We start from the raw sequence: 72,089 nt of genomic DNA, 5'->3' as shown, positions 1-72,089 counted from the left end.
AACGCTACAGTATGTCTTTCTGAAGATGAGGTCTCTGTGCTTGGATACAACGGTCCAAATGTTGAGCAAACCACACACTAGAAAGTGAAGGGACGACTACGTTTCGGTCTGTCCTGGACTATTCTCAAATCGATTGTGAATGAGAATAGTCCAGGACGGACCGAAACGTCGTCGTCCCGTCACCTTCTAGTGTGTGGTCTGGTCAACATACTTCAGCCACGTTATTGTGACTCCTCGCCTGCAAGAGTCCAACATCACAAACCCAAGCACCGAAGCTCTAAGCTACCACCGGAGATTAATAAAGATGTACAACTACCTTCTTTTCCTTGAAGTCAAATATTTGGTTTGATTGTTCCTAGTCCAATTGTTCCTAGGACAGTGATGGACAGTTTATACCGCAGTCAGCACTTGTTCTCCAACTTTCAATGATTGCCGGATTCTGGCTCCAAGTTCCTTTTCTTCGCCAACCTGCCCCAAGGCACTGGTTCAACATCCACTAACATCCACTAACTAATCCACTAACATCCACTAACTAATCCACTAACATCCACTAACTAATCCACTAACATCCACTAACTAATCCACTAACATCCACTAAATAATCCACTAACTAATCCACTAACATCCACTAACATCCACTAACTAATCCACTAACATCCACTAACATCCACTAACAAATCCACTAACTAATCCACTAACATCCACTAACTAATCCACTAACATCCACTAACATCCACTAACATCCACTAACATGTGATAGTTTTGACCTGAAGTGTTATGGCCTGGAGGTTATCTTGAGATGATTTCGGGGCTTTAGTGTCCCCGCGGCCCGGTCCTCGACCAGGCCTCCACCCCCAGGAAGCAGCCCGTGACAGCTGACTAACACCCAGGTACCTATTTTACTGCTAGGTAACAGGGGCATAGGGTGAAAGAAACTCTGTCCATTGTTTCTCGCTGGCGCCTGGGATCGAACCCAGGACCACAGGATCACAAGTCCAGCGTGCTGTCCGCTCGGCCGACCGGCCTACATGCAAGGCCTTGCATTTTTCGACATTAACACATTTACCAGTCTTTTGACCATTTCACTATATAAGGACATAAATGGATATTTATTGGTTAAAAACTATTATCAGCGCTAAGGTTAGTAACTGGATGGGTGACCACGTTGATACAACTTCGCATCTGTTTTAACAATCCTTGACAAGCCTCACAGTTTTAAATGCTGACATGATACCTGGTTGACACCTGGTTGATGGGGTTCTGGGAGTTCTTCTACTCCCCAAGCCCGGCCCGAGGCCAAACAGAGCCCAACTGGCTCTGGAACCTATACACCAGTAGATTAAGAGTTAAGAGACGGGACCCAAGAGCTGTGGCTCATTCCCCCACAAATACAACTAAGTGAGTACTATGTACCCTATGTACTCGAATTTATATTACAAAACCTACAATACAATTACAGTATATATATTTGTCACCACTATACTTAAAGAATTTTCCAGTGGATAGGCCTAATCCCTTGTAATTACAGCTTGATGAAGCTGATTATAAAGCTTTAGATTAGGCTAAGTGATGAAGCTGACAGTGAAGGTCTCTAGACTAACATTTTCCTGACAGTGGTTTAACTGGAGCCGGCCGGCCGAGCGGACAGCACGCTGGACACGTGATCCTGTGGTCCCGGGTTCGATCCCGGGCGCCGGCGAGAAACAATGGGCAGAGTTTCTTTCACCCTATGCCCCTGTTACCTAGCAGTAAAATAGGTACCTGGGTGTTAGTCAGCTGTCACGGGCTACTTCCTGGGGGTGGAGTCCTGGTCGAGGACCGGGCCGCGGGGACACTAAAGCCCCGAAATTATCTCAAGATAACCAAGATAACTTGCCAGTCCCCGTGGCGCAGTGGTAACACACTCGTACCAGCGCTCCCAGACCGATTTGACCTCTAGGTTCGTATCCAGCCCGGGGAGGATTGACTAAGCGCCAGTCCTTAACTGTGCGCCTCTGTTCACCCAGCAGTGATTGGGTACCTGCTTGTTACACGATTGGTGGGTTGTACTTCTAGGGTCCAGATTTACGAAGTAGTTACGCAAGTACTTACGAACGTGTACATCTTTCCTCAACCTTTGACGGCTTTGGTTACATTTATTAAACAGTTTACAAGCATGAAAACTTGCCAATCAACTGTTGTTATTGTTATAAACAGCCTCCTGGTGCTTCGGAGCTCATTAACTGTTTAATAATTGGAAACAAAGCCGCCTAAGATTTAGAAAAGATGTACAGGTTCGTAAGTGCTGGCGTAACTGCTTCGAGAATCTGGTCCCAGGGTAACTGGTGGGAAGGCTCACCATGAGCTATGGGAAGTTAAGGGAACTATCTGGAAAAAGCACTAAGCTAATACAACTATACATCACTTGGAAGGGATCAGGATAAGGATTTGGGATGGTACGGGGGTAAGGAATGGTTCCCAGCCACTTGGACGGTCGGGGATTGAACGCCGACCTGTATGAAGCGAGACCGTCGCTCTACCGTCCACCCCCAAGTGGTTGGACTGGGAAGGGATAGCTCTATGTTATCAGCAGTCACCTGTTCCTGCACATTAGCCAAGCCCCTCAGCCTTGCTGCTGTTCACCTACCAGTACACAGGTTCACCTACCAGTACAAAGGTTCACCTACCAGCACAAAGGTTCACCTACCAGTACACAGGTTCACCTACCAGTACAAAGGTTCACCTACCAGTTCAAAGGTTCACCTACCAGCACAAAGGTTCACCTACCAGCACAAAGGTTCACCTACCAGTACAAAGGTTCACCTACCAGTACAAAGGTTCACCTACCAGCACAAAGGTTCACCTACCAGTACACAGGTTCACCTACCAGTACAAAGGTTCACCTACCAGTACAAAGATTCACCTACCAGTACAAAGGTTCACCTACCAGCACAAAGGTTCACCTACCAGCACAAAGGTTCACCTACCAGCACAAAGGTTCACCTACCAGTACAAAGGTTCACCTACCAGCACAAAGGTTCACCTACCAGCACAAAGGTTCACCTACCAGTACAAAGGTTCACCTACCAGCACAAAGGTTCACCTACCAGTACAAAGGTTCACCTACCAGCACAAAGGTTCACCTACCAGCACAAAGGTTCACCTACCAGTACAAAGGTTCACCTACCAGCACAAAGGTTCACCTACCAGCACAAAGGTTCACCTACCAGCACAAAGGTTCACCTACCAGCACAAAGGTTCACCTACCAGCACAAAGGTTCACCTACCAGTACAAAGGTTCACCTACCAGTACAAAGGTTCACCTACCAGCACAAAGGTTCACCTACCAGTACAAAGGTTCACCTACCAGCACAAAGGTTCACCTACCAGCACAAAGGTTCACCTACCAGCACAAAGGTTCACCTACCAGTACAAAGGTTCACCTACCAGTACAAAGGTTCACCTACCAGCACAAAGGTTCACCTACCAGCACAAAGGTTCACCTACCAGCACAAAGGTTCACCTACCAGCACAAAGGTTCACCTACCAGCACAAAGGTTCACCTACCAGCACAAAGGTTCACCTACCAGCACAAAGGTTCACCTACCAGTACACAGGTTCACCTGCCAGTACACAGGTTCACCTACCAGTACAAAGGTTCACCTACCAGTACACAGGTTCACCTGCCAGTACACAGGTTCACCTACCAGTACAAAGGTTCACCTACCAGCACAAAGGTTCACCTACCAGCACAAAGGTTCACCTACCAGTACAAAGGTTCACCTACCAGCACATGGGTACCTGAAAGTTATCCAACTGCAGTCGGCAGCATCATGGGGAAGGATCGTAAACCTGATGCCTCTGTCCACCTAGCAGGAAATGTATATACAATTTTGACATGTACGGTAATAGTATGGAATCAACAATACCTAGTTCATTCAAGAGGCGGTAATTATATATGTGGATCATAAGGGAATGGCCTGAGGAAAATATACAAATTTACGAGGTCTCTTAAGTCTGGCAGGGATTCTTCAAGCATCTACGCGTCCAGTTACGACACTTGTATTCCTTCCCGTCATTATGGAGGTTGTCAGTGATTAGTAAACAGTTTACGAGCTGGGAGGCTCTACGAGATAGTTCACGACTCCAGGGGCCAGATTCACAAAAACACTTACGCAAGCACTTACGAACCTGTACATCGTTTCTCAATCTTTGGCGGCTTTGTTTACAATTGTTAAACAGTTAATGAGCTCCGAAGCACCAGGAGGCTGTTTATAACAATAACAGTTGAATGGGAAGTTTTCATGCTTGTAAACTGTTTAATAAATGTAACCAAAGCCGTCAAAGATTGAGGAAAGATGTACATGTTCGTAAGTACTTGCGTAAGTGCTTTCGTGAATCTGGCCCCAGGTGTTACAGACAGCCTCGTAGCGCTCCGCAGCTCGTAAAGTATTCAATAGACGCAAACTAAACCGCCATGACCGGAAAGATATACTGGGCCGGGATTCACCAACCAACCACTTACGAACCCTCTTAACTCCATAACTTACTAACTCTTACTTACTCCATTACCAACTAATTCTAACGTCATCATGGCGGCTGTGTTTACATTTTGTAAACAGTTTATAACCTCAACCTGTTTAATGAATGTAAACAAAGCCGCCATGATTAAGGAAAGATGTAGAAGTTTCTGAAGTGGTTGGGGGTTGGGTCTAACACAGTGACACTGGCGTATAGACCCATAAACACACCTGGTCGCTATACAGGAGCTGCCAACTGTATTCTTGCGGGGACCCTAGAGCCATAAAAACAGCCTGGTTGATCACAGTATGATCAGGCAGGGACCAAAGAGCCAAAGCTCAACCCCCGCAAGCACAAACAGGTGACTACATTATCACCAACAGCCTGGTTGATCACATTATCACCAAGGAACTTAATCTCAGTCTCAGGAAGATGGGACTCACGAACCAACACTAAACTTAAGAAACATTCTCGCTTTAATATGAACCAAAAGTTACTTGCAAGAATAAAAGAGTATTTCTTAATAAAATAAAAAAGCTAGACAGAAATATTTAAATGGAAAAAAATAAGGATATTATAAGGAGGAAGCGCTAAGCCAGAATGACTATATTGCATATGGAAGGAATATGAGAGAGATAATTATTAGGAGAAAGCACCAAGCCATTACGACTATATAGCACTGGGAAGGGGTCAGGATAAGGATTTGGGATGGGACGATTAGGAATGGTGCCCAACCACTTAAGACGGTTGGGGATTGAACGCCGACCTGCATGAAGCGAAATCTTCAGATTTAGCTATATATACTTATATACCACATGGGGAGGGATATGGGTATAGGATAGGCGCTAGGATAAGAGCGATCCCGCAATCCTAGGAGCTAGGATAAGAGCGATCCCGCAATCCTAGGAGCTAGGATAAGAGCGATCCCCCAATCCTAGGAGCTAGGATAAGAGCGATCCACCAATCCTAGGAGCTAGGATAAGAGCGATCCACCAATCCTAGGAGCTAGGATAAGAGCGATCCACCAATCCTAGGAGCTAGTATAAGAGCGATCCCGCAATCCTAGGAGCTAGGATAAGAGCGATCCACCAATCCTAGGAGCTAGTATAAGAGCGATCCCCCAATCCTAGGAGCTAGGATAAGAGCGATCCTCCAATCCTAGGAGCTAGGATAAGAGCGATCCCGCAATCCTAGGAGCTAGGATAAGAGCGATCCACCAATCTTAAGAGCTAGGATAAGAGAAGAGAGTGAAGGAGCGACTCCCCCAATCACTTGAAGAACCATCAGGGATCGAACGCCGACCTGCAAGACGGGAGAACGTTGCTGTACCGGCAAATTCGTGGCTGAACTGTCTCAATGGGAGAGGAACGCCACTTCTAAAACCCGATCCAGCAAGCTAGGTATGCATGCCTGGTTTTTGCGTGGTCATCTTAAAGAGTGCAAGTAAGCGACCTTCAATATCAAACACCAATATTACCTGCATAGTTTCGCTATGATTAATACCATACTCTCAATATTTTATTATATAGATATGTCAGTGGTGGTAATGCCAGTGGTGAGTGTAGGGCTAGGCTGCTATAAGGGGTAATTATGATGAGTGGGGGTTGTGAGGTAGCCTAGTGCAGGGGTGGGCAAGGCGCCAACACCGCCCGCAGGAGAGCGGCCAGCCCTCCCTGTAGGTCGCTTCTTTCCATTTACTACTGCGGAGAAAATGAAGCTGTTTTGCCTGACTAGTTACGAGTGCATGCCAGCTCTCCTAGCCTATCGAGGCCCAAAAGTGGATAACGTCAATGTTAAAGTGATATCATTTGTGCTAATACTGTCGCGTTATCTAACGCAGTGGTACATTCCAAATTAAACAATGCGACGTATTGACTGACGGTTTGATATCACAAGGTGAATTCCAATGCTATAAAATAAAGTGTATTTAGCTTTAAACTTTTGCTCAATTTACAGAAGTACAAATTCAATTTACAAGGCTTAAAGATATGGGCACTATAGAGTACTTACTGGCCCACCCCGTCACCCCCAGCTTAACGCTCGGCCGCCCACCCCGTCACCCCCAGCTTAACGCTCGGCCGCCCACCCGCCATACGGCTGATAAATTAACACCCACACACACCCTTCTCATCCCACACTCCGGGAAAATTACGAGCCACGGCTAAAGCTTCAAACTTATCTTGAGGTTATCTTGAGATGATTTCGGGGCTTTAGTGTCCCCGCGGCCCGGTCCTCGACCAGGCCTCCACCCCCAGGAAGCAGCCCGTGACAGCTGACTAACTCCCAGGTACCTATTTACTGCTATGTAACAGGGGCATTAATTCAGGGTGAAAGAAACTTTTGCCCATTTGTTTCTGCCTCGTGCGGGAATCGAACCCGCGCCACAGAATTACGAGTCCTGCGCGCTATCCACCAGGCTACGAGGCCCCCCTATCCACCAGGCTACGAGGCCCCAATCGCATTTTCCAAATATTATATTTACCTGACATGTGGCCACTCGGCAGCGACGTACACTATGGCCAGGGTGGACCAGTGGGGCCGAATTCAATTCAATTTCTTTCTTTATTATGCACCCCATACCCATCCCGTGGGTGGTGGTGTAAAGGATTACAGAGGCACATAATCGGTTCAGGAACTGAACCCTCTAGTTCGTTTAGCTTAGCAAATAACAATCTTTTGACGCTAGTTACACAATTATTAATGTTATATATACATGTACACATACTCATGCATACATGTACATATACATGTACATATACATTTGGGCACAGGTGGAAATGGAGTGCCCAAATGAGCCACAGAGATATTAGAAAGAACTTTTTTAGTGTCAGAGTGGTTGACAAATGGCAGTGATGTGGTGCTCCATACACAGTTTCAAGTGTAGGTATGATAGAGCCCAATAGGCTCAGGAACCTGTACACCTGTTGATTGACGGTTGAGAAGGCGGGACCAAAGAGCCAGAGCTCAACCCCCGCAAGCACAACTAGGTGAGTACATACATATACATATATACATACACGTACATATTTAATCACCCACACAAATACACACATCAATAATCTTTTGTGTCACTAGTGATCAACAAGAGGCTCACAACAGTCACTATACAAGGCACTTTACATCTAAGATGAGCCGCACAGTTACTAGTCTTGCTCCACACCCACCCAACTGGGCGGCAGCTTTACAGTCATGTGCATGCATTACTTACAGTAAGCAAATTTTGGATACTTCTGCTTGACATGTGATTGCTTGTACTGCTTCGCTAAGATTTCGGGCAGCACATCATTATGAATGAAGTACTTACACATTTCTTGAACATTATTGATGGTGTTATCTCTAAATTCCGCGATTTTTTCCCATTCCATTATATAATGACGCCGAACTGTAGTGGGGTACAGCCAGAAATATTAGAATATTAGAATAATAATTAGAATATTAGTGTTAATATTAGAATAACAAAAATGATGTATTTAGTATATATAAGGTCTCTGATAGACTATCATGCACCAGCTTTGGTCCTGCGAAATGACAAAAGTATTGACAGACTTGAAAAAATGCAAAATAAAGCACTCAGAATTATACTTGGCTGTCCTATAACTACCAAAGTTCTCAACATGCGGAAAGAATTAAATATACTTAGCATTCGAGTTAGAATATTTGAAATCAATCTTATGATGGGACTAAAGCTTCTGCGTGATAACAAAAACAACATTGTGTCAGTTGCACTGTTAGAACACATACGAAATGGAACCAGCGAGTCTAAATGGATTCAAAGAACTGCCACTCAAATTAAAATGATGGGACTGCACGATGTATATACAGATGAAAGAGTACAGCACTTCCTTCCACCCTGGCAGATAGTACCTTTTGACAACCTGACCCCTGCATACCCCACCAAGAAACTAATCACAAACAACCCTCATGCTCAGCTTGCTGCTAAATTAAGCACCATCATTCACAATATACAAGCTGAAAACAACATTGCACAGACCATATACACTGACGGATCACTCAATACAGCTACAGGGAGGGCAGGAAGTGCTGTTATTGCTCATCAGCCCGATGACAGCACAATTCAAAGGAATATAAGAATTAGTAACTGGGCATCCACAATGCAAGCCGAGTTGATAGCAATACTGGTAGCACTCGAAATTATTGACAACACTGAAGTAGACAGCTTAATTATTTCCGACTCCCTTTCCTCACTACGAGCAATAAACAGTTTGCAATCAAGTAATAACGTGCTTGTCTTGGAAGCTAGACGTAGATATATAAGAATACAAGAGGGTAAATATAAAAATGTTGTGGATTCCTTCTCACATTGGCATGCAGGAACATGACAAAGTTGACGCCCTTGCTGAGGCTGCAGTAAATAAAGACAGTAATGAACGGAATCTTGAGTTATCAAATAGGTCCCTTAAAAGTGTCATTAGACGAGAACTCCTGGAGGAATTTGAAGAAAGTAGAACAGTGCAAACTGGAACTAGCAGGTGCCATTGTTCATGACAATGTAATATGTGAAGTAAAACATGTGCATGGGGCAAGTAACAAAGTCAGTAGACTAACAGACGTTGTCACAGCTCGTATAAGACTTAGCTACAAGTATCTCATGGCAGTTCGGCTTGTATAGGGATCTAGATGAAGTAAAGTGTAAAGTGTGTGGACAAAGACAGGGACACACACTCGAACACTATATCTTGGATTATAGTAAAATTGAGCCATTTAGAGATAAATCTAAGCTCACTCTGTATGATATGGCAACCTATCTTATTACCATGGATAAATTACCTGAAATCCTTGCACTGTATCCATATTTCACTTCCAGTAGATAACCGACATATGAGATCAAGAAACAAGTAGTGTATTGTGAAGACTAATAATAAACATAAGCTCCCCTATGACTCTGTAATATCCCCATTGGTCAAACTATTATGTATTAGCGATAAGACCTACCATTAATGTATGATGACTTACTGTAAATATATAGCTCTTGAAATAGAACATTCTCTGTAACTAGCTGACATTGTAACTATAAGGTGTGAAGGATAGATGAAATTGTTTATGTAATAATCTAAGATGAGGTCTGATAAAGATCTTTTGTGCCCTCTGTAATGCTTTTTGCGCTACCGCTCACAGGATGCGTATGGGGTGCACAATAAACTAGCCGCCTTCGGCGGCAACAATCAAAATAACATCTGTCCCGGGCGTGAATATCACGTCATTATATATATATATATATATATATATATATATATATATATATATATATATATATATATATATATATTAGTATATTTTGGTAGCAGTCTTTCCTGTAGACATATATTATTAAGTATGACCGAAAAAGTAAGATTAATAATTCTAACACGAATTTTCTCAATCTTTCGTACATTTCGTTTCACTGTTGGAGGTAAATCAAAAATCAATTCTCCAAAATTCATTTTTATTTCTAGTCTGAACGCGACACGAGCGCGTTTCGTAAAACTTATTACATTTTCAAAGACTTTAGTTCACAAATACACAACTGAATAGAACTTACGCATCTCCGATTTTATATCTACATTTGAGTGAGGTGGAAGGGGTGATGTGGCATTAACACAAGACAGAACAAGATGTGGTATTAATAGGGTATTAATTTCATCAACACAAGACAGAACAAGAGTATTAATAGGGTATTAATTTCATCAACACAAGACAGAACACGAAACAATGGATATTGAATAGAAGTGTTTGTAGAAAGCCTATTGGTCCATATTTCTTGATGCTTCTATATTGGAGCGGAGTCTTGAGGTGGGTTAGAATATAGTTGTGCAATAATTGGCTGTTGATTGCTGGTGTTGACTTCTTGATGTGTAGTGCCTCGCAAACGTCAAGCCGCCTGCTATCGCTGTATCTATCGATGATTTCTGTGTTGTTTACTAGGATTTCTCTGGCGATGGTTTGGTTGTGGGAAGAGATTATATGTTCCTTAATGGAGCCCTGTTGCTTATGCATCGTTAAACGCCTAGAAAGAGATGTTGTTGTCTTGCCTATATACTGGGTTTTTTGGAGCTTACAGTCCCCAAGAGGGCATTTGAAGGCATAGACGACGTTAGTCTCTTTTAAAGCGTTCTGTTTTGTGTCTGGAGAGTTTCTCATGAGTAGGCTGGCCGTTTTTCTGGTTTTATAGTAAATCGTCAGTTGTATCCTCTGATTTTTGTCTGTAGGGATAACGTTTCTATTAACAATATCTTTCAGGACCCTTTCCTCCGCTTTATGAGCTGTGGAAAAGAAGTTCCTGTAAAATAGTCTAATAGGGGGTATAGGTGTTGTGTTAGTTGTCTCTTCAGAGGTTGCATGGCTTTTCACTTTCGTTCTTATGATGTCTTCGACGAAACCATTGGAGAAGCCGTTATTGACTAGGACCTGCCTTACCCTACAGAGTTCTTCGTCGACTTGCTTCCATTCTGAGCTGTGGCTGAGAGCACGGTCGACATATGCGTTAACAACACTCCTCTTGTACAAGATGTAGTGTTGCAACTCTTGTACTCCTCTTGTATTCAGTTGTGTATTTGTGAACTAAAGTCTTTGAAAATGTAATAAGTTTTACGAAACGCGCTCGTGTCGCGTCAGACTAGAAATAAAAATGAATTTTGGAGAATTGATTTTTGATTTACCTCCAACAGTGAAACGAAATGTACGAAAGATTGAGAAAATTCGTGTTAGAATTATTAATCTTACTTTTTCGGTCATATTTAATAATATATATATATATATATATATATATATATATATATATATATATGTATATATATATGTATATATATATATATATATGTCGTACCTAGTAGCCAGAACGCACTTCTCAGCCTACTATGCAAGGCCCGATTTGCCTAATAAGCCAAGCTTTCCTGAATTAATATATTTTCTCTATTTTTTTTTCTTATGAAATGATAAAGCTACCCATTTCATTATGTATGAGGCCAATTTTTTTATTGGAGTTAAAATTAACGTAGATATATGACCGAACCTAACCAACCCTACCTAACTTAACCTATCTTTATAGGTTAGGTAGCCGAAAAAGTTAGGTTAGGTAGCCGAAAAAGTTAGGTTAGGTAGTCGAAAAAGTTAGGTTAGGTAGTCGAAAAACAATTAATTCATGAAAACTTGGCTTATTAGGCAAATCGGGCCTTGCATAGTAGGCTGAGAAGTGCGTTCTGGCTGCTAGGTACGACATATATATATATATATATACATATATATATATATATATATATATATATATATATATATATATATATATATATATATATATATATTTTTTTTTACATTAGATTAGGAATGGATAAGTTGGTTAGGTAAGGTTAGGGAGTTAAGTTAGGATAGGTTGAGTTTCTTTATATATTATCCACGACGTAGTAATGTTTATAGTTTAGCAAATGGCATACTTTCTCAGGTCTTGTAAGACGCTACTCGTTTCAGGAGGTGGGAATCCCGTACCCATCACGTGGGCAGCACTTGGTGTAAGGAACAGGGTGCTGCCAACCAGACTTTATTTGTAGGAAAAGTCATAATAACGACTTCTGAAAGGATGAGGCGCCTACATAGTCCGGGATTCATCAATCATTTAAGCAAACATTTACGAAACCTGTACATCTTTTGTTACCCATGGCGGCTTTGTTTACACATATTAAGCAGTTTAGGAGCTGCGTAGCGCTATTACGATGTTCATAACAATAATTACCTTGGGTTGTTAAGTTCGAAGCTTGTAAGCTGTTTAATAATGGTAAAACAGAACCGCCATGAATGAGGAAAGATGTACAGGTTTCGTAAATGGTTGCGTATATGTTTGATGAATTCTGGCTTCAAGAAAACAATATATTGTGTATGCTTTCCATTGTGTAAAATTAAGTCATACCATTTTGTTGGTTATTGAGAGAAGGCAATGGACGCGGCCCTCAGGTGCCCGTCGTCGCCACTTGGGACGACGGCCGTCATGTAAATACAAGATAAATGTTTCCTCTTGGCACTAAGCCTGTTTTCCCACCCAACTATATTACACAAGTCTGTTCACCCGTTGGCAAGTTACTGTGCCAGTACGGGCATGTCTGTTAGCAGTGTCTGCTGGCGAGGTCTGTACGGGCACGTCTGTTGGCAGTGTCTGCTGGCGAGGTCTGTACGGGCATGTCTGTTGGCAGTGTCTGCTGGCGAGGTCTGTACGGGCACGTCTGTTGGCAGTGTCTGCTGGCGAGGTCTGTACGGGCATGTCTGTTGGCAGTGTCTGCTGGCGAGGTCTGTACGGGCACGTCTGTTGGCAGTGTCTGCTGGCGAGGTCTGTACGGGCATGTCTGTTGGCAGTGTCTGCTGGCGAGGTCTGTACGGGCACGTCTGTTGGCAGTGTCTGGTGGCGAGGTCTGTACGGGCACGTCTGCGCCCCCCGCGGCAACATGTAATAGGGTGGTCGACAGACCTCTCCTCGCTACACAACCAGCCTCTGACCCCTCGACCAAAATGCTTGGCTGTGAGTTTCCAGTAAAGTGCTGAGCTATGCAGCTTGGCTGAGAGTCACTAACAAAATGCTAGGCTACGCTTCCTGGCTATAAGCCCTTAGCAGAGTTCTAGATTATGCTATCTGGTTGTGAGTTCCCATGAGAGTACTAGACTATGCACCTGGCGGTGAGCAAAATGGTAGGCTATCACTACAACTGTTTACAAAATACAAATTTCCACTTTTAACAAACAAAATAAACACTAGAAACGGAGAAAAAACTTCAACTGAATCTTATTATCCCTAAAATGGCACATAAGCTCATATTTATTCAAGCAATGTGGTGAAGCATCGTAGAAATTTACACCACGATAAGCCCCAACGGTTATTAGTTCATATTTTATCCGGCCGCAGGCCTCGGCAGACAGCCGGCCGGATACCATTGCCCATTTAGGGCCAGACGGCAGTAGACAAGTCTGGTCCTGGTAGTTGGAGGAACAACCACACTTTCTCACGGCGTGAGATACCTACACAACTAGTTATATAAACCACTTTTCTGACGGGTGATTAGCGCATTCCCGTAAGCTTGCGAGGGGTCGAGCTTCGGCTCTTTGGTCCCGCCTACAAGTGCATGCCTCGGAGCAAGAGTACTCTTCCCTCTCTTATTCAGGAAGGGAGAGTACGTGGTGGTACGTGTTGCTCAGCACGTGATGCCCCGTAACCCTGCTCTGCACGTGAATTCCAATAGCCGTACTCAGGCACGTGAGTGTCCAGGGTATCGAGTACAATCATAACTATCAAACCGCTGATGACACACACACACACACACACACACACACGTACCTGTAGGTTATAAGTTGTGAGAGCGGGTGTAGTGAGAGTGTCATAGTGAGAGCAGGTGTAGTGAGAGTCATAGTGAGAGCGTGTAGTGTAGTGAGTGTGGTAGTGAGAGCGGGTGTAGGGAGAGTGTCAGAGAGAGCGGGTGTAGGGAGTGTCATAGTGAGAGCGGGTGTAGTGAGAGCGTGTATAGTGAGATTGTGGTAGTGAGTGTGGTAGTGAGAGCGTGTAGTTTAGTGAGAGCGGGTGTAGTGAGAGCGTGTAGTGTAGTGAGTGTCACAGTGAGAGCGTGTACTGTCGTAGTGAGTGTTGTAGTGAGTGTGTAGTGTAGTGTAGTGACTGACCTGGGCCAGGGGCGGCGCTGTGCTGCACAGTGATACACATATAGTGAGAGGACTGACCTGGGCCAGGGGCGGCGTTGTGCTGCACAGTGAGTGTATAGTGAGAGTATAGTGTAGTGTAGGGACTGACCTGGGCCAGGGGCGGCGCTGTGCTGCACAGTGAGAGTGTACAGTGAGTGTCATAGTGAGAGCGTGTAGTGTAGGGACTGACCTGGGCCAGGGGCGGCGCTGTGCTGCACAGTGAGAGTGTACAGTGAGAGGACTGACCTGGGCCAGGGGCGGCGCTGTGCTGCACAGTGAGAGTGTACAGTGAGAGGACTGACCTGGGCCAGGGGCGGCGCTGTGCTGCACAGTGATACACATATCATTGTCCAAGGGGAACTTGTCGCAGCTGAGCATCTCGGGCCAGGGGAAGCTGTAGGTCTGCATGCGGCGCTCGCACCCGCTGCGGACGGCCTCGCACAGGCTGCGGCACGGGTAGATGGGGCTCTCGAGGCACACGGGCGTGAAGAGCGAGCACAGGAAGAGCTGGGTGTTGGGGTGGCAGCGGAGGTTGAGCAGCGGCACCCAGTAGCCCGCCTGCTGCTGCGCCTCCTTCAAGGTGTCGTGCTCCAGCAGGTTGGGCAGCCGCATCTTGTCGTAGTCGATGCCAGAGCAGAGGGGCATGTTCTGGGGTATGTCGACGCAGGTGGGCTCCTGCGGCCGCCCGCCGATCACGCCCCAGTCGGCGAAGTAGGCGTTTCGTCTCCCCGGCCGCCCCCGCCACCGCCACCAGGAGGAGGAGCGGGAGGGCTAAGAGAGGTGGCCAGCGGGGCATCGCGCACATCCTCCCCCACTGACTGCTAGACGCACACTGACGGTGGCGGCGGCGGGCAGCGACCTAGTCGTCCCCACGCCGCCGCCGCCGCCGCCACACGCCCACACGCACGCACACGCAAACCTCACACACACACACACACACATGCTCCTCACCACCTCACTACTCATCAACGCTCTTCATCATGCATCCCGGGCGTGATTGGCAGGTGGGGAGGTGTGGTGGGTATGTGGGCAGGGTGTTGGGGGCATTGTGGTGGAGGCTGGCGGCGGCCACCCACCACAGGCCCACCTGTGGTGAAGGACGCGCCGTCTACCACACTCTCTACCCCCTTCTTGGGGCGCCCACACCCCTACTGTCTACCCCCCACCCACACCCCTACTGTCTACCCCCCACCCACACCGCTACTGTCTACCCCCCACCCACACCCCCTACTGTCTACCCCCCACCCACACCCTCTACTGTCTACCCCCCACCCACACCCCCTACTGTCTACCCCCCACCCACACCCCCTACTGTCTACCCCCCACCCACACCTCTACTATCTACCACCACCCACACCCCTACTGTCTACCCCCCACCCACACCTCTACTATCTACCACCACCCACACTCCTACTGTCTACACCCCACTCACACCGCTACTGTCTACCCCCCACCCACACCGCTACTGTCTACCCCCCACCCACACCACTACTGTCTACCCCCCCACCCACACCGCTACTGTCTACCCCCCACCCACACCGCTACTGTCTACCCCCCACCCACACCGCTGTCTACACCCCGCCCACACCCCTACTGTCTACCCCCCACCCACACCGCTACTGCCTACCCCCCACCCACACCGCTACTGTCCTACCCCCCACCCACATCGCTACTGTCTACCCCCCACCCACACCGCTACTGTCTACCCCGCCCACACCCCTTACTGTCCCTGTATGCACAGTATATACACGCGCGCGCACACACACACACACATGCCCTGTCTCCAAACCTGTCTCCTGAAGCCTACATCAAAAGAATAACGTCTGCGGCATATGCGAGGCTGGCTAACATCAGAACTGCCTTCAGGAACCTGTGTAAGGAAGCATTCAGAATCTTGTACACCACATATGTAAGACCAATCCTGGAGCATGCGCACACAGAGATCACACTAACGTGATGCATCAAATGAACAAATCCACAAGGGCCGTGACGAGGATTCGAACCTGCGTCCGGGAGCATCCCAGACACGGCCTTAATCGACTGCAGCCCGTCCTCCAAACAAAGATCCAAAAGTGATTCCATCCACCCGCCAAACCCCAGCTGTTTATGAATGAAAAGCGGTTTACACACGACTCACAACTGCTGACGTTCGAACATATCCGGAACAAATGATTCAGTGACGAATTTTGTTCGAACCACAACGCTGTAAATGCTTCACCCACGTACTACAAATACAACAATCGACTTGAGAATGGTCCAGGACGGACCGAAACGTCGTCGTCCCTTCAATTTCTAGTGTGTGATCTGGTCAACATACTTCAGCCACGTTATTGTGACTCATCGCCTGCATACAAATACAAATAATCCCCAACAGAACCTAAACACCTAACCTATCCTGTGCCTATATATACACAATATGCTAATATATTATAATATTAATTTATACTTGAGAAAATTCCCGTTTTGAATGAACAGCATGTTAAAATATATGAATGCGTCTGTGGGGTTGACCGCTGAATGTAATGGACTTGAGTCGAGGACGAGTTGGACTGAGCTACGACAGGGTAAAAGGGTTGAAACCGAAGTTCTACTGAACTTACTGGATCCCGTAGCCTCTCCGAGGCACAAACCAGGCTTTTACACAACCCCCCCCCCCCCTGCACCCGAGCTATGTCAATAGGCCGTTCTCCCTCTTCGCCCTTATATCATCACACACTGAGATCACCTTTTACCCTGTCGTAGCTCAGTTGATTAAGGCAGTGTCTGGGATGCTCCCGGACGCAGGTTCGAATCATCGTCACGGCCCTTGTGGATGTGTTCATTCTGGAGTAAGCGGCCCCAGCATGGAGCCCGTATCTTGTCAAGCACAAGACGAAGCTGGAAAAAGTTCAGAAGTATGCCACTAGACTAGTCCCAGAACTAAGAGGCATGAGTTACGAAGAAAGGATGCGCGAAATGCACCTTACGACACTGGACGACAGAAGAGTGAGGGGAGACATGATCACTACCTACAAAATCCTCAGGGGAATTGACAGAGTAGACAAGGATGGATTTTTCAACACTGGTGGTACGCGAACAAGGGGACACAATTGGGAATGCCCCTAAGATTGATCTTAGGGGCCTCGTAGCCTGGTGGATAGCGCGCAGGACTCGTAATTCTGTGGCGCGGGTTCGATTCCCGCACGAGGCAGAAACAAATGGGCAAAGTTTCTTTCACCCTAAGTGCCCCTGTTACCTAGCAGTAAATAGGTACCTGGGAGTTAGTCAGCTGTCACGGGCTGCTTCCTGGGGTGTGTGTGTGTGTGTGTGGTGTGGGAAAAAAAAAGTAGTTAGTAAGTTAGTAGTTAGTAAACAGTTGATTGACAGTTGAGAGGCGGGCCGAAAGAGCAAAGCTCAACCCCCGCAAAAACACAACTAGTAAACACACAGGTGGGTACCCACATGAACCACAGGGACGTTAGAAATATCTTTTTCAGTGTCAGAGTAGTTAACAAACTTTCAACACAAGACAGAACACGAAACAATGAGTATAATATTGGGTAAGTTAAAGGGAAGAATGGAAGTAACTGCAAAGGGCCTATTGTAACAGATGGAATGCATTAAGCAGTGATGTGGTGGAGGCTGACTCCATACACAGTTTATAATGTAGATATGATAGAGCCCAATAGGCTCAGGAACCTGTACACCAGTTGATTGACAGTTGAGAGGCGGGACCAAAGAGCCAAAGCTCAACCCCCCCGCAAGCACAACTAGGTGAGCACACACACACAATCCACGCAGTACTAATTAATACTCATTCAAACAGTCACTCCGCAAGAACACGCAAACATGGAACCCACGTTACTATTCCACCCCCACCGCCCGCCCACACACCGCCCACCCACCCACCCACCATCACGCAGGCAAGGTCAACAATGGTGGTGGCGGCGGCCTGCAGCAGGCCGCCGCCACCAACGGGTCCGCCCCGAACCACTGACACAGGAAATACTTCCCCTCTGCCCGGCCCCCGTGCAGGCGCTAGGTGCCAGCCTCAACACCATGACGCCATAGTCACACGCCTCCTCCACACATATATATATAACACAACATATTACCATATTTTCGCTAGGTTAGGTTAGATTATTATTAGTATTACTAGCTGTACCTGGCCACGCGTTGCTGTGGCTCAGCAACGCGTGTGTGTTGCTGTGGCTCAGCAACCCTCCCCCCCCCCCTGTCTCCTAGTCCTCCCCATCATTTCCCCCTCCCCCCCATCCCCTCGTCCTCCCCACCATTCCCCACTCCCTCGTCCGATGCATTCCCAATTGATCTGATGTTTCCATCAGAAAATTGGGAACATCAAATGATCTATGTTCCCATTGTCACGACCCTTGAGACTAAATAATGTTCTTCTCCCCACAGTGGAAAGAACAAATAACAATCTGCCATGCCAATAGGTGTCTAGGGGTATAATTAATCACTGTATAAAAGCGGGAGAACAATATATTTTGCTAAGGGTGACAACTTAACAACAATTAAATAAATAGTAGCCAGAAATATTTATCAGCATGTAATACTATAGAATGCAAGTAATTATTTGAGACCTGAGCACTATCACCAGAATATGGAGTAAGCCATAAATACACTAAAATCATCTATCCAGATAAATTAATATTTATATGGGCTTAAAATAACAAACACCAAGAACTTAGCTTAAACACAACTGCACTCGACCGCAGCCGCCACTCTACTGCCCAGGACGTGGTCCGCAGGCCCAACGTCGACTAACCGTCTGCCCAAACACCAATTAACGTTCGCATGAACATTGTGAACATTCTATTTACAAAGGTCAGCCCTAAACTCCAACATTATTAACTAAGAGTTGTAATTACCGGTCTCACATTCCTTGAAATATTACGGCTACCACATATGGGAATAAATAAATATAAAACTATAGGCAATTGATTTGCCAACAATCGCCCTGGCCATTCCCAATTATTGTCAACCGCCCACACGGCTAATTTCACGTGACATCCACAACCAGAACAAACCTTACACACACTACCCAGCTATCTATGTTATATATATATATATATATATATATATATATATATATATATATATATGTATATATATCTATATACACAGAATCTTATACAACTGACAGCAATATTTACGTAGAGAAAACAATAACATAATACGAGGTTCGGGAGAATTGGCAGAATCGTAATAAGATTCGTGACACCCATCACTGAAATATAAGAAAAACAATTTAAAAACGAAATGAAAAACAATGAAAAAATAAATGAAATAGTTTCTACTGACGAAATGAACGGTATGGTAAACAACACAGCTTAATTCCAACGCAATGTCACACAAAATAATTAAATCAAAATGAAAATAATTCGAAATCTATGAAAATTAAATTTATCAATGAAATCGGAAACATTGAAATTGAATTCGTAACATATTTAGTATTGTGTGTTTGTTGCTATTACGTGCAACAGATTGTGCGTTAAAAAAAAAAACATGTTTTTATCTGTCACAGGTGAGGCATGTATACAGTAGGTATATACAAACACGTGCCTATTTGAATGCAACGTCGTCAATTTTTCAAAGCAAAGGAGGTAAGAGAAGGAGGTTTCGAAGATTTCTCTTACATGAAAAATACATGAAAACAGTTAAAAAAAAAAACCATGATTTATTTCCATGACAAACGTGACATTAATATAGGATGTGTGTATATGATCCCGCTCGGATGAGAATGAAACATTGTGTAAAAATTTCAAAGCACTCGGTGAAGAACTTTCGGAGATTAGCGAATATGAACAAACATTTCCATTTTTATTTATATAGATTATTATTATTATTATTATTATTATTATTATTATTATTATTATTTTTATTATATATGAAAAGCGTGAGAGCCTACTCAACCAGCCTAAAACATTCACACTTTTATTAGTTAACTCGTTAGAACGTAAACTATCCCCACCACCAATTCCCTTCTATTCCCCCCCTCCCCCTCCTTCCCATCCATCCCTCCTCCTCCCCCCCCCACGCTCTACTGGACAGTAGAGTGACGGTCTCGCTTCGTGTAGGTCGGCGTTCGATCCCCGACCGTCCAAGTGGTTGGGCACCGTTCCTTCCCCCCCGTCCCATCCCAAATCCTTATCCTGACCCCTTCCTAGTGCTATATAGTCGTAATGGTTTGGCGCTTTCCCCCTGATAGTTCCCTTCCCTCCTCCTCCCCCCCCCCAACCCCCCCAACTCACTCAGAAAACTGATTACAAACATTGTAACTAAAGAACTCTGTGGGAAACAACTTCACATTTTTTTTAATTAACTTCCTGAAAAACGCAGGAGAGAGGACTCAATAAATGCCGATATTTTTCAGAGCATTTAATTTAAGCCGTCATTGACTGGCCTATGACAGTCCCCAACCCGACATGATTCATCTTGCAAAATTGAGTGGGGCTCCACGCGTCCGGCCTCGAACCTCGGTCATGGAGTCAGGTATTCTGTTTTATTCATAAAGATGTTGACAACTTCCAATTAGGCTCCGACGTCATGTTAAGGAAAATGCAACTCAGCCCTGGAGCAAAGAAGAAACTGAGGGGATATGATCACACCATACAAGATACTAAACGGAAAGTAGGCAAATAGAACATAGAGAGAAGCTGGAAACGCAAATGATTGTAAGCCATATGAGCAAGTACTTTGTTGACCAGACCACACACTAGAAGTTGAAGGGACGACGACGTTTCGGTCCGTCCTGGACCATTCTCAAGTCGATTGTAGTACGAGTACGTACTAGGTAGTACGAGCAAGTACTCGTACCCTGTAGAGTGGTCGACAAGTAGAATACTCTGAGAGAAGAAGTTGTAGAAGCCACTCTCCATCCACAGCTATAAAGCCAGATTGCATTGATAATTCGAACGTGTGAATGGTTAAATTATATCAGGAACAACAAGGGCAGCAGGCGGGGTACAAGAGCTACACCTCCCTACCTCGTAGTCACTGTTAGGTAAGTACAGGAACATCAAGACTGGTAGTATGGGGTCCACTACCACCCACAGGATGGGTATGGGGTCCACTACCACCCACAGGATGGGTATGGGGTCCACTACCACCCACAGGATGGGTATGGGGTCCACTACCACCCACAGGATGGGTATGGGGTCCACTACCACCCACAGGATGGGTATGGGGTCCACTACCACCCACAGGATGGGTATGGGGTCCACTACCACCCACAGGATGGGTATGGGGTCCACTACCACCCACAGGATGGGTATGGGGTCCACTACCACCCACAGGATGGGTATGGGGTCCACTACCACCCACAGGATGGGTATGGGGTCCACTACCACCCACAGGATGGGTATGGGGTCCACTACCACCCACAGGATGGGTATGGGGTCCACTACCACCCACAGGATGGGTATGGGGTCCACTACCACCCACAGGATGGGTATGGGGTCCACTACCACCCACAGGATGGGTATGGGGTCCACTACCACCCACAGGATGGGTATGGGGGTCCACTACCACCCACAGGATGGGTATGGGGTCCACTACCACCCACAGGATGGGTATGGGGTCCACTACCACTCACAGGATGGGTATGGGGTCCACTACCACCCACAGGATGGGTATGGGGTCCACTACCACCCACAGGATGGGTATGGGGTCCACTACCACCCACAGGATGGGTATGGGGTCCACTAGCCACCCACAGGATGGGTATGGGGTCCACTACCACCCACAGGATGGGTATGGGGTCCACTACCACCCACAGGATGGGTATGGGGTCCACTACCACCCACAGGATGGGTATGGGGTCCACTACCACCCACAGGATGGGTATGGGGTCCACTACCACCCACAGGATGGGTATGGGGTCCACTACCACCCACAGGATGGGTATGGGGTCCACTACCACCCACAGGATGGGTATGGGGTCCACTACCACCCACAGGATGGGTATGGGGGTCCACTACCACCCACAGGATGGGTATGGGGTCCACTACCACCCACAGGATGGGTATGGGGGTCCACTACCACACACAGGATGGGTATGGGGTCCACTACCACCCACAGGATGGGTATGGGGTCCACTACCACCCACAGGATGGGTATGGGGTCCACTACCACCCACAGGATGGGTATGGGGTCCACTACCACCCACATGAGCCACAGAGACGTTAGAAAGAACTTTTTCAGTGTCAGAGTAGTTAACAGGTGTGTAACGGTTCTATTATTACGTAAAGTATGGTGGCAAATAAACACAGACACTAAGATACTATATATATATTTGGTCGAATATACAGAAGTACACAGGTGATACGTTGGTGTGAGTTGAGCGCACTGAGCGTCGGTACAGTATCTCGCAAGTGTCTGCTCTAGACCACACTTGAAAGTTGACTAGCCAATGTTCGCTACACCGCTGCTTATATGCCCGGGCAACGCCTCACCTCATTCATCTCCAAAGGTTGACAGGAATATTAACAAAGCATTTTGGAGCGAGTATATTATTGGGATAATCTACTCGCCACAGGTGGAATGCATTAGGCAGTGATGTGGTGGAGGCTGACTCCATACACAGTTTATAATGTAGATATGATAGAGCCCAATAGGCTCAGGAACCTGTACACCAGTTGATTGACAGTTGAGAGGCGGGACCAAAGAGCCAAAGCTCAACCCCCGCAAGCACAACTAGGTGAGTACACACCCAACACAAGTGCTAGAAACACCTTGTGACAAATGGGATTCCATGTGAATTAAAGTTATCTTATGGAATGTGGAGTAAGAGAACTAGGCTACACACAACATACGAATAAATGTGGAAACGAATTAAAGAACTCGGACAAAGAACAAGACCTAAGAATGGTTCTGGAAGATCAACTCTCACCAGAGGAACACATAAAGAACATTTGCCCGAAACGCTTTGCGTAATAGTGGCTTTAGGCATTGTATGTACTAGCTCTATCTATAAGTCCACCAATCTTTGTAAAAATCTCTTGTATGTATGTACCTTACCTAAATAAACATTTATTTATTTATTTATAAAGAACATTTGCCCGAAACGCTATGCGTACTAGTGGCTTCAGGTGTTGTATGTACTACCTCTATATGTAAACCCAACATTATGTTTGTAAATCAACTACTGTATGTACTTTCCTGAATAAAATATACTTTACTTTACTTTGTGCGAGGAGCCTATGCTGCGCTTTCCAACTTGAGAATCACTTTCATATCCAGGGTGAAGTACTGAAGGAACTGTTCACGACTTTTGCGAGGTAAAAACTGGAATTTTTTCTGGCCACCTCAGCAGCTGTGAGGTGGCCAGATCTTAGGACACACATCACTAAATTTTAAAAGGTGCAGACATGCTTATAAATGGCTTCCGGGCGTAGTGTGGCTCCTGTAAGGTAGACGTCCTGTGGCTCCTGTGAGGTAGACGTCCTGTGGCTCCTGTAAGGTAGACGTCCAGTGGCTCCTGTAAGGTAGACGTCCTGTGGCTCCTGTAGAGGGGGAAGTTTCCTGCTGGGGGGGGGAGCCACAACGAGGACCTCGTTATAACGTCATAATTCATAAAGACTCCAAAGTCTTACCATAATTGTGGCTCTTATCTAACACTGTTGTCTAATTCCAGGTTATTTATGAGGACACGTTATGAGTTATGAGGTCTCATCAACTCAAGATGCAATCATGCAGTGATTTATGCAACCCGTCCTCATAAACAAAGCCTCATGACGTTCGAACATTTCTCGAGCATTCTTTGGCTCGCTTCTTGTGTTCGAATCACCTCTCGATGAACGCCATGCGCTTGACATTCAAATAATCCCCAACAGAACCTAAATACCTAACCCAACCTAAGCCTAACTTTACACCAAATTCCAACGTACAATAATATAAATTTATATATGATAAAAATTACACAATAATTTCAAAAAGATTGATGAATGTGTGTTCGTGGTGCGCCGTCGCCAGGGCTGGGCTGGCGGTTGAGACAAGTTGACGCTGACGGAGTAGGCTTGTCTCAACCGTATGATTTCCTGAAGCCTTGTTTGGGTATCTATTAGAGTGCAGAGTTTATGACATTGCAACTGATCACGCGGGCGTGTTGCATGATCGTGCAAGCTTAATAAACGGTAATAAAGCTCTCAACGCCGCCTGTCCCCCAGGCTAGGCTCGTCCACCCAGCGTCCGGACCCAAAGACTCATTCATCAGATCAACAAATCCACAAGGCAGCGTCTGGGATCCTTTCGGACGTAGGTTCGAACCCTCGTCACGGCCCTTATGGATTTATTCATTTGATGCATCACGCTATTGTGATTTCTGTGTGTAACTCATTCATCAGTTTTAATGAACGGGCTGTTTCCTCAACTATAAATTAATGCTTTTATATATTAAAATTTGGTGTATAATTAGGCCTAGGTTAGGTATTTAGGTTCTGTTGGCGATTATTTGTATTTGTAGTACGTGGGTGAAGCATTTACAGCGTTGTGGTTCGAACACAAGTCGACAGTGAAGCACTTGTTCCGGAAGTGTTCGAACGTCATCAGTTGTGAGTCGTGTGTAAACTGTTTTTCATTCATAAACAGCTGGGGTTTGGCGGGTGGATGGAATCCCTTTTGGATCTTTGTTTGGAGGACGGTGTTGTGTTAGTTGTCTCTTCAGAAGGAAAGTGAAACGCCATGCAACCTCTGAAGAGACAACTAACACAACACCTATACCCCCTATTAGACTATTTTACAGGAACTTCTTTTCCACAGCTCATAAAACGGAGGAAAGGGTCCTGAAAGATATTGTTAATAGAAACGTTATCCCTACAGACAAAAATCAGAGGATACAACTGACGATTTACTATAAAACCAGAAAATCGGCCAGCCTACTCATGAGAAACTCTCCAGACACAAAGCAGAACGCTTTAAAAGAGACCAACGTCGTCTATGCCTTCAAATGCCCACTTGGGGACTGTAAGCTCCAAAAAACCCAGTATATAGGCAAGACAACAACATCTCTTTCTAGGCGTTTAACGATGCATAAGCAACAGGGCTCCATTAAGGAACATATAATCTCTTCCCACAACCAAACCATCGCCAGAGAAATCCTAGTAAACAACACAGAAATCATCGATAGATACAGCGATAGCAGACGGCTTGACGTTTGCGAAGGCACTGCACATTAAGAAGTCAACACCAGCAATCAACAGCCAATTAATGCACAACTATATTCTACCCACCTCAAGACTCCGCTCCAAGTATAGAAGCATCAAGAAATATGGACCAATAGGCTTTCTACAATCACTTCCATTTCAATACCCATTGTTTCGTGTTCTGTCTTGTGTTGATGAAATTAATACCCTATTAATACCCTTGTTCTGTCTTGTGTTGATGAAATTAATACCCTATTAAATACCACCTCACCCCATCCACCTCACTCAAATGTAGATATAAACAAATCGGAGATATGTAAGTTCTATTCAGTTGTGTATGTGTAAAGTCTTTGAAAATGTAATAAGTTTTACGAAACGCGCTCAAGTGTCGCGTCAGACTAGAAATAAAAATGAATTTTGGAGAATTGATTTTTGAATTACCTCCAACAGTGAAAAGAAATGTACGAAAGATTGAGAAAATTCGTGTTAGAATTATTAATCTTACTTTTTCGATCATATTTAATAATATATGTCTACAGGAAAGACTGCTACCAAAATATACTAATTATTAATAAAATATACTAATTATTAATTAATATTAGTATATTAATAAATATTCTAATTATATATATATATATATATATATATATATATATATATATATATATATATATATATATATATATATATATATATATATATATATATATATATATATATATATATATATATATATATATATATATATATATTATGGTAAAGAGGCAGCTCCTCGTATCAGGTTGCCACGCCATAAAACATACAGGTGTTGTACCTTCCCATAAACGTTAGGAATACAACTGTTGTGCTTAACCTTAAACGTAAGAAATACATTTGTTTACTAGTTTTTCAATACCAGTTTGGTCTAGCCAGACACGTACGAACCCAAGCAACCCGCCTAACCCTTCAAGGACGATGCATAGAAAAACGTCATTATTACGTTGCTTGAATTTGTACTAACTTGTTGTTGACAAATGTTAACGTTTATTCTATTGATTTTGTAGACCTTGATCGAGCCTAGTGGGGCCGCATTAGGCTAGGGAGAGATGTACTAATGTACTATAATAGGACTAAGATACTGTTTCTTAGGCCTAAGAAAGTATTTGTTAGGCCTAAGATAGCAGTCATTAGGCCTAGGATAGATTAGGCTTGGTTCTTTAGTTATTTTCTCAATTGTTTTGGTCTGCCGTTTGGACTAATACAGTAACACCTGACGTGAAATTGTTGTGGGACCAACAGTCCATTTTTGTACGTTTGACCAAATACAATTGGTATGAATGCATTATTATTATTATTAGAGGAATACCTGAGACGTGATTACACATGTGTAGAGTTCTTGGCTGGGGAGGAGGAGGCAGGTGTGTGAGTTACTCTTTCGTACACCGCATATTGACGCATAAGTCACCAACGTACACAACATGATTTATTATAAATCACAGCAGTTCGAAAAATAGACGGGTTGTCCCGTTTTCTATTCGTGGAACCTCTGTTAGGTTAGGTTCCGGCAGTTTAGTCAACCCGTCCTCAGATCAAGTCCATTCCATCCAGCGGTCGACCCCCAAAGACGCATATTCATCACTTATAACATGCTGTTCATTCAAAATAGGAATTCTCTCAAATACTGTATAAATTAATAGTGTTATATATTAGCATACTGTTCAAATTTAGGCACTCGTTAGGTTAGGTATTTAGGTTCTGTCGGGGATTATTTGTGAAGCGTTGTGGTTCGAACACAAGTCGTCAGTGAAGCACTTGTTCCGGAAGTGTTCGAACGTCACCAGTTGTGAGTCGTGTGTAACCACAGTTTTTCAATCATAAAGAGCTGGGGTTTGGCGGGTGGATGGAAAGGCTTTGTTTATGAGGACGGGTTGGTTTAGTACATCATTTTTGTGACGTTGTGAACGCTGGAGAGGACGCGCTTCGCTACCCGGCGAGTGTGTCGCCTATCAGTAATTACCTAACAGTGACTACGGGGTGTAGTGCTGTATCAGGTGTAGTGCGGTATCCCTCGCCTGCTGGTCTTGTTGTACCTGTTGTTATAACCTAACTGTTATAACCTAACTGTTATAACGTTCGAATTCCTCGTCGAGTCTGGCCTTAACGCCAGAGGATGGAGGCGGCCTTCATGACTTCTTCCGGTATATTCAATTTGTTGATCAGTTGTACGGGGTAAAAAAGCTTCCATACATTTCCTCGACTCATTTGCGTTTGCCGCTTCCACTCTTTCTCACTTGAGAGGCTGTCCTTGTCCACCTTGTCAGTTCTCCTCAGTATCTGGTATGTTGCGATCACGTCGTTCTGTTTCTCCTCTCCTCCGGTTATGAAGGTGTTGGTGCCGATGTTATCCTGTTTATGTGTGCCTCTGGTGTTAGTGATGGAACTATATCCCAGAGCATTTTGTGTCTCTCTGTCTCTCTCTCTCCCCCATTCCTGTAGTTGCCTTCCCCTTATGGTGTAGATACCTTCTGGTCTCCTCCCTTCCCCATCTTCATTACTGTACACTAGTTGGGTTAAATTTACCCTCTCCCCCCCCATCAAGTTGTGTGTGTGGGGCGAGTCAATTTCAACTTTTACCTCTACCAACAATGTGATCCTGTGAGGCACACCCTCACTACCCAAGACCTGTACGTTGATCAACCCAAATGATGAGTACTGTGTGTGTGTGTGTGTGTGTGTGTGTGTGTGTGTGTGTGTGTGTGTGTGTGTGTGTGTGTGTGTGTGTGTGTGTGTGTAAACACTGTACTGAACGGGGGTGAGAACAGCTTGAGCTGCCTCATAGTTATGCCTGCCTGAGCTCTTGTGTGTACTTATACTTAATAAACTTATTTCAGTTTCACCCCCCCCCGCCAACCCTCGGGGGTGATCAGCCTATCAGCGCTCCCGTCCTGGGAGCTCTAGTACATGTTCCAGACAATCATCCCATCTTGGGTGCTCCACCCAACTCTTCCCCAACACCTGTGAGGAGGAGTTCATCCCACGAGCTTCCCTCGCATCATGAGCGGTAGTTTATAATAATTCCGGTAAGCGGTAAGTTTATAATATAATATTTTACTGTGCAACATGTGTTTACCTCGGCGGCTTGTCCCCCCAATTTGTTCTGACGATTTTATCGAATTGGATCTTAAACTGCTGCTGTGTTTTGGTATTTACAGCTACGGCGAGTAGGCGGTTCCATGGGTTTACCAGAGAGCAACTAACACTAGTGACCTCGATGAGGACAGGAAGCCGGTGGTTTGTCCTAGGTTCCCCCCCCCCCACATTTGCCTTGGTGATCGTTTTCCAGTTGTACTTTAAATGTTAACAGAGTTTTGGCATTTACGGCTTCGGCGGGTAGGCGGTTCCATGGGTTTATAACCCTGTGGGTGAAAAAAAGCTTCTGTTTTCAGTCCGACAGTGTGGCGTGTTGAGCTTGTCCCGTTGCTCCTTGTTTGTGTTACATCTGACCTATTGAAGAAGTTGTCTGGGTCAACATCCTCCAAATTGTTCAGTATTTTAAAAGTTTGGATGAGATCAGCCTTGTCATGTCTGGTTTGTTGTGTTGTTGGTCCCGAGGCTCTCAACCGTTCCTGGCGTGAGAGGTGACTTATGTTCTGGAGAGATTTTAGTCGCCCGGCGTTGAACTTTCTCCAAAGCAGATATGTCTTCCTGAAGACAAGGTCTCTTTGCTTGGATACAATAATCAAAGTGGGGACGCACCAGAGTTATACAGTTGTATAACTACCTTCAAGTCTCGTTTGACTAGTCCTGGGATTTGGTCGGCTTGTTTTTACTACAGTTCCTACTTGTGCGCCTTTTAATGATTGATGGACTCTGACTCCAAGGTGCTTTTCTTCCTCAATCTGCTGGAAGTTAATAATGTTGATGTGGTAGTTGTGATGTGCATTGTTTTACCAACATACAAGATCTTGTAGTTTTCGAGATTGAAAAGCATTTATCGGTCGTCCGACCACTTGTGGAATTCATGTCGGTTTCTTCACAAGACCCCGAGTATCATTGTTACTTCCTATGTTACCACAGATCTTAGTGTCGACTGCAAATTGGATGATGTGGTTTACAATAATCTGTGTCATTGATATTTCCAGTCAGATTCATTTCCGTTTAGGACGACCTTTGGTTTCTTTGATTTAACTATTGTTTTATCCATTGTAGTATTCTACCATTTATTCCATGTACTTGTAATTTCCTTTCCAGTCTTTCATATGGTTTCCTATCAAAAGGTTCAACAAAGTCCACGTATACTACATTTATACTACTATACTACGGAATCTTGAGTTATCAAATAGGTCCTTTAAAAGTGTCATTAGACGAGAACTCCTGGATGGATTTGAAGAAAGTAGAACAGTGCAAACTGGAACTAGCAGGTCCATTGTGGGCACCATGAGGGCACTACGAGTCAACGACAACCACAAAGGAAGATTGACAACGAGAAAGCAGGAGACGAAGAGCATAGAGAATAGCATAAAGTTCCGCTGTGAAGATGCCAGTCTCCGGAGGTAGGGGACACATGTAAGTGCTGTCAGGAAAAACAACAGAGTATCCTACACCATCCGCAGACTTGGACCCATCGGTGAAGATGGAAACGGAGCGGGAGTGCAAAGAAAAGCGCTCAAGGAAAAGGCGTTTCAGAACTCCATTTGCAGAAAAACTAATTCTTCAGACCATTTCAAAGAAAACAAGTTAGCCATAGACTTTTTGTATTTTAAGCCAACAGTTTAAAATACAAGACAGTTATGACTTGAGAATATTCTCTTTTTAGGACAAAAAATCACTTGGCAGTTTATAAGTAGACTATTAATGGAACCATAATATGCTAAAAACCATCACACATTTCTAGATACATATCAAGGTGTTTAACCAGGGTGGCTGGCCGGTCATTACAAACACTTTTACCTTGATAATGGTCAACAGGCTTGAATTAAAGGCTTGTAAGTAATTATCAAAGAAGGCACCAAATAAAGACTTGTAAATGGTTGTGGACCTGGAAAAGAGGGCGAGGTAGAGGAGCACAATGCAACAAGACGGGGCAGAAATGGCGGAAATAATACAGACCTATTGGGGAGATATGTAATCTCAGTGTTAAAGATGTTAAATGGTTTGTTCAAATTTATAATGTAAACAACAATATGGGAAGGATGGGTATCACTACCGTGAGCACGAGAGAAGAACACAACATTATATGGTCTGAGGCACCATATTAGGAGGGGGGGGGGAAGAGGGAGGAACTCGCCATTACATTTTGAGGCTCCATGCCCTAATATCCAACAATTATTGCATAGCCATGGAGAGGGAACATATTCCTGAAATGAGCATCTGCCACCAGCAAGAATTACCGAAGACAAGCGGTCCGACTAGCAATAATTGCCACGAAGGGGGCCAAGTGAATGTGTCAGCCTGGAGGACAAGATAACCCTGGACCTCAAGGACCAGGATTAATATCCTCGTGACAATATTTTTAATTCCATTCCCAGTCTCAACATGGGGCATGAGCCAAAGCTGGCATTCAATAATTCATTCTCGAAGACCCAAACTGGGGCCTCACTAATGTGAGATAGGGCTGCTAAGGAAGTGGCCACCTTCTTAGGCCTCGACGATACAAGTGCCAATCCAGGTGGGATTAAATGTAACTAACATCCACATTGTCTATAAGGTGTCTGTGTGAATTTTCAGGGCAGGTATTATCGTTATGGAGATATTACCCACCCAGGAGCCCATGAAGAAGGGATGTATCAAGACATAAAAGTAAACAAATTGAACTTGCAGCCCCACACCTCAACCCACTATGCAGCCAAACAAAAGAAGGCATAAGGCATATGGGGTAACCTCAGGGACTGTGCATATGGATCACAAATGACGGTCTTTGATAGTATCCCAGGGACAAATAGGGACACCAACCCTGCAATGCCCACTTGACCCAATGTTTAAATAGACGAGCTAACCAGACAAGCCAATTGACTTAGGAATGGGTAAAATGGAAAGGTCAGGGTTCCCACCTATACCAAAGCAAGTTAGTTTTCCCTCCCCTCCCCTCCCTTATGCTGCAGCCCCTGGGTAGACTCGACAATCAGATGAAGAAACATAAGAGAATGTACGGGTCTACCATGAAGCCGAGCACAGACACGGCCACCACCTACCTGTGGGAGGTGCACAAGTGCCCCCCTCATCACATCAAGCAACCACTTACCAAGATCGGTTCCTGTTCATAATTACGATACTTGCTCACTTTTATTTGTATTGAAACAAGCCCATGTTATCAAGCCCCAGGCAAGATCCCCTTCTTTCATTACTGTATATTTTTGGACTCGCCACACAACAAAGCACGAGGATAATTAAATAACTATTCCAGAAAACCTTTTTATACTCAAAGACCTCCCTGAGTACATTTTATAAAATGGACGTAAACAAAGGTATCCATATTCCCACCCCATAGGAGTGACACTAAGCTTACATCATTTCACATAGGAAGAGATGATAAAGATAATAAATCACAGCATGTATATTCACATAATCTTATATACATACATCTGCATATTTACAGGTCAAAGATTTGAAAGAAGGCATGGTAGGGTGTTTGGATGTACTGAAACAGGAATGTGAGGGTACTTGGAAATTTCCATCATGATCCATCTTATACTGAGAATCAAAACACTTTGACTTAAAATGTTTAGGGGAAGGTAAGTAAATAACTATAAAAAGAAGGCACCAAGTTGGGGAGAATATGTAGCGCCATCAAAGTCGCAGGATAATCAAAGTGGCACTAAATATCCCTAAGGATGCCAATACTTAGGGAAAGGTTGTTAAGCAAGCACAATGAAATCACAATGAGATACATCTGAGAAAATATTAAAGCCAAAAGATGTGATCAAACCCGCATCCCTGATCTGCTCAGGCACCTGCATTGCCCACTGGACCACGATGGACGTAAAAGCATCTCGGCTAGCCGGTAATGCGAGTGGTTGAGGAGTTGAGCCCATCGCATGCTCTCTATATTTTCTTATAGTTAAGCATCAGACAGTGGCAAGGTTTACTGGATACAGGGGTCAGGAAAAGAATCTTTAAAATACATAATAGGGGAATGATTCACTAATGTTGTTAGGCTATTATTTCAACATTTAAACACAGTATATTAAACTTATAGTAATGAGAGGTTATGTGCTTTTTCCTCTTCGGGCAAAACTGGGCAAACTATGTTGACATAATATTGAATCAACATCGATTTAATGTTATTCGAGCATATTTTGCCTGCAGGGTTCATTAATAAACATGTACAGTATTTTCTTGAGGCAAAGAAAACTTAACAAAACTAATTTGCAGAAAACACTTACTGCAAATACAGTAAACCAATGTATACTGGAAAAATTGAACTGCAACACAACAATTCTGTACAGTAGTTGCGTACTTAAAGCAGCAAGCTGACTATCCAGCACCATAGGTACAAATGTGAGCAGTGTTGGAGCGAGTTACTACAGGTGCAATAACCAAGCACCAACACTGACCTCTCATCAAAACTCACCATTATATACAAAACACATTACATTATGAACATATGAAAGGGTGTCATAAGCTATTTTTTTTTGTATGAACAGTACATAATACACCTGAAATGAGATAAACATTGTACAATATAGCCAAAGGCAATGTTAGTTAAAACACCAAAGTTGACATAGTTAACATACTACAGTATACTGTATTGTCATATTATACAGTACTATATTATATAAACTTGGTCATTTAAAAAACCTAAGCTGTCAGTACTGTATTGTTAATGTTCCCCAAAACATAAGTTACTATGCAATGTTTCATTTAATATTAATTTAAAAGTAATTGTACATGTACAATATTCTGGAATACAAAATGTACATAGTTTACTGTACTGAATTAAACCAAAATTTTAATCTCAAAACTATTCAGAATACATAGGTTATATAGTCTTTAATATATTTACGAAGAAAACTTAGACAATATTTGGTAAACCAGACCCCATTATTGATTATATACAAAAATTGCAAATATAAAGAATAAATTCAAGTAATTATCAAAAGAAGGCACCAAGCCGGGAAGGCTATGTAGCACCATAGAATAAAGTCAAAATAACTCAAGGTATGATAAATACAAGGAGAAACCACTAAGACTATATAAATAACACTTGGAAGGGATACGAGGCCGATGCCCAGTCACCTGGACCTTCAGGAATCGAACGCTATCCTGGGAAGAAATGAAGCCTTCACTCTACTAACTAGTGAGAGTGGATGGAACAATTTAAATACAGTAATGCATGCACAAAGGCCAGAATATGCATTCTGCACTGCATTTTATAAATGCGTTCAAATTATAGCAAAGTTCCACTTAATTTATGAAATAAGATGTGTGCCCACATACCAATGATAAACTTTCAAATTCAAAATAAAAAATATTAATAATGTAATGTACTCTTAATTCCTTATAGGAAGTTGGCAAACCTATTTAGCCATTTTATACACGGAACACTGTAGGTTCCATTTATATTTTTTGTATCTAAAGTATATTCTTTGATGGCTTGCCTTTTATGATAATTTTTTCTTCATGAAATACAATAGTGCCATTTTTAATGAAGATATTTTAACTACCCATAAATGTCAGGATAGCATCAGTACTGTAAACATTCTTACACGTTTGCAGAATACTTATGCACTGGTGTGACCAAGTGACAACTGCCACTGGCGTCCAGTTTCATCAAAAGATTACCTTGCACACCAGTGAGGTGAGGTGAGGTGAGGTGAGGGGCGACAAACATGTAATAACACAGGACCAAGTAATCACCAATAGGAGGCACCAAGCCAGGAAGACTATTTAGCACAGTGTCATGGGATACAATGAGACTGCTGTAGTTAATGAATGGGAAAGTAGAGGTTGAGAGATGTAGATGACCACTAAGGTGTGTTGCAGTGTGTGACTACTTTACCTTGAGGCGATTCCGAGGATTAACATCCCTGTGGCCCGGTCTATGACCAACACTGGCTCTATTCCTCTACTATATACAGCTGCAGCAACAGTGCAATGTGCAGTGCAACAAGACTAATAAAAATTATGCAAAATGAAAGTTAAACATTTACAGATTAAACTACACAAAAAGAACCAAAGTTATTATTGATGATAATTTATATTAAGACAGATACTGTATTCAAGAATAATAATTTGCTGTAAGCAAATGGAGTAACTAAAAATTTTTAAATAAAATTCTGATGATAATGAATTGTACCTTACAGGACACTAAGAATATTAAATGCTAAACATTTTATACCATTAATATGTCACGAGCAAGAAATTATACGTCATGAGTAATAACCATAAACTGAATAAACCACTGTCAAGTGGTAATCCAATGAAAACTCTGCAATCAAGACTGCAATGTTATGTTATTACCTTGTATAAACACATTATTTTAGTAGCTGTGCAACAAAGGTATGCAGTTTAATTTATGATCAAAGGTACTTCAAATACTGTACATCGCTCAGGTTATAAGGTGTTTGCGTGCTTATCTATGACAGACTGCATATTTTAGCAGGGCACAATAGATCAAGGAACTTAGCAGTGTTTGAAGGAATCGTGTGTTCAACTGTGGATATGATGTCATGATCCCTCACAAAAGGGGCATGGGGTTAAGGTGCAGCTGTCACAAGTAAAGATGGAGCCACTCCAGGTGGTGACTATTCACCACTGGGCAACTTCCTTGGCAACCCTGCCAAGGAAGTGCGAGGGGGAACACAGAGGATCAAATAGAGGGTGCTGAAGATGAAGCAGAGTCTGGGCTCATCATAGCCAGGGCCAGATTCACGAAGCAGTTACGCAAGCACTTACGAACCTGTACATCTTTTTTTAATCTTTGGCAGCTTTGTTTACAATTATTAAACAGTTAATGACTTCCAGACCACTAGGACGCTGTTTATAACAACAACAACAGTTGATTGGGAACTTTTCATGCTTGTGAACTGTTTAATAAATATAACCAAAGGCATCAAAGATTGAGGAAAGATGTACACGTTCATAAGTACTTGCGTAACTGCTTCGTGAATCTGGCCCCAGGGCTACAGAGCTTGATCTTCCATCACTATCTGATTGAGGGGTGGGGTGAGGGTGGGGAGGGGGGAGGAGGGTCGCCCACACCACGAGCTTGTGTTTGAGAAGGCATTCCTGTTTCCATTCATCTTTCTTTCAAAAGTTTGGGTCCTAGAGCAAAGGAATACCACCTACCAAAGCAGCAAGGGAGACTGCGCTCTTGCCAGTGCAGGAACTCTCCTCTCCCCAACTTTTTGGCAGGAAGTCCTCCTGCATTGTACCTTCCCCTATACTGGTGCCAAGAGTTCTTAGTCCCTCTGCCCCAACCCGGACTCCCAACCAACCTCCAAGGGCGGCCCCTCATGGGTGACTGCTACAGTGGGTGGTCCGTTGACCCAAACGGGTGCCCTACATTTGTTTCATTTTGCTTGTACAACTCCCAGACGATGGGGAGGGTGAAGGGGAGGGAGGGAGGGAGGGAGGGAATTATCAGGGGGATCAACCCTGATAATACTGTTACTGTTATTAACAGTAACAGTATTACCGTGTTAGTTAGTAATGCCCCCACCAGCCCCCAAAGAGTTATAAATGAGCCCATCCCCTCATCACGACAAGGTGAAATCTGAGGGGGGGGAAAAGGGTGGCTTGGAGGTATATAATACTTTTTCAACTAGAACAAAACTTCATTAACCCAGTACAGTATTTAGAACTACCAAAATCCTATAGTGTACAATGATGCAAGATTTGCTCACATCTGATTGCTCCTGGGTTCAATTCACTGATAGGACAATATTTTCTTACACCTGATGATTCTGTTCACCTATTCATTTAAGAGATCCATCTCCTTAAAAAAAAACATACTGTACTTTTGGATAAATATTTTTGCCATTGAACACCTTCACATACATGTAAGATTGTTGAGTTTCTTACCGTTACATTCATTTCCAAGTAGTCAAAACCTGTTATACTTCACACATTACGTATTAGTCAAGAACCAATTTTCTCATTTAGGCAATAATCAATTTGCACATCCAGCACTACATGTTGCTCTACCGCGGTCGTGTAAACATTTGCCTTAAAAAATTTTTAAGTGCCAATGCTAAGACGATACATTTTTTCCTTCATACCACACAACTAATGTGATTTACACCAAGCACAGTATAAAAACTACTGTTTTTTGAAGAACCAACATATACTTTATAAAACACTAGCACAAACCTATTACTTATTCTCTTCAAATAATTAAACAGCTGATAAATTATATATATATATATATATATATATATATATATATATATATATATATATATATATATATATATATATATATATATATATATATATATATATATATATACCAAAAAATAAAAAAGGAAGGGGGTGGTAGGAGAAAAGCACACAGAAACTGTATTGGAGGGGATCTAAACATTCCCTCTAATGCGTTATGCGTGGTTTCCTCCGAGGCTATGGGTCCCCCTTCTTCCAGCTAGAGGTGGTACTCCCTTCCTATATTGTTTTTTATGTAAAAAAAAAAAAAAAAAAAATTATATATATATATATATATATATATATATATATATATATATATATATATATATATATATATATATATATATATATATAAATAATATGAACACAAGAAAAAACAAAAGAAATACTATGTGCAGAACTGGTATAAAGAAATTGGCTAGACAATTACACACAACATATTCAGAAGGCACCAGGTGTTCAAGAGTCACACGCATCTACTGTACTAACACACTGTATATAAACCAACGTCTTAAAGACGTACCAACACGGTAAACCACCAGTCTTGCAAAAAACACACTATCAAGTACAGTACACACATCAAAATAATGTTAAGTTTTAATAAAATCATCACACTAAGTAATTTTTTAAATATGTAAACTAGTTAATATATGTCACTTTCTCTAATACTGACCCCATACTTCTCGGCTCACACAACCAACAAAAATATATGATCCTAAATTCAACTATTCACCACCTAAATATTGTATTCAATTCAATGCACACAATAACCAGACAAAAAAAATATATATTTATAAATTTATTATAGACTCTTGGTTCAGAATAATAATGTCAAAACTGATTTAGTACAGTTTCAAACATCAATATTTGTGTTGCTCTGCAGTAAACAAAGAATGCATAATAAATGCAAATAACTTATCTCCACTGATTTCTAGATCTTAATAAAATATATAGTTTATAATGAACAACAATTAAAAGTTGTTACGAAATGTAGTGAATCAATAGAAATGTGACTTTATTTACAGTTGGGATCGTTCTCGACTTGCAATTGTAAATTCCGAGTTTGAATCCCAGACAGGAAATGGTTGGGCACGTTTCCAATCACCAAATGCCTGTTCACCTAGAGGTAAATAGTACTCAGGAGTCAGCTCAAGGTGAGGGGTTGCATCTTGGGGAGGGTCAGTAGTTCTACTTTGGGGAAAGGGGGGGATGGGGGGTGGGGGAGGACCTTAATGCAAGCACAACTAGGCGAGTACAACTAGGTGAGTACACACACACAGGCTGCCTGTCCCCCAGATCAAACTGAATTATCATATTTTAATAGAAGAAAATTCATATTATATTTTTATCCATATTTCACTTATTTTAATATCTAGTGTGGTAAGGAGTTGGGGGTTGGGGGGGGGAATTATTATAAGACACAGGGCTCCTCTCCCTGTTGAGGTCAACAATGGTGGTGACCCTCAGATGATTATCAGGTCAATTTCCATAACCAGTGCAGTATTCCCTATACCTGACTAGGTGTCAATACTAAGGAACTTTAATAAATGCCTTGCAATGTACATTTCTGTATAAATACACATCACATGCATGCATGCATGTGCGGGCATGCGCGTGTGTATGTGTCTGTGCACATTCTCATGACTAATTGTCCATGTATGCATATAAATACATGATGTACAAATACAGTAAATGAATCTCTGATCACAAAATGGGGTGCATATGCATACATGTGCCCATGTACATGCTTGTATATCACAGCAAAACTCCAGTACTGAACTACAGATCTATTTCACTATAGCTCATTGTGCAGTGTCCGTGGGTTTGAGAATTTATCTTTGGAATTACTGCTTGCCTGTAGTATGTATTGTAGAGATTTTAACAACTCACTTTTTTTCAGCATTTCATTTTTTTCTGGAGGTAATGGTAACAATGTCTGTACTTGACTGAGATGATGGAGTTTGAATCTCTGCTTCTGTATCTCTTGGACAAGTTGCATTTTTGTGTGAACTAATAAATGATAATGAACTTCCAAGTGGGAATTATTTTGGGACGAGTCATCTTTTATTTTCACAAGGCGATCCAGGACATGTTTGAGTCTTACAGTGGAGGCCGTGATGTCGTGGTGAAGCTGCGTGGTTGCAGTAGTCACTGCTTGAACTACCTGCTCCCGGCAATGGTCGTGACACGTGGAGAGAGCAAGGGCAAGACGGTGGCTGGGATCAAGATTTGCCACTAAAAACGACATTAAATTGGCTGGGGTTAGAGGACGAGACGAGTCGAACACTCTACTATCACCCTTCCTGAAAATAAATCCAGCATTTTAAAACACGACGTATTAAATAATAAGGCTATTTATTAAAAAAACAGGTTGACACTAGGTATGAAAAATCATGGGAAACCATCATTATTGTATGTTGCTGCAGCTCTCTACATCGTCATGCAGCTTGTGCAATGCAGCATCATTTAATAATGCCTAAATATACAAGAATCTGCAATTATTCATTGACAATACTGTATGATACAGAAGACCATGATAGTGAAAAAGATCATGTACAAGGTTCAAATATCAGTAAACCCAATCCTGGTGGTGGTGTTTCTAAAGCAAGACAAACAGCATATAGCCGCAGTTTGGGCTTTTGCACAGACTGCCACTGGGACCACATGTTCCTTTACAAGACGAATAAATGTGAAAAATGATTCTTATTCAGGATTCCGAGACCAGAATTGTGACCAGAGATTGTGAGTCAGTGATGTTATCACGATATTTTCTCGCTTCGCCATGGCCAAAGGAAACTACATAAAATTAGTTTTTTCCAGCGGTCACGGAACACATTTTAACAATATTTGAAAGAAAATTTATTTTTGATCAATTTTTTGGTGCACAACTTAACACTTGTATGTAACAGGTGCACACTGTAGGGGTTAAGTGAAACTTTGTCTAACACCCTAACTTTGAAGACACTTTGAAGACTACTTCTGAAGAACATCTCGTACACGAGAAAAACAAAAGTTTTTCCTGAATTGTTTTTCCCAGTTTTGACATTGTTAATCAACCAGAAAGCACAAATATTCAAGTACTGTAATGCGTCTCTACCTACTGTGGTTCAGCTGTAATGTCCCAAGGAAGATGCAGTTTTTCAGTCAAAATTAGACAAGGTGTCTCACGGGAATAAATTTGACAATTTGTTCTCATTGTTTCTTACTTTGTTTATTTAGTTTGTTCATGCTAACATGTTGTATTGATGTGTCAAGAGTGGTGTTCATTATGTATAAACTTTTAAAACACAGTATACACATGTACAGTTTTGTGTACAGTATATAAATACAGCCTGTACATGCAAACCCTGTTTTTATTCATACTAATATTATATCATTCATAAACTGTACGTATACCCACTTAGTTGTGCTTGCGGGGGTTGAGCTTTGGCTCTTTGGTTCCACCTCAACTGTCAATTAATTAATTAATGTACAGGTTCCCGAGGTTATTATCGTATCTACATTTACAACTGTGTATGGAGTCGGCCTCCACTACATCAATTCCTAATACATTTCATTTATTTACTACTCTGACACTGAAAAGTTCTTTCTAATGTCTGTCTCATTTAGTTACTTGGTTTCCACCTGTGTGCCCTTGTGTGTGTACCACCCATGCTAAATCTGTCCTTATGTAACCTGTCAATTCCCTTGAATATTTTGTATGTGGTGATCATGTCTCCCCAAACTTGTGTTTTCCAGCAACGTGAGGCACAATTCATTGCAGCCTTTCATTGTAACTCATACCTCTTATTTCTTGGACTAATCTAGTGGCATACCTTTTAACCTTCTCCAGCTTCGTCTTGTGGTTGACAGGTATGTACTCCACGCCTGGAGCCACATACTCCAGGATCAGTCTTATTTGTATGGTATACGAGATTCTAAATGAATCCTTACACAAGTTTCTAAAAGCTTTCTCATGTTAGCCAGTCTTGCATATGCCACTGATAGTTTTCTTTTGATGTGGGCTTCAGGAAGCAGGTTCATATCAACTCCTAGATCTCTGTCTACAGTATTTTGTGGAGGACTACTTCACCCATTTGGAGCTGCAGTCTGTTGTGTTTCACTGACTTTGTGGGCGCTTCCTCTGTGGTGGTGGACATTGTTCAAATTCACTGACAATTTTGTCATAGTGGCACCACTCCCTGTGTCTCTAGAGGGAACCAGGTTGTGGCTCGTGGACCCTGGTAACTCTACAGGAACTCCACAACTGATGGCACCTTGTAGTTTGGCACTATATCAGCACTATCTTCAGGGAGCCACACGGGCTCGGCCCAAGAAAACTAATTACTGCTAAAAATGCTTACATTGCTTAGATTTAATTTTCATGAAATTAAAATAATGTAAAACACTGAGTCAATTATAAAAATGGCTGCAGCATCAAAACAATAACCGTGTTATTCATGTATGGTAATTTCTACATACAAGAAAATAACAATCAAATAATGCAGCCCCAATCTCTCCTCTAATACATTACATTTGACAAAATTAAGTAATCCATTAAAAATGCAACACACAGTATTAATGAAAATTAAAGCCCCATAATAATGAAGTTCTCTATGCATCAGCCTTGAGGGATTAGGTAGGGTTGCTTGGGTTGGAACATTTCAAGTTAGGTAAAACAGTTGTCTTCTTTAAGGGCCTGGGAACTGTGTATCTCAAACACCTTCAATTTTTCTTTACATATTCTGCTATTGTAAATGAGGCAACTTTACCCTAATTGATCACCCACATAACAGACAAAATATATATACTGTAAATATATATTTTTATCATTTGAAAATTTCAGATTTTCAAACTGAGCTTTAAAAAATGGAAAATATCACCGATTGTTTATTTAGTGTTATTGTGGTCCCACAATAGCATATGATCTTCATTTATTATGTTTAAGAATATAATTTGACAGTATAGTTTACTGTAAAAAATTTTTGTCAATGTGGCATTTGAAATATGAGCCAAATATAGACACAAAAATTTATACTCTTACCTCCAAAAGTTTGGCATTTATGAAAAAACAAAAGATAAATGTTGTAGAACAGACAACTTTTCACATAATGTAAAAATGGTGAGAGTCAATCAGAAACTGGATTTTTTAAAGCCTCTCAACGCTGAAAATTTATAGATAAAAATGAAGTTCAAGTTCTGAGCATTCTATATAATTGTCCTACTTCAGTGGATTTCCTTGTAAGTTTTAACAAACATTGCTTGGCATTTGCACTCGAATATGTGAAAGTTGTAGACCAATGTGTGTTGAAACTGAAGTAAAGAAAAAATAACCCCCTTAAAAAAACAAAATATTGGGATAAGAATAATGGGTTAGGGGATATATAAGTACACTTAATATAAGTGATAAAGCCCTTATTTGATCCACATTCTGCAAAACAACCATTTAAAAGAAGGAAGAGAGTTTGAAATCTGAAAAAATCAATCAAAAATAATTACAAGTCACGAGTTCTGCCACCTGTGGCTGATTTACATGTTGATCAATTTTGTTCCAACTTTACATACGGCACTGACTGGCGGGTATGTATTCTCCAAGATGTAGAAGCCACAACAAAATCAGATAAGAAACAAAAGAGAAAAACAAAATTGGAGGACATAAGAAATATAGGCATTGGGCAATGTATTTATATGATATATAACAGAATACAGCAAAATAACATACTTACACATTATTATTTGAGTGAAATTTTGCCCTACAGGTGGCACTCGGCAATCATAGAAGGCACCAGCTGCACATCCACTTTGTGGACCCTCCTCTTACTACTGTACTACTATTCTTCGTGCGTTGGACAGGTGCTTGCATCTCGTTATCACTGCACTATCCACAAGTTGCACTAACTAGATGTTATTGCTATCATCAATACCATTTACACACCTTTTTTTTTATTTACAGTATCAAATCCATTTCTTAACATATTCTGATGAAATTTTCACGATGCTGATGCCAAATAACATGTTTAGACTTGTTTAACATTTTATACTATATTTCATATTTGGACCAATATTTTGAAGCTGCCAGTCCCTTAAATGGTAAATTGAGAGAATGAGCTGAATAATGTGTAGGACATCACACTGACAGCCAGGAGCGTCAGTCTCTCTCCCTTCAATTATTAGATTGGGATTTTTCTGCATGATATTAGCAAAACAATTTCGAGTCGACCAGTCATTCAGGCCATTTTATTTATACAGTATAATAATGCAGAGCGCATATCACAGTAACGTGACTGAAAACACAAACCCAGCACACAAGAAACAAAAATAAATGTACCGATGCTTTGGTCCGTCCTGGACGCTTAACATGGGTGTTCATATATGTGGCTTAAGTTACATAGTACAATAATCCTTGGACATCTCAGCAAAATGTCACAGCATCTGTCCTCTAACTATATGGCATGTTTTACAGTGTCAAGAAAATAAAATGGGAAACTGTTGTAGAGTAAAACACTTAACTTACCTGTAATGTGGGTGCACAATAATGGAAGGAAGGGTGTCAAAGAAGAGGTGCCACGGCAGAGTGTTGGTAAGCACGTTAATACGTGCAAAGGTCAAGTTTGGAATGTGACGAGCCATATGAGCCACCGTCATAAACACGTGTCCAACGGTAGTACAGGCTGCACAGTTGCTGCTATAGTGAAGAACTACCACCATCTTCAGTTGAGAAAAACAAGAAAAAATCCGAATTGTAATAAACCCATATACAGTACCGGTATATCAGAAGAACTATTTTATAGTATTACAAAAGTTATAATACATTACAGAGTCACGTGCAGTGAATATGTCACAATAACATGGATGAAACCAATAAACCCCAAATATAAAAAGAAATTAAATTGATATTTTGGTGTAGCCTGGACCGCTATCAAGTCACAACTTGATAAGGCTCCACGACCGACCAAAATGTTGTCACTAACTTGTCTTTTATATTTGTGAATGTATTACATGGTCTTATTTTTCTAAATAAAATGTGATTATATACAAATGTATTCATTTATCAATTAACAACACAGCTACAATAAATGATAAATTTAATCTTACCTTTCCTGTTTGCTGTGTGAGCTGAAAATAATTTTCTGATGTCAATTCCTGGATGCATACTTGGGAAGGTTTACAACTTTTCGCATCCTTTTGTCCTGTCACCATAATTCTAGAAAATAATATCTAATGCAGTAATACTAAGACAAATATGAAAAAATTTGAACTGTGTGCTTCAATAAGGCCAACAGTAGACTCATCCCATGGTCTTCAAACATCACAAATGACTATACACAAAACCTTGCAGCGTAGGCAAGAGGAAGGGAAATTATGGGGAGAAAGTGCTGTGCCAGCATGACTATATAGCACCTGGAAGGGATACGAGGACCGGGAACTGGGATACGAGGACGGAATGAAGGAATGGTACCCAACCACCTGGGCTAGTGATCGAATCCCGACCCTGCAGTAACATCTACTGATCAGTCCAAGTGGTTGGATCTCGCAGGGCAAACCAATAACTTTGTAGACAACTGAATGTTTCTAAAACTGAACAAATCAGCGTTTAACTAGAAGATGCCTAGCTTTTTTGCAGTTTGGCCACAGAGGTGCACACGATACCTGTGTTCCTGAATCAATCTCCCATTCCTGGATTAATTGCAAAATTATGAAATTTCCCTTTAATATGTAGGTGAAAATGGTGTGTGTCAAAGGCTTCTGCTAGGAGCATAGTGTGTAAGAAATGAGTTTCGACAATTATTGAGGAGATACGGATTTAATAAGGTTAAGAGTGGCATTCATAGGGCTCTTGTCTATGCTAGTACCCAGCCCAGCATCATCTACATTATCCATTCAATTTAGTGAAAATGAAAAGTGAAACAAAAATTCACAGAAGCAATTGATGAAAATCTGCATCAGCTCAGAGTACAGGTATAGATAAGAATTTCTTGTTAATTATATATTTTATGTACTTTATCATTCTTGTTCCTAAATAAGTACTGTACTATTCTAAACATTTTTAGTTACAAATGCTATAAACACTGTGCTATCATGTACTCATTAGAAGAAAATGCTGAGGTGGTACAGTGGGATCAAACTCCCATCCCTGGATTCCCCAGGTATACTGGAGTTCGATCCCTTTGTATGGCTTCAATATAGTCACATTAAAACACGTTAATAATTTATAGTGCTTATGTACATTCCTTCACATACACGGTTACTTGCAATACTGAACTTCTTACAACTGAATGCAATATCCACACATTAAAGAGAAAACTACAACATTTTGTTCCAGTGGATTTTCAAGCCCTAACTGTGAGGAGCATGGAAATGGTTAATGAAGGTAGGTCAGGAGAGACACTTCCGAGACGACGAGACGTGGACACGTCAGCAGGTAAATCCCACATTTCCATAGAACTAATAATGAGGGATTCAAGTGGAAAGCGCTTACCTGTCAGTGACTACAGCGAAGTGAGGTCCTAGCTCTATGTACAGGTACAACAAGGCTCGTCTACCAGCCTTGTTGTATTATAGCTTAATGTTGATGTTCAGGGTGTAGATATTGTACAGTGTAGATTGGGCAACCTTACTGATAATGAAGGATCTAGATTAGGTTGGAGAACTTTCTTGGGCATTACCACATATCTATTTATGTTAAAATGATATTACCCCCAGACTTCAAAGTAAACATAAAGAGCTTAAGTCACATGTCACACTGCTGTAGACAACATAACTAACATTAGCTATAATATGCATGGAGAGTGTTGCCACAATGACAACTGAACTGATCATTTGAGCACTCAACCTGCTCCAACCACAACAGTTAGGGTTTCATTTTGTTGTGCTACATACATGAAGTATCTAGGAAAATCTTATGCAGGAATTTTGCTCTAGGTTCAAAAGTTTCAAATAGAAAAAAATTGTATAAAATATTTTATACACTTTTATTATTATTGTTTGTTGAAGCTTTCATTACCCCAAAAATTTAAATTGTCACCCCATTTGGGGTAATTTATTCCTGTTTCCCCGACCCCTGATCTATACGGAAAGTAAAGAAATTAGACTTTACACTAAATTTGTTCAAAGAAATTAGATTTGACAATCTTTAAAACCCAAAATTAACTGTCCTCCTTCATTTATTGTGGGGAAGGTCAGTGTAACTAAACCTAGGAGGTCTGGTCAAGGATCTGGCCGCAAGGACGCTAAACCCCGAAACCATCTCGAGGTAATCTCAAGGTAGTGGGGAACGTCAATGAGCCCAGGTACAGGCTCTCTCTTCCTCACAATATGAATTATTTGACCTTATTGATTTATAACAATCCCTACCATCAGGGACATGAAGCCTGTGAATAAATATATTTTAGACTTCATCGATGTCCCTCCCCCCACCCCATCAATAGTCGACCTACTGGCCCTCCCCAGGATGCAACCCCCCAGAACAGTCACCAAACTTGCAGGTAACTTTAAGTTACTGAACTTAGTAACCTGCTTACTACTAAGTGAATGGAGGCATTAGGTTAAGGTTAAGGGAGGGGTGTAGACGGCAGAGGAAGTTCAAGGGAGGGGGGGGTGCAGATGGCAGCACAAGTTCAAGAAGGTGCAGACAGCAGCACAAGTTCGAGGGGGTGAAGATGGCAGAGCATGTTTGAGGGGGTGTAAATGACAGAAGGAGTGTGGTGGTGTCAATGGTAGTAGGAGTGAGGTGGTGTCAATTGTAGCACAATTGTGGAGGTGTAGATGGCAGCACAAATGTGTGGGTGTAGATAGCAGCATGCTCAAGTATTGCAAACAAATGAATATGGAAAGAAACAATGTAAGTATGTATGTAGAGGCAAATGTTTCAACGAAGAGTATATATAGTTATTGTACATAATATGTTGCTCAATACTGGAGCCATACAACTGCAGGAGGCATGGCTATAATTCCTGTTATCAGGAAAAGGAAGCCTGTACTTAGGGTTACCAAGAGCCCTCCTAGGCCAACTTTTGATCTTCTCCACGATGCATCCCACAACAGTTGTCTTAACTACCGAGTACCTATAAAACTGCTGGGTGAACAGGAGAAATCAGGCGTAAGGAAAACGTGCACAACCACTCCTGTCCTGCCCCGGGGACTGAGCCCAGGTCCATCAATTGTGAGTGAAGGATGATGACCACTGTCTACAAGACCCATAAAAGAGCACTACTGTACAAAGTCAAGAAACTCAAACCATTTCATTTGAACTCACCTCTCTAGGAGACCTATTAGTGTAATTGATGATAAAGTTAGCTAATGTAAGTTTGGATAAGCTGGCATCCATGATGAAGTGAGCCTCTCTCTCGACATCGACGATGACAGTGGCTGTATCGTGAGGCTCCCTGGCCGTCAGGTTAACTCCCAGCTTCTCCGCTACGTCTCTGTGATGTAGCGAGTCCACCGCTAAAAATGTTAAAGTCTTGTTTTTCTTGCATGCCAGGCCTGTAAAAATAATTTTCATAGCAAATAATGAAGATTGTAAAAATGTCATAGTTCCTAATTGTTTTAATATTTTTCACAGTTTTGCAATGTTGACAACAGCACGCCTGAAATTCCCAAGTCCCAATAGGCCTACGTCTGACCTTCCTCCAGGATGCAACTCACAACTACTGGTATTGCCTAACTCCCGGGGCATCCATTTACTGTTTGGTGAACAGAGGCATCCAGCCTGCTTGCCTGCCTGCATTCAGCATGCCTGCCTGCCTGCCAAAAGTGAGTTAAAGAAGAGAAAGGTGAATAAAAAACAAAAAGACATTAAGTGCAGCATGTCGTCGTGACTCTACGTACCAGTGACATCAGGTGCTGGATGTTGATCCCGCAAGAAGGGATGCTGCGATAAGAGAGATCCCTGGAACAGCTGTTTACACTGGTCTTCCGCAGCCATGGCCACAAGCTTCTCTATACGATCATCAGTGTGTCCACTCTCCACCTGCTTTAAAAAATGCCTTTTACTAAGTCACATTACAAAATAGCACTAAATGAAAGACAAAACTAAACATTGATAATATAACTGGCAAAATATTCACTTATCTATGCAATGCTTTCCAGTAACTATGAAAATTGTTCTCTACATTTACCATTTACACCCCTCCTTCCCTCCACAACCTGTCCTCTAGTGTAAACAACAATAATTTTGTCACAATTGATATCTGCATTAACAAATGTTGATGCCTTAATGAAATAAAAAGCACTGGAATACTGATTTAGCCTCAGACATTGCATGTCAGATGCAGGATGCTCAAGTTTGAACCTTCCTGGTTTGGAAACACCATATTAAATCCGACACTTGACACATTGTGAGAAGAGGCTGACCCCACCATGACACTGGCAAATGGTAATTATAACTCATGACATCTATTGCTATCATTTTCATATTGGGTATAATATACAGTGCAATAAGGATTGAACCACACTTGTCTGAATGAAATTCAGTTTGTTCATTTTTTAACACAGGAACTTGTGTTTTACATTTATGTATTACTATTCTCTGTGCCTCTATCCTATTCACATTCTTTCCATTCATTGCTATTACAGGCAGTAATATTCAGCAAGGACATTCTTTATACAGTGTACTTTAGCCATAATGGTGTTTATATTTAATGGACAACAATTTATATTACAAACATTATTACAGGTATTATTATTATAATACTACAGTATATTATTAGTCACACTGAAAATCACACTAACATGATACAGTGTACATCAAAGAGAAAATCCACTGGGGGCTGAGAGACGACGCAAATCGGTGACCAAGGCCTTGCTAGCTGCATACTCTATCACTGTACCACCACTGACTTGTAAAAAGAATTACAGTACAACCAGATTTCTACCTGATATTACAGGAAGTCTGGAGGCCACTCCTGAGGCCAGTCAAAGTTTTTACGTAAGACCCCCAAGCACTTTCAGAATTGCATGTTTTTTTTTCCACAATACAGTATCATATTATTGCTTTTGCCTAGCCTAGGTAGGTGCATTTATGTGTGATTACAGTGCTTTTAAGTATCGATGAATGTAATAATGGGCAAATGTGCTGCTGTCATAACCAGGTCGTGTGTACTTCTACATCAGGGTTCTTCAACATACAATTCCAGCCCTGACTATATGAGAGGCATCTCAGGGGTCTGAACCTGGGTGTGTAATATGGTGCTGGAGCTTGAGGTTGGTTGAAACCTGCTGAATGGGATTCTGAGAGTTGTTCTACTCTCAAAGCCCAGCCCAAGGCCAGGCTTGACTTGTAAGAGCTAGGTCCAACAGGCTGTTGCTTGGAGTGGGCCCGCAGTCCCACAGCCCGGTTGGTCGGGCACTTCTTTAATAAAACTATCTAGTTTTTTCTTGAAGATGTCCACCTTTGTTCCGGCATGTTGCTAGTGTGTATCCAAACAGGCCATCTAGCACTTGACCCCCAAGTACTCCATAGGAGGTTCTTTGTGATATCAAGGGGAAGGGGGGGGGGGTTATGAAGGGTACTGGTTTATGTTCCAGGACTGGATTAATTTTTATTCTGAGACTCCTAAGCTACTTATGAGACCTTGCAGTGACAGTTTAAAATAATACCCATCCAACACATGACATGAAGGAAAATTATGTGGAATCTGTGTGTTGTGGAGACTTATCAAGTTGTCTAGAGAAGGAGGGAATCAATATAGAGTAAGGCAACATTTTCTCTCCTCCTTTTCCTTGACTTCATAAGAGTCCACGATGGACCAAAATGCTTGCCACTTTCCTTTTTCCATTTGTGTGGGTTGGGTATTAATTTTAATTGACATTTTTGTGACATTTCTCTGCACAGCCTGAAATGTTCTTTGTGGCACCAGTATGATCTGTCATCTTGCGTAACTGCATTATCCTGTCTTAAACACACTAAATCGTATCTAATGGAACAGATAGATTACCCAAAATCCTTCTATCAAAAATTATCTGTTCAGCAGAACAGATAATTGACAAATTTTCTAAAGAGCATTAACAAGTAATTACTTACATTATATTCTTCATTTTGCTCCTCAGAATGCTGAGTTTTTGAAGTCCTTTGTCTTAGCAGGAGTGCTATTACGTTGACAGCAGAAAGAATATTGTTCCCATGGACTGTACTGGAGCAGCAGTTCACGGCACGAGTCGCTGAACACAGCCATTAGGTTATTTACATGCTGGAGCAAGCTGGTGTCATCTTCCCTATATTAAAGTGAGAACATTCATTATAGAAAGTTAACTTTCAAACCCTTCAGGACATCTGTCTGAACATAATCAAACCTACACTAAAATATAAGAATAATGTGGTTGCAAATACACACACACGTACACAGGAGGGGGTGGGGGCCGGTGGCTGTGTGGATTGCACGCTGGACACGTAATCGTGTAGCCCTGGCGCCACATGATTACGTCCCCCCCCCCCCTCAGCTGGTGTCTATTGGGACTGTCGAGCATTTGAGAAAGCATACTGTCTGCACTTGGTAATCTGAATCATATGGGGTCCCCACCTCCATTCGAGTTAGCTGAACATTCAAGTTAGCCGAATTTCTTACCTGGCTTGTTAAAAAGTTAACAAATTCAAGTTTTGTACCACAGCCTAGTTACTCCAGCCATTTACCCACACATTCTCATCACTTACCTGCTTACTCTCAACCTTGCACGATGAACACCAATTCATTTGGGCTACCCGAAGATTTGGGTTACTGAAATTAGGGTTACAAAGCTCTAAAAGTATTACTGTACGAAGTAAATAAAGGAAGGCCTCAATTCTGAGCATTTATGGAGAGTGGCATGTTGTCAAATGTCAAGAATAGCTTGGCTTGAAGAAGTGTTGAGAAGTTTGTCCTGGTGGTTGGTGTCACAGCCAGCAGTCTCTTGGTGGTCATGTGAGGTGAACTTTTCACTACTACCTCTGCCCCTACATGACATGGCAAGGCCTTTGTCAAGTCCTTTGCCATGCTGGGATTAAAATTAGATGAAAGCTTGGCATATAATTGCTGGTGACAGGGACAGGAAGCCTGTACTAAGGCTATTTGAGGTCCTCCCTTTATCAACTACTGACCATCCCCAGGAAACAACCCACAGCACTTGTTCAACACTTATTATACTGCTAGGTGAACAGAGGAATCAGGTGAAAGAAAATGTAACATCTATTTGGGTTAGATCCCCCAAGCAAGAGAAGATCCTTGACCGAGTCAAAGATGTAGACTACTCTGCTATGAACTGCCTGGGAAACAGCTGAGGAAGCCTTGCTCTAAAAAATAATAAACATACATACAGGTGTAGACAGACAAATTGTTGCACAACCATAATTATTAAAGTTTCATGTATGGCACTGTACTGGCACCTTCAACTCCAGCTAATTTCAGGGGGTGGCACATGCCAGAAGCTCAATTATAATATGAAAAAAAAAATTATTGCAACATAACAATGCTTTATGAACATTTACATAAAAAAAATTGTTGAAAAAACAATCATTGACATTCAACTGGATAGCTGAACATCGGTTCGCTTTGTAGGGTGGTATGCCAGCCTGTCCTCATCAACAAAGGGCCAAATGTTCATTAATCCAGCCACCAAGCCCCCTGTTTATGAATGATAAACAGCTTACACACGAGTCAACTGATGATGTCAAACATTTCTTGAACAGTGGTTCGTTGATAACCTGTTTGAATCCCAAATCTACAAATGCTTCATCTATATACTTTGAATACAAACAGAACCTTAATGAGGAAAAATCCACTAGGGCTGTGAGGTGACCCGAACCCTGAGACTAAGGCATTGCCCTGCCACATACTCTACCACCTGACGACTTGTGAAAGTCAAACAGTTGTATGACTGACAAGTCATCGATAGGTACAGTGGTAGAGTACTGTATGTGGCTGGCAATGCCTTGGTCGCAGGTTCGCGTCACCTCACAGGCCTAGTGAAATTTTTTCTAATATATGTATCACTTTAGTGCAATTTGTCTGTAACAGAACGTAATCACCTTGCATAACTACAGTATACCGAACATTGAATTTTAATATATTAATATTAATTTGCATACAAAAAGAACCCTATTTTTAATACACTAGAATGATGAAATTGATGAATACATCTTGGGGGATGGCCACCACTTTAACAAGCCTGACCTGAGGATAGATTGGGCATGCCAACCTATTCTCACTAATTCTTTCCATCATGACATGCTCTTTTCACCAAGATACGCACAGTAATAAAAATTTGAATTCATTAAATCTCATTTTCTTACCATGAAATGGGGTTGATGCAGTGTTGTTGTAGGGTGCTGAATCTATCAGTTGAACGGTCACATACGTCACACATTTTGCTTTGTTCACCTGTTGTTGCAGTTGGTGCCTCGCTAGAGGGCATACTGCGACAACATGTCTCGTCTAAAAAGAGTGGCATTATTCAGTTAATCACACTTATGAATACAAATTCTGATAAATGAATTGGAACAAATTTATACAAAAAATAAATGCTAGTTCAATTCAACAGCCACTATATTGTTTGCAATTTAAAGATTAACCTTCACTCATGTTTACCAATACGGTACATACAGTATTTGTTTGTGAATACAAAAGTTCTCCATCTGCCTCTCCTACTAACTACTTATAAAAGTGCCTTATTCACTACCTCCACAGTCAGGCCCCAACACATCGCAGAATAATTATTTCAATAGTTTATTCCATTCCAGTCATATAATCTCTTAATCCAGTCCATCCTTAACATCTGCTCCAGTTCACCGCATTTATATGATACCGTTAAATTTTTTCAACATTATTTTCCTTTTCAAGTCTGTTCCCATTTGATGTTAATTTGCATTTATTACCTCCAACCTAATATATATAATATACCTTCGATCTTCCTGTGTGCTGTAATTTTTCCACATTACTTCAAAGACCATTTTTTTGAATAAACAAAATAAGGCAGAGAGAAATATAATGCTGAGCAGTACCTTGGTGTACTTCCCTAACCAGGACCTGGGTCCCCACACACATGCCAGGCTCTAGTCAACTAGGAGACAATCACAACCTCCCTGTGCTAAGTACAGTACAGTCAAACCCCCATTATTCAGTTCACACTTTTACTAATTCAGGGATTGTTAAGACAAATATTATCTGCCTCCATTAACCTTATGGATGTTCAAAGAATTCTATACATATTCTCTCTTTATATAGTCAAATGCAAGAGAAAAATGTTATATTGCGAGAATCCTAAATTACATGTAAATGTTATGTGTACATATGGTTGTCAATGACAAGGAGTTAGGTGTGTGGGGTGGCTGCGAGCCTGCCACCATGGACAGCTCTGACAACTCTTCTCTCAATTACATTATATCAACCAATCCATACTATTTTATGATATAGGAAGCTGAGACCAATAAACAGTTTTCTAATGCCTGGAGCAAATTATACAAGAGCAATATACAAGAGCAAATTTGTATCATGCTTAATAGGTCTGCAGTGTGCAGAAGCAACACCAAACTGTTGTTTCCTATGAAATGTTTACATTATTTTCTTAGCCAAATAAACCTATCCATGCTATCTCATCATAGAGTGAAAGATTTGAGAAACAGAATGCTTATTAATGGTCAAAATCTATAATGAAATCCTGGTTACAGTTACAAGTTGATGAGCATTGGTGTGAAGAGGTCTGGAACTTCCTCACAAAGCCTGACCTAGCCACATGCCATTACCTTATCTTCAACTGTCCAGATTTTCAGTTATCCGAGATACCAATTGGTCCTGAAAATAAGGGTCACACTGTACTTCAGTTAAAGTGTATTTACAGGCACTATCAGGCGGCCATGTTAGAGAAATAGCCAGTAAAGAGCATGATGGCTTGAGGCTCTATGATTAACTCGCCCCTTTGGGCGAGTTAATCATGGAGACGTACAGACTTCACGAGTCCAAAGCTGGAATATGTAGCAGTTGTATGGTGCCAATATCTCAAGAAGCATAACATTAAACTGGAATAGTTGCAAATACATGCAGCTAGATGGCTTCCGGAATTAAAAGACACGAGCTACGAGGAGAGGTTAGAGTTGTTAAATAATCCAAAGCCAGAAAATGGAAGTAAATGAGGCAATATGATCACCATGTACAAAATAGTAACAGGAATTGACAAAATTAACAAAGAATTTGTAAAAAACATGAACTTCAATAAAAAGATGATATAGGTTCAAACTAAGGAAACAAAGCTGCCAGAAAACCATTAGAAGGTTGACTGTTGTAAACAGAGTGGTAGACGGTTGAAGGAAATCAAGTGAGAGGGTCGTGAAGGATAAACCCGTTGGTAGTTTCAAAACATCATATTATGACGAATACTGGGAAGACGAGACACCACGAGCATAGCTCATCCTTTACCTACACTTAGATAATTACAATTGGGTAATTACACACATGTACATTCAGGGAGACTTGGGTTCTATTAAGTTTGATTTAATGGATTTTGGGGATATAACTTGGGCCACTGTGGCTTTTAAAAAGTATTCAAATCCCTGAATTTATTTACTCTACTGTACAGTAAATGTATAATTATGAGGCAAGCTATTCAGTCAACATTATGCCCTGGGTTAACCTTGCAGAGCTAAAACCTTCTCCCGCTCCCCCTTTCCTTGGGCAAACAACATTGATAAAACTGATCAAGTGGTACTCTGGCATATGTTGCTCAATGTTAAGTGTCATAACTTTCAACACAAGCATTTCTATCTGAATTCCTTTATTAAAGAGTAAGAACATTTTATATCTAAAGTGTTTATACTGTACTGTACAATGGAACTTTTCTCAAACTAACCTTTAAAGTTTAACTGTTGCTTTGACATGTGCAAAATGTGCAGCTGATTTTGAAGATAACTTCGGCACACTCTTTCTGCCTGCCGAAGCTGACTACGACCCTTGGCCCTCAACGAGCTCAAGTAGCGGGCCAAGTTTGACACACGGCTGGACTGGTTGCAGTTATTGTAGTCCAAGGAGATTTCACGTAGCTGTGAAAGTTTAAGAAAAAACTAATATTTTTTTTTTTTTTTTTTTTTTTTTTTTTTTTTTTTTTACTTTACAGTACAATTTGTGCAAATTATACACAACTCTCTTGCTGCAGCATCTCAGTTTCAGCAATGATCACAATACACAGAGAAATCACAGTAATGTGATATTGGTTTGTAATTCTTTCGACCATGTCATGGCCTAGTCGCCTAAAGCGAGTGTCTGGGAATACCTAGCGTATAGGCTCAAATCCTCTTCACGGCTCCCATGGATTTCTCAGTGATCACAATGTTAGGTCAAACTGTAGCTAAAATAAGAGTAGTGAACTATTTGATATTCCCTTTTTCCCCAATTACATTTTTTGTGCAAAAAAACAGAGTTGAATGTAATGAAGCCCCCTTTTCTGGGTAAGCCTTGGTGGCTCCCAGAAGCTATGTTGCTGATATAGCTTCCCAATACTTGGCCACATCAGTCATTGGAGTCTTATTAACCTGCCAGAGACTAGAGTCAGAACCTAGCTGCTCCCCCCCCCTCAAAAAGACACAGGGATTAGGGGATAAGGGAGCACAGGGATCAGCCTATTTCTGCACAATTGGTAAAGTTTTGGCATTAATTTGTTACATTTTTATACAGGTGGGTCTAGTTCCATCATCCAATGAAAATATTAAGTACTGTACAGAATTAGTACAGTATTAGGGCATCATTTTTATTTAGAGTACCACCCTATCAGTACTTTATCAGTTCATAAAACAGAATTACAATAAAAATATTGGTACAGGGTATCAGTATTGGTATTCATTAGTTTTAAGGATTAATTGTGAAACCTCTGTATAATAAGCAAATATATAAAAACCTAATGTCACAAGAGCTTCACATGATTAATCAGATACATACCACAGTGAAAGGGTCATTTGTAGCATGGTAGGGATTATCTGGGGTGAAGAGAATTAAGGCCGGCCCCTTCTGCAAAACATTATCTAGTGCCAAGCTCTTTGTGCCGGGTAGATCTAGCCAGGATGCCGTCTCATCTAGCCGCTTGTTCACCCAGCTACTGATACCCTCACTGTCCGATGACGCAGCAGCCGTAAACACCTCAACATTTGCAAACATAATTTAGCTTTATTAATTACATTAGGCACCTGAGCACAAAATGCACCCCCCCCCATTTAAAAAGGATATTTAATGGGAATTTTTATTATTGCATTTCATCATACTAGCTAAGGACCAATGGCACTGGGACCATCTGGGGACATCAGACACAGGGTACTTTTATAATCATTGTAGTTTTAAAAATCTTGTATCCTATCTGCTGGTAGATACAGAAATTTTACAGTATTATTACACCAACTTAACATTTTTCTCCATTTCCTTATGTACTACAATAAGTCAACTTTTATCTGTTTAAGAGTTACCATTCATACCCTAATATTTCCCACTCTCTATGGGCTGATTTGACTGAGCAAAAGTTTAATTTAAACCTGTCATATGAAGGACAACTACCAAGAGAACTTGTCTGTAAAGAGATTTAATTACAGCTAGCATATTTCCCATACCCTAGCCTTGAAATCTCATTTTCAAAAGGAAAAAGAACCAATATTAGTGAACAAAAAAAATGATGAATCACAAAATTAAAATGAACCCTGGAATTTGGTTTTAAATACAGTACTGAAAAATTGAGTTATTCCACACATTGTGCAAACTAAAGGAAAACAGGAAAGAAAAATCCTCTAACATGATCATCACAGTTCTTTTCTTTACTAGATTTGTCAGCAAAATTGTGTTGTCATGGTCCATGAACCATATGACACCGACACCGCAACACAGTCGACACTCGCTTAATTGTTGGTGGGGGATTTTGGTTATTTGTTCTCAGCCACATTGTAGCACATTGTAGCACATAAGAATGCCATCAGAGTGAGTAGGTATTCACTTTTTTTTTAATTTTATTACAGATGCCCGCAACTATTTGATATCTGTTAGTACTCTGTCAACCCTGATGATCACTATATGAATATCAAAATCAGAGTTGACTAATAACATTAATCTATACAAAATATACAATGGATAGAAATTTACATTCATAATACTGTACAATGCCTCATTATACAAGTCAACTAATTATGTAAAGGCATTCTCCAACTATCATGAAGACATAGCAAAGTTGAAGGAAAATTAGTGAAAGCTATAACATATTCCTCTGGCAGATAACAGAATATATAACTACTTCATCCTGTTAAGATTTATGAAACTATTTAGAGGATAATGAATCCGATGTATTAAATAACTTACCAAAGTAGTATTCCACAGCACTAAATGGATTGATCTGGTTTCGTTGAAGGAGAGAGCTGTGGCAACTCTATTATTTGTAACCACACCCCATGCAATCGAATTGGATCTTGTCAAATTGTAATGCACGTAGAGAAGCCAGATGGTAAGAGTTGAAGCCTCTTGGTAAATGGCTTACTGATGCAAAATCATAGAAACCCAGAACTACAGCCTGAAATTAACAACATCCTTAATAATAATAATAATAATTACAGGTAATAGTGATAAAATATAAGACAGGGAAGATGAGGGTGTTGATACTGCATACAGGCCGACTAGCTCGTGGTGGCATGGCGATCGCACCTCAGTTTATTAGTGCCTCGCGCCCAGTGACTATCCCGCCTGAATTCTTCACAAGGATTTACAGTTTTTTGTCGAATTTTTGCCCATTTGAGCATAAAAGTTGTAATTATATATCTCGCCATGGGTCCCAAGAAAGCCAGTGGTAAGGTTCAACCTAAGAAAATAGTTGTGAATAGAGGCAGTAGAGGATGTCCCTTCTTCATTAAGAAAATGTGTGAAGTATGGGAAGAACTGCAAAGTTTTGTTGAAAAAACTCACCCAAATAAAGCTGTTGCATTGACCTTTTAAATGACAATGTGATGTCTTACTACAGACAAGTGTTAAAATGTAGGGAAAAACAAGTGTCTTTAGACAGATTCTTAGTAAGACAAGCAAGTCCTAGTGGTATGCAGGCAAACATGTGCCAGAGTGTGTACACCAGTGAAGTCCTCACTGCCTGATGTTATAATGGAAGGGGACTCCCCTTCCAAACAGTAACACCTCTCCTCCTCCTCACTATCTTCCATACGCCAACAGTAGTCATCAGCAAGGGTAACTAATAACTTGAACATACTTTGGTAGTGTAGATTTAGATGAATTAGGTATAAAATTTAGTTTGAAGTGAGGTTTTTGGGTAGTCAGGAATGGATTAATTCATTTCCCATTATTTCTTATGGGGAAATTAGCTTCGCTTTACGAGTTTTCGGATTACGAGCTGTCTCCAGAAACGGATTAAACGCTTAAACCGAGGTACTACTATACTACTATACCAAATGTATAAGATTACTGAAACCAAAATACTGTTCTGGAAAAATACAATAAGCCAAAAGTAATGACTAATTTGGCTTATATTTTGGTATTGCTTTCATAATTGCTGCATTCTGTTCCAGAATTCTGAGAATACTCTGGGGCCAGATTCACAAAGCAGTTACGCAAGTACTTACGAACATGTACATCTTTCTTCAATCTTTGACGGCTTTGGTTACATTTATTAAACAGTTTACAAACATGAAAACTTCCCAATCAACTGTTGTTATTGTTATAAACAGCCTCCTGGTGCTTTGGAGCTCATTAACTGTTTAATAATTGTAAACAAAGCCTCCAAAGATTGAGAAAAGATGTACAGGTTCGTAAGTGCTGGCATAAGTGCTGGAGTAAGTGCTTCATGAATCTGGCCCCTGGTGGCCAAATTGTTCTGAATTATGAAGGGGGTCAGTATATTGACATCAGAATGAGTTTGGAAAAAAAAAAAGTAAGGTATTCATTCCAAAGATGCCCAAGTGTTTCAATTGTACTACAGTGCCAAATTTCACATTAATATTTACCTTATTATACTAAAGTGCTGCAAATTTTAGGCCAGTATGACATTGAATTTAATGATACATCATAAGGCATTCCAAGTTATTGTTATTACAGCGTATTATTATTTTTTAGAAATTAATCCAAGAATAAATTTTTATAGGAATTACTGTAGCTGCATTACTGTCATATCTAGTGGAAAGGAATGATTTAATCAACAAGGCAGATTTGCTGCTGCTGCATATTAATAATACATATGTAAGCATGCTCACACAATAATGCATTGCTCCTTGTCAAAATTACTACTGTACTACAAACTTACTTCATTTTTATTAGGTATGGTGCCAAGAAGGAATCTGGACTGGGATTCCATTACCATTTACGCAACCACTTGTGTTGTAGTGGATGTATAAATGATTTATGAATTCTGCACTTCACTCAATAGGTATAAAACAAGCATACTATATTCTAATAATAGTACTAAACTTACATTATGCTCCATCTGTAGTCTAGCAAGATCAGAATGGCTGGTAACGTGAGTGAGAGGACGCAATGCTCTTTTAAGGAACCTGATAATGTGACCAGCATCCCTGGGCCCTCCATATGCCAAAGCCTTCGTCTCCATACCAGACGCTGCCCGCACGTGAAGGATTATCACTGGGAAAGCTCGAACCTTGTATTTGGTCTTGCACTCTGAGCCAGGATGCCAGCAATTAACAGCAGCAAAATATACCTGTAATAATTGTTAAGACTGAGACACGTTTAAACCAAGAAATCAACCTGTAAAAGCTACAAATTAAAAGTTTAGAAATATGAACAAATGCACTGTCTTATGTTACTATGTTAACTATCACAGTGTCTACTTTTTGCCTTCCCACCCTTCACCTGACATTCTTTCCTCATATAGTGACTCGCTACCATTCTTTCTTTACCCAACTTGAAAATTCCAGGAGCACAACCCACACAACTTGATAATGTGTGGGTTGGGTGTCTAATTTTCATGAATGCTATTGTGATTTACTGTGTGCACACATGCTTAACTTTCTGCACTTGTTAAGAAACAAAACTAGCATAGAATGTAACAAAATGTCCTTTTCTGGATGGCCTCATAAGTCACCCCCCCTCTCCTCTCCCTGGATACAGATACACCCACAAAATTAAAAGGCCTCTGAACTTGTGCAGGCCTACCGATCACCAGGACTAGAATCTGGTGTACTGAAAGCCAAAAGGAGTACGAGGATCCGAGATCAAGCCAAAACAGTAAAGCCTCAAAGTACAGATTAAGCCAAACAATGTAGTTTTATTAAAGGGAGAATGGAAACATGGGAAGCAAGTATGTCCAATGAGGACTCATTCTTGATAAAAAAAAAAAAAAAAAACAGCGTTGAATATAATGAAATGCCATTTTCTGGATAAGACCCGGAGGCTCCCCGGCATCCCTCCCTCCCTCCAGTCGGCGTTTCTTTCGGGCGTTTTGACATCCAGGCTCAGAATTGAAGGGTGGATAGCCAGTGCGGGGGTCTGGGGATCCCCCTTCCCCCTCCTGGGGAGGGATGAGCTGCGCAGACAGCGACGCGGCGACGTGTGACATCGTGCTCGTTTCTTTTTTCTTTTAGGGGAGTTCTATCCACTTGTTCGGCTTTTGGTAGCAAAATTTTCACCAGAATAGGGATTTGTCTTGGGATGCTTACCTTTCTGAGTGCCTGACCCGGTCGATGGCAGACATAGAATACTTCCAACTACACGGGACTTTCTATAGGCCATTGCTCCCCATGCCTCTCCCCGAGGGGGCCAGGTTCTGGCTCATGGTCCCCAGTAGGCCCACAGAACTCCATACACATGACTGATGCCAAAGTCAGACATTAGCATATCAGCCTAGTAAGCTCCGGGGTGCCGAAGGGGCTCCCCCCAGAAAAACCAAAGGCTGGAAATAAAAAGGGTAATTCCCAGCACAAATAAACAAAAACAAAGCCCCTTCTTGCAGCAAAGAGCATGAAGCCCACAAACTTGATCACCAGAAGCCAGAGGCAAAAAAAAATCTCAGTCAAGGGGGACAAGAAATAGAGGTGAGGATCCAAGACCGAGTAAGCTTTGAAAGAACAGGAGCCAGCCAGATTAGATACCGAGAGGAGAGGAGGGAGAGAATTAGAGATTACAGTAAGCAAGGTTAATCAGGAGAAATAAAGCCAGTGTGACTATATAACCCTTGGAAGGGATAAGAGGACAAGGAGCTGGCATAAGAGGATGGGATGACAAACAGTGTCCAACCACTTGGAGCATCTGGGATTGAACGATGATCCTGTGCAACACAAGTCTGCCCCTGTTCCAACCAGTCCAAATGAACAATTAGGAGTAGACTAGTTTCTTCCTTTTCTTATAACAGCGAGATCATTGACATTAAATAAACCCGACATCAGGTGAGGTCTGGCCTTAGGAGGCGCAGGGTCCAACTGGGAGTATTTTTTAGTGGGGGTCCTCCCCTTTGCCCTAATTACGCACAGGGCCTAATTAGTAGCAATTTTCCGAGAACTTCAGGGATAGGCCAACTCCATTACAATTTGCAACTTGTCAAGACCCTTTGTAGTATTCCAAGTCTACTGCCAAGTAGCCAAAACAGCTGATCATATGTCTAGATTGAACTTCTAAGATGCAAGCCAAATCTGGTATGACATGGGAGATTCTGCAAGTGCATCTGCCATCTCATTTCAGAGCATTAACATGAATTTGGAACCAAATGGGGGGAAAAAAAGAATTGGCCCCACCTATTTATTGTAACATAATTAGCCACTCCATGATTTTTGTCAATGGGTTGAGAAGGATGATATGCTTCCATGGTCTATAACGTACTCATAGAATCACAGTAAATGGTATATATTTCTCATTACACATTTTGTAGTAAACTTGTACTGTACTGCAAATATGGCCAACAGTTTCACTGTGAATATAGGTTATGTTCTGTAAAATACAGTACCACAATGAGTAAAATCAGAGATGCCAATCCTACTCTCTTCAGATTTATATTGTCACAAGAATCTCTCCTCACATTTATATTATCATGAAAATCTCTCTTAAAAGGAGATTTAGGCCTGTTCCATCATCACCTATTCTACCACACCACGTCTGTATATTCAAGAATTTACAGCAAGAGCAACAACAACTACTTCTCAGACATCTAGACAGTAGTCTACTCCCACTTACACTCCAATACCCGTCACCCCCATTGCACCTGGTGGCTGGGAGCTCACGCCTCCAGCCGGAACAAGAGCAATGGTAGTTTGTGTGAGCCGGCCTCCAATCATCGAAGACACCAGCACCACCTGGATGGCCATTTCTCCGTATAAATAGAAGTCGGCCACCACCATGATTCAGAATACTCCTCTGTGCTCAACTGCCTGGATCTGCTAACATACGACTATGTGTGGTAGTAGATTTACGCACCCTGGCATGCAATATTCCCGCACCATTTTCTTGTTTGTACTTTAACGCAACGTTAACTGGTCTGTTTGATGATTTTCTTCATTTTGCACATTGTAATATTGCCAAGTCTAAAAGGAGCTATTTTTATTTGTTTTATTTGTTAGTCATTTTTTCCATAGTAAAGTACTCGTATTTAAATTTTTGTCCTCTATGTTTTATCCTGCAGTTTCTTCACTGTGGAGACATCAGCAAGCAGTCTACTTTACTTTTACTTTTTTTTTTTAATATGACAGGCATTCCAACTGCCCTAATAGCAACTGCACTAACAAAAATTTTTCATGTCACAATATCCATCTGTATAACATGCAACAGTACCCGAACAAAGAATGCAAGTTCTAAATGTATAGGAATATTATAAATTCAAAGTACTGTACTGTAAAAATGTCCCAGTGACTACAACATACTATATCTAGCTGTTCAAGGGAGAATTAGATCATTATTACTTCTCTTGACTGAAGACATGCGGGTGATGCTCACTATGGTGATGGAGACATCAATGATAATCACTTCCACAGTGGAAGCTTTAGTTCACTGCGAGTGATAGCAGCTTCTTGCCAACATAATTTGGCATCACAATGTTAAGGGTAGTTCTATCATGTCTAATAAAAGACTACCAGGAAGTGCCACATCCTCCTGTGGCTAAGCAATCCCAGCATGGCAAGAGGTTGAAAGGGAGGGGCAGTAAGGAATAGGGATGGACTGGGGGAAGGGAAATACTGTATAGGTTTGGAGGGAGAGAGAGAAGGTGAGGAAAAAATGTAGAGGGTGGGGAGGAGAAAGATTTGATATAGTTGTATTTGTACACATAATTCCTGTGACTACACTCAATCTTAATTTACTCCCAAGAGCCTTCACAATATCATATCAATTCACCTGTTCATGGTGATATCTAGCAGCTTTCTCTATCTCCCAACGTAGAAGTTGTGAGTCTCTATCCCAGGGGGCATAGTACACGACGAGTGAAAGGTCAGATGCTAGGAGTCGCTCCGTCAATCCTGCTACATCTCCAGTATAAAAGTCAGACACAAGTGAGTGGCGTGGGAAGAATAGTTGAGGAGAAGGAACTTTTCTTATCAATGGCCCTCTGCAAAGGAAAAAGGATAATTAAGGAAAATCAAACTTCCAAGCACAAGTCTGATCATAAATCACTCATTGCAAGTGAGAACTTTACTTTGAGGTAAATAAGTTTGTTATCCAGACCTAAAAGAACTAAAAGGTAATATGGGAGCATGATACTTTTAAATGCATTTTTTGTATTAGTGTTGCATTTTCAAGTAATATTCAGATGCCTTTTTACCAACATGTTTACTTGTCTTAATAATGTTGCACCACAACCTGTACTGTATGAACTGCAAGCCTACGGATAAATCAGCACAAATTAAATTCCTTACAAATAGTTTTGTGACCTTTTTTCCAAAGGATGATCTTAATTTGCATGGCATTTAATCAAAATTTTGTGCAAAATAACATGACAATACAACATTATTTATCAAGATAAAAGTATTAGAAATCAAATGAGGTGCTGTACTACATTTAATCACTACACTGATGAGGGCAGCAACAATACTACCATCTACTCTCAGCAATTATTACCATTATTTAATATTTACAAGGCACACAAAACTTGCAGTGACTATTTTGCTTACCCATCTGATGTCATAGCCCAGAAACTAGTAATAAAAATAACTTACCATTAGTTATTCTTTACTGTACAGTACATAAATATCACTGAACAAATTACCATATTAAAACTAGGTTAAATATAGAGTACATCAATTAAAAATTAGCATTTAAACACCAATCACAATCTTACATTTTAATCAGATATTTCATGCCTTCAATATCAATGTTAAGACGTTTAATTACTATGTCTTGAACCTTTCCCAGTGTTTTAAGCCAATGAGCACCTGTATTTGTCATGGCCAGATTTTCACTGGGATTGCATAATGTCATATCAGTAATTTATGACCACTCATGTTAAGCTCTCAATGAATATTACAGTACAGTATATTAATAATGACAGACAAGGAAATGGGTTTGGGAACATTTGTTTTGTTTGTTTACACACGTGGATACAGAAGACAACTTCCGACTCTTGTTAGCAGACTTAAGAGCTTACCCTTCCCCCAGCTCATCTTAAGCTTTACCCTACTAGTTTCCCTGGAACACAACCCATCATTTGGTTTACAAACAGTTCAATAATTACTGCTGGGTGAAGAGTGCCAAACAATTGAGGATCGGTGCCCAGTCTACCCTCCTTGCCTATGGCTTGAACCCAGCTGAAATTGCTTGAAATTGAAAGTAATCTCCACCTCACCTTCACCCCAAGTCCTGTCTGCATGTTTTCCCACAGCACCACCACCACCTACCTCCACAAAACACACCCACAGTTCAGTCCACACTGTCTTCTAAGAACATAAAGCTGGAGTCCCATTATAGGCCTATCTAAATCCAACTCCAATTTCCTATGTAACTATCAAGCCTATTTTTAAAGCATTCAGTATGATTTTCCTCAATGATGTTGGCCAGCAACCTGTTCTACTCCTCTACCACTCCGTTGCTTGAACCAATACTTCCTGAATCTGAATTTCACCAGCATATAGCCATTGATATAGGTTCTGACCTGACAGTTTCATAATCTTGCTCGTATCTTTGTTGATACTGTACCATCATCCACTGTCCTTGACTGCATGTACACCCGCCCTGAGCCTCTCCAAGTCAAGCTTTTTTTTGCATGGGAGATACCGAGTACCAGGTCTCAGTATGGTCATCCTATGTTGGATTTTCGTGAGATCAAGATGCATATCCATATTTACAGATGAGAACAACCACACCTAAAACCAACCCACATGCTGTAAAGTTTCCCATACCTGTCCAAGGAATTACTTTTTCCCTATTCACTCTCTGGGTAATGGTGTCCTAATGGTGACAGGAAGCCTGTTGAAGGGTTATCAAGGGTTGGCCCCTAGGCCAAATTCTGACTTTCCCCCAGGATGCAACCCGCAACAGTTGCCTACCTTCCCATCGATTCATCTTGATGAAGAGGCTTCAGGCATAATAAAATGCACCTAAACATCTAAGACTAAATGTCCTGCCCGAAAATCATTTGATTATCAGCTGCCCATGTTGACAACCGTGCTATAGGAATTTTCTATTTTTTCTATTATTATCTTCAGAGGAACAATATTGTGGATCAATTATAAAGTAATCCAATAGCATGACATTGCTTCAGACAATTTGTCCTGGTTTAAAGCTATGACAATGTAAAACTATACCAATTACCAACCTGCTTTGAACCACAATGAAGATAGTAAGCAAGACACACAAGAGCTTGCAGGCCACCATGATTTTGGACCAGAGCATCCTGGAGAAGGCCCTGGGAGCCGCGGTGGTGCCCGTCCCAGCCGCCTGCTCCTCTCTCCTGCCTCCACACTCCTCCTTCTTAGTATGTGAGTGTTCCTGTGACGTTATGCGCGTGTCATCGCCTGTAGCACCTTCCTCTTCCTCTATACCAGGCATCCCAACACCATTGCTTATCTCCTGCTGCTTCACCTGCCAAGTTTCCCTGGACTGTGGTGTCGGATGTAAACAATACATTATAAGTGAATGTAGATCAAGGCGAAATGTCAGAAAACAAAACAGCATCACAAAAATGCCTTCAGTAATCTATACTGACTCGTCTTACTCGTCTACAGCGCTTCACACTTGAACATTCACACAGTAATTATCCAATACCATTGTCTCTATCTTCTCCTGCCAGTGACCTATCATGGCTCGACAAATCAGTTAGCACCAGCAGTTGGATCATAGACTATGAATATTAGATTGTTAGCGGGTATAGGTTAGCAATAATGTCAGTAAAGCGGCATCTCCAGAGAAACATACTGTATATGCATTAATATCTAAACTACCATGTCAGCAAATTACGCATTATAGGCTACGTACGTACTTACGTAGCATTAATTTATCCACATTAATAATGTTTATTTGACTTGCGGCACAAGTTACTTCTGAAATTTCTGCTAAAATAAATGCCGTATCAAAATTATATTATATGCTGCGATGAGTAAATATAAATAGCATTGCCCATAAACTAATGATTGGTAAATGCAACAAGTGGCTCATGCAGTGTCGAATTACAAGATATATACTTGCGCTAAGTTAAACCTATACCTTGTTCTTCCTCAAGGGAAGGAAGTGTTCTTCAAATGTTCCTCAGTGGAGCGCCTCCTCCTGGACCCCATGTGTGTGTGTGTGTGTGTGTCACAGGTGACAATATTACAAACATGAAATTTGCAAGAAATGCTTTGCGTAATAGTGGCTTTATTTGTATGTACAACTTATGCCACTACAATTGTTCATTACCCTTATGTTCTTTGTGGACACATTCTTTGAATAAAGATTATTATTATTACTGAACAAATCCAACAGGAGCCTTGGCTCTGTCAATCAGTAATTCCTTCATATTTGGCTTCACTAGAGAAGTAGGTACTGCCAACTGCATAGCAACATTACTAGGAACAGTTAACTCAGGTCCAGCTATAGTGATCTTCCTTGATCTAGAAAAAAAGCATTTGAACTTGCAAGCCCGCAAGCAATTTTACACACCTTAGTTAAAAAAAGGTGTAAAGGGAAATATGCTAGCATGGATTCAAGATTATCTAAGTCACAGGTATGCCAGAGTAAAGTAGCAAGGACAAGTGTCGGACTACCACTTGCATGAGAATGGGACTCCTCAAGGAGGAATCCTCAGTCCTAGTCTTTTAAACATCCATATGGAAAACCTTGTTACCATGACATTTGCAGAAGGCATAGCTATGCTGATGACATAGCATTAGTCATTACAGGTCCTTCACTTCTAAATAAAGCACAAGGGGCGTTTAGATAAAGTAACATCTGAATGCAGCATTTTAGGGCTAAAAATATCTGCACAGAAGTCTAAGGCAATGAGACTAGGCGGCAACACTCCAGACAGGCACCTAACACATTCAAGACATTAACCTTCAGTGGGTTACACAATATCAATATCTCGGAGTGTGGATAGATTCTAAAATAACATTCAACAAGCAAATTCAATATCTGACAGAGAAAGCAAAATCACGACTGAATGTAATGAGTGTTAAGAATGTTTTACATACACGCCGTTCATTCCCTAGTTTATTATGCAGCACCTGCCTTACTCACTCTTTCTCCTGGTCAGTGGGCAAACGTTGAGGTTATTCAGAATGATGCATTGCGAGTCATAACAGGGGCTCCCAGATGGACTAAAATACTGAACCTATGAATAGAAACTAAGCTAACGTCGATTGAAACAAGATATTGAACAAGATATTGACTAGACCTAGAATCAGTTCACTTAAAGATATAATCACTGGAGCACTAACTCGGAACAGAAGAGCCTCCAATAGCAACAGGTGGACCCATTGTGTGATAAACACCATCAATACATTCGATATAACAAACAATCACTGACAAGGGTGTCGACAAAATACATGCAAACTTTGTTATGCAGCCCCTTGGGAATCTCCGCCAGCAGACTTTAAGATTATGGCTCCTGAAGGAAAAAAGAACCAGACTAATCATCATCTGCTGCGTAATATTGCACAGCGGCATACAGAAGCAAACTTGGAATCTGACAGCTTCACATATTACGCAGATGGATCAGTAGACCAGCAGGGACAAGAAACCGTTAAAGCAGGTAACTCTGTAAATAGTTGGAGACTCAAATGGGTGTTCGACTTTACAAACAGAGATGCTAGCCATTCAAAAAGCTTTGGAACATGCTCTTGCTGAACACCGACAACATGTTATCATACATACAGATTCGAGAACCGCCATTGAGAATTGCAGTATGCGACAAGAACACATACGTGATAACACTTAAACGTCAAGGCCGTCGAGCACTTATCAACTGGGTGCCAAGTCATGTGGGAATAATAGGAAATGGCATTGCAGACGAAGCTGCAAAACTTGTAACTAAGAGAAATGTAGACATTTATATACCAGAGTCTATCACAGATTAAGAAAGTAATTAGAAACAGAGCAATGCAGAAGATGTACAGTGACCACAACACAGCAGTTGCAACATCAGGATCTGCGGGTTGGTACAAGAATTCAACCAACTACAAACCACTTAGTTTGATGAAAGGGAGCAGTAGAGCAACAGAAGTACACTTACATCGCATTAGGCTTGGATACCCATGTGCATGGGAAATAGGCTTACAGGTTCCAGAAGATGAGAGAAAATGTCAGCACTGTGGTTTAATACATATTTTAACTGTGGAGAAATGCCCGACAGACCACTGGAACATATCTAACACAGTTACACACACAACAGAACACTGGAACATCACTGGGGCACAAGAAGTGAACCCAAATGTAATCGGACTCACAGAAACAACACTCTCAGGAATCATAACGAATGTGGTGTTTCCCCAGGACTACACAGTAATAAGGAAAGACAGGGAAGAAAGGGGATAAGGTGGAGTGGCCCTACTAATGAGAAAGGAATGGAGTTTCAAGGAGATGGTTATCCCAGGCTGTGAGGGATTCAGAGACTACATAACAGGCACCATGACAATGGGAGGACCAAAAGTAGTAGTAGATCCCATCTGCTCATCATGGGCGACTTCAATCATGGAAGGATAGACTGGAAGAATGTGGAACCGTATGGAAGTGAGGATACATGGAGAGCTAAATTATTGGAGGTGGCGACAAGAAACTTCTTAAGCCAGCATGTCAGGGAACCCAAAAGAATGAGAGGAAACAATGAACCAGCGAGACTCGACCTAGTCTTCAGTCTGAACGACTCCGACATAAGGGATATCGGTTTTGGGGCCCCAGTAGGAATGAGCGACCTCAGTGTACTGACGTTTGAGTATCTGGTTGAAGAAGAGTTAAAGAACTCGAGGAGGGGTACTGAAAACAAAAGGCTGACTTTCCGAAAGGGAAACTATGAGGAGATAAGGAAATTCCTAACAGATATAACATGGGAAACAGAGCTCAGGGGAAAGACGGCCCAAGACATGATGGACAACATCACGCAGAAGTATAAGGAGGCAGCAGACAAGTTTGTCCCAGTCCATAAGAAAAACACCGAAATGCATCTCTGAGAAACCCACTTTACTGAAACCAACTGAGAAACTTTAATCAGAGATGTAGGCTAGCTAAGCAGCAAAGTAAAAGGGCCTTGAGAAACTAGAAATAACAGGACACTTGAGAGCAGAGAAAGATATCAGAGTGCCAGGAATGAATATGTCAGGTTGAGAAGAGAGGCAGAAAGACAATACGAAAATGACATAGCAAGCAAGGCAAAGACTCAACTTAAATCGCTGCATAGCCACATCAGGAGAAAACCAATAGTAAAGGAACATGTAATGAAATTAAGGATAGGGGCAGACAGATTCACTACAAACAACAAGGAAGTGTGCGAGGAACTGAATAAGAAATTCCAGGTCTTCACATTAGAGCAAGGGGAAATTCCAGAGATAAAAGAGGGAATAGTTAACCAGGAACCACTACAAGAGTTTGAGACTACCAGTGGGGATGTAAAGAAGCTCTTGCTAGAGTTGGATGTGACAAAGGTTATAGGACCGGATGGAATCTCCCCTTGGATACTAAAGGAAGGAGCAGAAGCACTGTACCTGCCACTCTTCATAGTGTATAACAAATCACTGGTAACAGGGGAATTGTCAAAAATTTGGAAGACTGCTACTGTAGTCCCAATATACAAGAAGGGGGATAGACAGGAGGCACTGAACTTAGGCCAGTGTCCCTAACTTGCATACCATTGCAAGCTGATGGAGCTGATTGTGCAAAAAAAGCTTGTGGAACATCTGGAGCGAAAGAACTTTATAACACATCATCAACATAGGTTCAGGGATGGCTAAGTCCTGCCTCACAGGATTAATTGAATTTTACGACCAGGCAACAAAAATCAGGCAAGAAAGAGAGGTGGGCAGATTGCATATTTTTGGATTGCCAGAAAGCCTTTGACACAGTCCCACACAAGAGGCTAGTGAAAAAGCTGGAGATGCAGGCAGGAGTGAAAGGAATGGAAATCCAACCCTTATCCAATGGAAAATACTCCATTGTTCCTAAGCAACAGGAGACAGTCACTGTGAGGGGTGAGGTCTCAGATTGGCGAGGCGTCACCAGTGGAGTCCCGCAGGGTTCAGTCCTTGGACCTATACTGTTTCTGATATATGTAAATGATCTCCCAGGAGGGTATAGACTAGTTCCTCTCATTGTTTTCTGATGATGCAAAAATTATGAGGATTAAAACTAGAGGATGATAGTAGATTTAGATTTTTATTTATTCATTACATTGAAGATGAGTTACAAACATAATGTTGGATTTAAAGAATGAGCTAATACATACAATACGTAAAGCCACTAATGCGCATAGCGTTACGGGCACGGTGAGGGGGGGGGAACACTCAGACTAAAACTTAATAATAATTGAGCTTAAAGTATAAATTGTGTTGAAAAAATAAAAAAGGAGGGAAACATGAGAGAAAATACCAATTATAAAAGTTGGTCAACAAACACAATTGGTCAACAACAACACAATTTGTTTAAAATAAACAAATCCACAAAGGCCGTGACGAGGATTCGAACCTACGTCCAAGAGCATTGTTTAAAATAGCAAGACATTCTGACATTTAGGGGTAAGGAAGGTTACTTGGAGCTTATTAGGTATTTTTTTTATTTTTTTTTTTAGTTTTTTACTGGTTGAGAGAGGTCTTTGACATGATTGGGAAGGTCATTCCACATTCTAGGTCCCTTGATTTGTAGAGCATTTCTAGATTTATTAAGTCGTACTCTTGGAATATCAAATAGGTATTTGTTTCTTGTGTGTTGCCCATGGGTTCTGTTACAATCTTTTTAAGGTCAGGATTGACATTACAATTCAGAGTTTTAAATATATAGAGTACACATGAGAGGATGTGCAGTGACTTAATATCTAACATCTTCAAAGATTTGAGTAAGCGTACCGAGTGCTGTCTGGGGCCAGAGTTAGATATTGTTCTGATAGCAGCTTTGTGTTAAGTAATTAGAGGACGTAAATGATTTTGAGTAGTAGAACCTTAAGCACAAATACCATAGTTGAGATAAGGATAGATGAGAGAGTAATAGTAGGAGGCTACAAGATGACCTAGACAGACTGAATGAATGGTCCAATGGGCTATTAAAGTTCAACCAGAGTAAATGCAAGGTCATGAAACTATGCGGTGGAAACAGGCCAGACACGGAATACCGAATAGGAAATGAAGTACTTCATGCAACGGACAGAAAGATCTAGGAGTTCACATCACACCAAACCTGTCTCCTGAAGCCCACATTAAAAGAATTACATCTGTGGCATACGCGAGGCTGGCTAACATCAGAACAGCCTTCAGGAACCTGTGTAAGGAATCATTCAGAATCTTGTATACCACATATGTAAGACCAATCCTGGAGTATGCGGCCCCAGTATGGAGCCCGTAACTTGTCAAACACAAGACGAAGCTGGAAAAAGTTCAGAGATATGCCACTAGGCTAGTCCCAGAACTAAGAGGCATGAGTTACGAGGAAAGGCTGCGTGAGATGCACCTCACGACACTGGAAGACAGAAAAGTAAGGGGAGACATGATCACTACCTACAAAATTCTCCACACAGGTGGAGTACTCAAATGAGCCACAGGGACGGTCACACACGCATGTGTATGACCCTTCTTGCGTTTATTACTTCCACCAGCACGTTTGCAGTCCTCCAATTTGCAAAATAGACACACACACACATCTGTGCGACCAGCAAATCTACATGATGTGACCTAATTCAATTTCTTAGCTAAATTAAAAAGGTTCCCGCATGAGCTCATTATATTTGACAATAACCGCACACAAAAAGTATTCGGTTAAGAAGTCAATCATAATTGTAGTATTAGTGTTATTAAGTGTATTGCATCGTAGCTTTGGGATACGGATAATATGTGGTAGAATATATGAAACACAAGTTAAAAATAAAGTTTATTGAAGAAAAAATTATTAAAATCAAGACAATATATTTTTTTATAACTAGTATTATAAAACA

At 41.5% G+C, this 72,089-nt stretch overlaps 2 protein-coding genes and 1 pseudogene across 2 annotated transcripts in view; all 3 read right to left on the bottom strand.

Annotated features, from left to right (window-relative positions):
* The window catches only part of LOC123757427 (secreted frizzled-related protein 5), a 159,768-nt gene extending 144,768 nt beyond the window's left edge, over positions 1-15,000 (bottom strand). The window contains 2 exon segments of the mRNA XM_045740994.2: positions 14,469-14,886; positions 14,888-15,000. Coding sequence (XP_045596950.1) covers positions 14,469-14,886; positions 14,888-14,971 — 502 coding nt within the window. The 5' untranslated portion in view covers positions 14,972-15,000.
* A 23,299-nt stretch (positions 15,001-38,299) lies between these two features.
* On the bottom strand, positions 38,300-65,706 carry LOC123757426 (thioredoxin domain-containing protein 11). The gene is given in 15 exon segments (XM_069327212.1): positions 38,300-38,953; positions 43,144-43,337; positions 43,725-43,847; positions 46,885-47,114; positions 47,460-47,604; positions 49,654-49,699; positions 49,701-49,844; positions 51,895-52,036; positions 54,444-54,633; positions 55,526-55,723; positions 56,921-57,028; positions 57,030-57,128; positions 59,028-59,270; positions 62,888-63,098; positions 65,301-65,706. Coding segments are annotated over 15 exon segments (2,940 nt in total). The 5' UTR covers positions 65,660-65,706; the 3' UTR covers positions 38,300-38,445.
* A 6,306-nt stretch (positions 65,707-72,012) lies between these two features.
* The window catches only part of LOC138366509 (spliceosome-associated protein CWC15 homolog pseudogene), a 1,161-nt pseudogene continuing 1,084 nt past the window's right edge, over positions 72,013-72,089 (bottom strand).

The sequence above is a fragment of the Procambarus clarkii genome, chromosome 19 (genome assembly GCF_040958095.1).
Source record: "Procambarus clarkii isolate CNS0578487 chromosome 19, FALCON_Pclarkii_2.0, whole genome shotgun sequence".
Lineage (NCBI taxonomy): Eukaryota > Metazoa > Arthropoda > Malacostraca > Decapoda > Cambaridae > Procambarus > Procambarus clarkii.
The sequence above is the reverse complement of the archived record's forward strand: the minus strand, read 5'-3'. Positions and strand labels throughout refer to the sequence as shown.